Below are 72,089 nucleotides of genomic sequence, written 5' to 3'. Positions count from 1 at the left end.
GGAAAATTAGAAGCTTTAAAAATTCATCTTTGCATTATTTCCCTATCTAGCATGACAAAATATTATTTTGATATTTTAAAATACTGATGAAAACATCTAAATAAAAATAACTTTAGCCAGGTGTGGTGGCTCACACCTGTAATACCAACATTTTGGGAGGCCAAGGCAGGAGGATCCCTTGAGCCCAGGAGTTTGAGACCAGACTGAACAACATAGGGAAAACCCATCTGTACCAAAAAAAAAAAAAAAAAAAGAAAAAAAGTTAGGCAGGCATGGTGGTGCATGCCCATAGTCCCAGCTACTTGGGAGGCTGAGGTGGAAGGATCCCTTGAGCCCAGGAAGTCAAGGCTGTTGTGAGCTGTGATTATGCCACCACACTCCAGCCTGGGCAACAGAGTGAGATCCCATCTCAAACACACACACACACAAAGAAAAACAACAACAAAAATCTTTTAGTTTGGGCTGTTCACATTGTGTGGGTCTTGAAAAAATCATGAAACATTCTCAAATCTGAAGTTTCCTCACCTTTTGCAAGGATATATGATAAGGCAAAATATTAGTAATAATAATAATAACAATAACCAATGTATACTGAGGGTTTAATAATGTATCAAACATTTTGCTGAACTATTTCCTGTGCTTTATTTCATTGAACTTCATTACAATCCTACCAAATAAATACTTTTATTTCTCCTCTTTCAAGAGATTTATCTTGAGGATCAAATGAAGCAATGTAAGTAAAATTTTTTTTGTAAAGTTTAATTCCAGAAACAAGCAGAAGAGATTATATTATCAGAACTTTTGAATCTATGCCCAAGAAAACCCATTCATAGATAAGATATTGGCATCCTATTTAGAATATAGAAGCTTACATACCAGATTTTGATTCTATGAATAAATCTGCCTGCTGGCTAAGTTTGCATACATTTCTCAGCCTCCAATCATAAATCATGATTTTTGTATCCCAAGATCAGTAATTAATTTGAGTTTTCTGTGGCTGTTATTGCATCTCTGGTTCAGGCTTTCTCTTTATGCTTTCTACCTGAGGGACCAGATCCCATAGCACAGTTGGATGTCCCAGGTCTAAAGGTTGAGATCACTGGGTAGAAGCCAAGTAGGGGCCGTAGAAAAAAAAATTGCTCTACTTGATTGGTTCCATTTGGCAGTGCATGCCACTGGTCAATACTTAATACTTCTATTTTTAACCTTGGTTTCAACGTTCCATAATGAACACAGTTAATAGGGTTACACACCTAAAAGTACCTGATAAGTATTAAGACCGGAAAAGTAAGACAGGCATTCAGCAAAAATAGTATGTAAGAATTGTTAGTTTTTTTACACTATACTAGTATTAATCAGTTGAAAGATAATCCATTGACAACAAGGATAAGGATAAAATATCTAGAATAAAATGGTCAAGTTATTCTAGAAATACATAAAGTGCTTGTTCTACAATCATTTCCTGAAAGGTATTAAAGAGGCTTGAATATTGGCATGTATTCCCTTCATTCTAGAAGACTAGATATTGTGAAGATGTCAGTTTTCTCAAACTTATTTACATTTTTGCTCATTAGAAACTCCAAAGTGACATTTTTTTAAAAAGTGGAACACAGAAGCCGAATCCACGTTTTAATTTTTTTAATATGGACAATTTCAAACACATGTGAAAATAGAGTTAACAGTCTACCCGCCATCTAGCTGTAATGATAGTCAACTCACGATTAAATATTTCTTTTATACTCCATCTACTCACCTTCCAGTGATCCTATTTTTGGATTTCTTTGAAACAAATCAAACCATAACATATCACATCAAATGTGACCTTTTTTGTTTGATAATTTGAAAAATGTTGTTACATTTTTCTTAAAAATAAAAAAGTTTCATTATTAAATAAATATAGTACAATAGGAAATCCATAAGGAGCATTTGTCACATCAGGTTCTAAATGACACTGTAATTATATATCATGTTTTTAAACCTGGTATTGGCTCCAAAATTGACAGAAATTTCACTGAAATGAAATTGTGAACCTGGAAAAATTGGAGATTTGCACATTTAAAAAAATGTAACCCTAACTTCACAGCATATAACAAAATATCATTCATGGGAATTACAGGACAATATTAACAACAACAAAAAAAAACAAAGGAAATCTATTGACCTATAAGATGTCCATGATACATTGCTATGTGCTGATGGGAAGTCGTAAAACAATCTATTTTAGTAGATCTCATTGTTTATAAAAAGCAACAACCCAGGAAATGATCTTGACTTAAATATATGTGTGTTGATAAATATTTGCTTGAGCCAAAAAAAAAAAAAAAAAAAAAGATGTTTATGTAAATGCTGTCAGCATTTTTGAGAATCCTGTCAAGGGAATGAGAAAGAAGCAATATAGGAGGAGATTGTTCAATTATTCTTTATGTATTTTTGCACTATTTGGATAATTAGGATGAGGAAGCATCACTTCTGTCATAAAAAGTTGTAGAGAAAACAATTTGATTAGAAAAGCAAATCTAGGCTACTCTTGGCCTGTGATTAAGATCATACATGTCACATCATACATGTCACTTAGCCTCTGGCAAGGTTCAAGTTTTACGATCGGAAAAAAAGGAACACATGGACATAGTGAAAGTAATAACAAAAAAAGAAAGAGAAACAAAAAATAAACTTTCCTGATTGATTACTTCCATTTCAAGCGGTGACTAAATGCTTTATGAGCATCATCCCATCCAACCCTCACACAAAACCCTTGGCAGAGAGAGGGTGTTATTACCTCTGCCTCCCATATTTGCCAACACGTATCACAGTATTTTGGCAAATTGCAACATCAGAGCACTATAGGCCATTTATATAGCAAAAATTCAGTCTCATGCCCAATGCACATTTACTCACAACACGTTAGCTTCCTATTTGATAACTACCAGTCAAAACTCCAGGAGGTAAGAGCTTTGAATAAACCCTCTTATTTGTTAAAATTAAACTCTAACTTGTAAACTGCAATTTTTATACCAGAATTTGTTCAGTGAATTTTGGGTTTCATGTTGCTTCCAGGGCAACCCTGGATGAATTTGCCTGAAAAATCCCTACAAACTGTTTTCTTTAGAGTCCAAAGCTGAAAAATGATTTTGGAATCTTGTTTCCAGCACTGTAATGGTCAAGGTAGGTACCTGCTACTCAAAGTGTGGTTCGGGGATTGGCAGCAGAGGTATCCCCTGAGAACTTGTTAGAAATCTAGAATCTTTGGTTCTATTCCAGATATGCTTAATGAGAATCTGAATTTTTAACAAGATCCCCAGGTGATTTCTATCCACATTAAAGTTTGAGAATCAGTGGTGTAGATGACCTAAAAAAGCTACCCATCTCTGATAAACTTAGAAATATGAGATAAAATAAAACTTTTCTTAATGTAGAGCTGAGCTCATAACAAAGTAGGGATACAAATTCATAAAGGAGAAATTGCCAGAGGGTAAATGGAAATGAACAGTGGGTGATGGGAGGGCCCATGCAAGACTCAGTAACCTAAAGCCTTGAGTTTTTACAATAGTGAGCAGGACAGGAACATGGCTGTAAGCCCAGGCAAGGTAGGAAATTAGAACAGAATTCTCACAATAAAGACATCTAACCAAATTCAAGATTCATTCCTAATAACACTCTTAAAAGCTAAGAATAGAAGAAAACTGACTTATAAATATATCTGCCAAAAAGCTACGGTAAATATATTTTTAATGTGAAATATTTGCTCTTAGTGATATGATTTGTCTTTGTGTTCCTAGCCAAATCTTATGTTGAATTCTAATCCCTGATGTTGTGGGAGGGGCCTGGTGGGAGGTAATTGGATTATGGAGGCAGATTTCCCCCTTGCTGTTCTCATGATAATGAGTGAGTTCTCATGAGATCTGGTTGTTTGAAAGTGTGTAGCACCTCTCCCCTTTACGCTCTCTGTCTCCTCCCGGCCATGTGAATATGTATTTGCGTCCCCTTTGTCTTCCACTTTGATTGTAAGTTTCCCGAGGTCTCTCCAGTTATGCCTCCTGTATAGCATGTGGAACTGTGACTCAATTAAACCATTTTTCTTGAAAAGTTACCCAGTCTCAGGTAGTTCTTCATAGCAGTGTGAGAACAAAATAATACATTTAGTATTAATAACAAGAAAATTATGAAGAGATATTCCACATCATTAGTGACCAGATAAATGCAAATCAAGACCACTAAGAGCACATCAAGATAGGTTACAGTCTAACTCTATCTTATTGACACAAATATAAAAGACTGATGACACCTAGTGTTGGCCAAGATGTGAATGCACAACATTTTACCCACGGCTTGGTGGCGGTGTAACTCAGTGGAGTTAGTTTGGGAAATGGTTTAGTGTAGTCTCCTAAAGCTGAACTCTTGTATAAAATATGGCCCGTTGATTTCACTCATAAGAAAAAACAAGAAAGGCTCTTCATACATGGACAATAGGGAATATATGTAAGATTGCTTATATAATAATAATTATCATTATTGTATTACTATTATTGCTATTGCAGTCCTAGCTTTTGGTTTTAGTGATAGGCTTTTGAGTGTTTTTATTGATGTCCTAGATTTTGTTTTCAGTGACAGTCTTGTGAGTGTTTCTTAATTATCAAAAACAACTAATTTAATAAATAAAAGCGGAAGATTGCTTATATGTAATTATATTATTATTATTACTATTGCTTTCCTAGATTTTGTTTTCAGTGATAGACTTGTGAGTAGGTCTTAATTATTTAAAACAAGTAACTAAATAAATAATTAAATAAAAGCAATATCATGGACTGATATTGAGAGCATGTCATACACAAAGAATTATGACTATTCTAATTCTCTGAACCTGAAGTGCAATAAATACTATCAATTTTTATTATACATCCAACAATAAATATAACTGTGTTTGGGTTTCAAGTGACTATACGGATAACTGAGCAGGATCAGGCAGCAAAGTCTCTTGTCAATAGTTGACCTGAAAGACCAGATTCTGGAAAAAAGAATGAGTGTCTCGGGTATAAAAGATAGGGGTTGAGTTGTTATTAGGGGTATTTAGTCTCAAAAATACTGTCGTATTCTTCATTATTCTTCATAGGTATGTTATAGCACTTACTGTTTACAATACTATTTTATCCCTAGCCTAACAATTTTGAAATGGTTTTATATATATATATACATACACACATATGTGTGTTTGTGTGTGTGTATGTATGCGTGTGTGTATATATATACACACTAAAATAAGAAAATCAACCAGAACATATACTATTTTAGTTTCTTCAGCAGACAGGGCAGACAGAAAAAGACTGAAAAAAGAAGTGACGACTGCTCTATGTAACATCAATGATTCCCTTAAATAAACAATACTGGTTCTTCAGGTTACATACATTAGATAGATCACACCCCTTTGTCATAATTCCCTACTCAATAGAAACAAAAGGTAACAATGAGAAGTTTTAAAAGCATATACTTGCAAGATAAAGTAAGAGAAGGCTTAGGAATAACATTTTGGAGGTAGAAATGTTGATAAGTGACCAGGAAATGATTGAGCAGAGAGAGAAAGCCCTGCACAAACTTAGCAATGGGGAATCCCAGAAGCAGGCTGGTTTGGAAGTCTTTAAATATAAAAAATTCCCAAGGAATTGGAAATATCAGGTACTTGTGATAATGAAAGTGAAGGTAGGGCGAAACACAAGAATACTTGCTAAATGTCCATATAGGAAGTAGTGAGGACACCATAAACCACACACCCTCATATTCTCCCATGGGCAATAAGCCCAGAGAGCAGCATACAAGGTTAGAGTACGGTGACAAAGAACCCCGAAGAGATGTTTCCCAGAACAAGTTTCGCATGAAAGATGGATCCATATTTCTGAAAGTATTGTGAGGAGATTTACGTCTCTCTTAAGAATATGGGATAAATTAGTGAAAGATACGTACAAAACTATAACAGGACAGTTATTAACTGTGAGGGAGAAAACAAGTACAAGCCCTATAAAGAAGGAAATATAATCAAAGTATATTACTCGGTTTTGATTTGAACAATATTTGCCTTACTCTAAGAGATTAACCACTCAGTTATTATTGTTCTAACGAAAACATATTATATTGGCTGAATGATATATTTGCTGGATGATATATAAACATGTTATACTGGCTGGATGAGATGCGAAAAAGGACATGTAGTGAGGGTTGTTTTGGTGGTCGTGGTGGTGCTGTGTGTGTGTGTGCGTGCGTGGGTGTATGTGCATGTGTGTGTGTGTAGCAGGGAGAGAGAGAGAGAGAAACAGAGAGAGAGAGAGAGAGAGAGAGAGAGAGAGAGAGAGAGAGAAAGAGAAGCTTATCTTCCATAGTAGCAAAACCCAGTAGTGGCCGTTTAGAATTTTAAAATCAGTAATAGTATAAGCATATTTTTCTAAAATATGGACACAAATTCCCAAAGAAACAATAGAAAAGTGATTTCATCTAGAGAAGAAGGAGCAGGATTAGAGACAGTGGTTCAAAATGATACTATAATTTTTACTACAAGCCTTGTGGAATTAGTTTTTTGAAAAACATGTAATTTTGATATAAATGTTTTAAGTTGATCAAGTCAAGAATATCTTGATGACAGAAACAAGATGTAAATGGTTAGGAACAGATATATCAATAAGTTTCCAGAATATATGTGAAAGAAATGACATATCTTATGAGGCAATTTGTATAAGTGATTTAAATAATTGTGTACACATACATGAACCTAACTTTGAAGAATGACCACTACGTACAAGGTAATTATATTAAATACGAGGGATGTGAGAAAGTGATGTTAAAATACATCTATACAAATAGTTTAAAGTGATAATAGTTTCATGTCTTTACTATTATTTATTTACGTATTTAATGTTTAGAGACAGGGTCTCTGTTACCCAGGCTGGAGTGCAGTGGTATGGTTTTAGCTCACTGCAGACTCGAAATCCTGGGCTCAAGTAAACCTCCCACCTCCACCTCCCAAGTAGCTGGGACTATAGGCACGCACCACCACATTCTGCTAATGTGTTTTTATTTTGTGTAGAGATAGAGTCTTGCTATGTCTCTTTTTTAAAATTATACTTTAAGTTCTAGGGTACATGTGCACAATGTGCAGGTTTGTTACATACGTATACATGTGTCACATTGGTGTGCTGCACCCATTAACTCATCATTTACATTAGGTATATCTCTTAGCTAATGCTATCCTTACCCCCCCACCCACCCCATGACAGGCCCTGGTGTGTGATGTTCCCCTTCCTGTGTCTAAGTGTTCTCATTGTTCAGTTCCCACCTCTGAGTGAGAACATGTGGTGTTTGGTTTTTTGTCCTTGCGATAGTGTGCTGAGAATGATGGTTTCCAGCTTCATCCATGTCCCTACAAAGGACATGAACTCATCTTTTTTTTTGGACGCATAGTATTCCATGGTGTATCTGTGCCACATTTTCTTAATCCAGTCTATCATTGATGGACATTTAGGTTGGTTCCAAGTCTTTGCTATTGTGAATAGTGCCACAGTGAACATATGTGTGCATGTGTCTTTACAGCTGCATGATTTATAATCCTTTGGGTATATACCCAGTAATGGGATGGCTGGGTCAAATGGCATTTCTAGTTCTAGATCCTTGAGGAATCGCTACACTGTCTTCCACAATGGCTGAACTAGTTTACAGTCCCACCAAGAGTGTAAAAGTGTTCCTATTTCTCCACATCCTCTCCAGCACCTGTTGTTTCCTGATTTTTTAATGATCGCCATTCTAACTGATGTGAGATGGTATCTCATTGTGGTTTTGATTTGCATTTCTCTGACAGCCAGTGATGATTAGCATTTTTTCATGTGTTTGTTGGTTGCATAAATGTCTTCTTGAGTCTTGCTATGTTTCTTAGGCTGGTCCTGGACTTCTGACCTCAAACAATCCTCCCACCTCAGCCTCCTAAAGTGTTGGGATTATAGGCATGAGCCACTGCACTTGGCCAGTTTCATGCATTTAGTATTGATAATCAAGATGATTACAATACTAATGGAATATTTAATGAGTGTTTATTTATTGTTGTGTAACTTGGTGTGGACTATCAGATTTTCTCACAAAAATCCTTATGATTATCTCATGAAATAGGTTATATATTTCTCTCTTAAAGATTTTTCATGAAACTCAAAAGGGACAACATATGTGAAAACACTTCTGCACAGTATAAAATGATATAAACAGATGAAGTTTATCATCATGGCATTTCACATTATGTCTAACATGATAGATGGAATGGTGAATTCCCACTTAGAATATACCACCCTAATAACTGCTTGTTAGCTAGGTCTCTCATTCCAGTATTAAATAGCATTCTTTATTCCCAGATGTCATTACTGAATTTGAAATTCTTTGACAGCATAATCACTCTGGTTGAATTAACAACATAATACCTTCAATCTGATTACTTAAGGAACCAGTTTCCAGTGCAGAGATGGAAAGAGAAAGACTTAAAACAAAGAGGCAGGCATCAAGGCAAAGAAGCACAGAGCCAAACTCAAGGGTGGCTGTCAGCCTTTCCTCCTTTCCTCTCTTAAAGAGAGCTAATTAAATTGCTGGCTGATTATGACAATAGAATCTTTTTATTGCTTTCAATTTATTAGGCAGTAAACATAAATTATATTATTATCCAGAAAATTTAGGAATTTCCAATCTATGAGAACCTGTAGAATAGTTCAATAAGATAGGCTAACAGAAACAAACTATATAAAAATCAGTAACTTCACAAATGATCTTTGGCAATAAAACATAATGGTAAATGAACTTGTTCAAAACAGAAAAAACCTGAAAAATATCTAGAAATCATACTCTAAAGATTTTTCTTGACCTTGCTTTCTTGGTTAAGAAATGTTTATATCCTGAGGGATACAAAGGAAAGATTAAATGTTACATACCAGTGATGCTCAACTAGGATAAAGATATACATAACTGCAAAAGTAAGGAAATTAAATTTAATATCCAAATTGAAGTTTTTGAGGAAATTTGATAATTTAATTTGAAAGTTTATATAAAAGAAATTACTTTGGCTATTTAAAATATTCTTTAAAAATAGTAATAATCAAGAATATTCAACATTTAATAAATGAAATTTGAAAGCCACACATTTAAAAACAATGTGGAATGGGATTAAATACAGGCAGAAAGCTTTTGATGTTGGATAACTCCTACACGCAAGAAATATCTTGCGTTTTTACTTCATGCTGTTTACCCATATGCATTTCATATGAGTTGAAAGCTCAAATTTTAAAATATAAAGCCTTAAAAGTCTGGAAGATCTTTGCTGCACAGTTATGTGAGAAAGACCAATTTTAGAAACTCTGTATTTCATGATGGCATTTTTGGCATTAAAACCATTCCCTATAAGTAACGAAGAGGTCAATATGCATTTATTCAAGCAAGATCATTATGCAGAAGGATATGCAACATAGTGAGGGCATTCTCAGCATAGTTAAGGTAAGAGTGGGTGAGATTGGAGGGATTGTTGAACAAAAATATTGAATTATTGAGAACTGGTACAATAATGGACAAAACCAAAATACTCAACATACAAAATCTTCTCTAAATGGCATAATAAACCATTAATATCTTTATGCCATTAAGACTGAATGAAGCGGTAATTGCAAAAACACTTTCACAATCTAAAAGGAGATGTGAGACGTAAAAGATACGAAGTTTTAATTTTACTTTTGCAGTTCAATGGTGTGGATGATCCAAGTCAGTTATCCTTTCAAAAAAATTATGAGAACACATAACATATCCCACTATATTGGGCAGAGGGAAGAAAACAGAAAATTTAGGACTTTGCTTACATAAAAACATTAAAGGTTTTAAAAAGTCAGGCAGATTTAGGATGTATCCACAATAGGGAGGAAACATATGAAACATCTATTAATAATATATTTATAAAGACTTGGTCCAGTACCATGTAAAACATCCAAGTTAAATTTAAAGAAGATTTTGAAACAAGGCTTCAAAAAAGGTAAATACACATATCTGGAATAAAAAGTTTCAATATTGAAATATATCAATATTTCCTTGAAACATTTTAATATTTGCAGCAATTAAATGAAATGAAATTAGAAAGAATTTACTGATTATGATGAATCAATTTGTGGCTTTATTTTTCAATCTAAGTTCCTTAAAAATAAAGACATAATTCACTTTAAAATAGCTAAAATGTCATCTAGAAATTGATGACACAGAGAAAACAGATCAGTAAGATGAAGTGACAGAAAACTAATTTATAAAAATGTAACTTACCAACAGATGTAATTGACATATATAGGAAACAGATCATGGAACATTCACTAAGGTAGACAATATCTTGGGTCATAAAATAAACCTCAACACATTAAAAAAATAAAATTATACATAATATGTCCTCTGTTCACAATAGAATCAAATTAAAAACCTGTAACAAAATGATAACAGGAAAATCATCCCTAAATATGTAGAAATTAAGCAACACCCTTATATAAATCCATGGATCAAAGAGGAAGTCTCAAAGGTAATTTTTAAAAAATACCAGAAACTGAACAAAAATGGAAACACAACACTATAAAATATGTGGGACACAGATAAAGCAGTGCAAAGAGTGATATTGATAGTATTAAGTGCTTACACTACAGAAGAGAAAAGATCTCAAATATACAGAATCTAAGTTCTAATCTAGTTCTACTTCAAGAACTAGAAAAAGAACATAACAGACTCAAGAAAGGAAGTAAATAATGAAGATAGGAAAGTGTATTAAGGTTATTAAAAATAGGAAAACGATAGAATGATAGAGAAAATCACTGAAAGAAAAAGCTGATGCTTGAAGAAACCAGTTCAGTTGACAAACTTATTTCACCTGACAAAATTCAAAAGAGAGAAGACAAAACTCATTAATATCAGAAGTAAAATGAGGGTCATCACTAAAGATATTTCAGTGATAATAAGAGAATACTATGAACAATTTTAAACTCATATATTTGACAACTTAGAAGAAATAGACCAGCCACAAACTAATAAAATTTTACTAAGATGAAATAGATAATCTAAATATTTTTATAACCATTAGAGAAATTGAATATGTAACCAAAATGATTCTGTAAAAGAAATCTCCAAGCCCAGAGAATATCACTAAAAATTTTACCAACCACTTAAACATTTAATACCAGTTCTACATAATCTCTTTCAAAAAATAAACTTCGTGGGAATACTTTCCACCTAATTCTATGAACCTAGTCCCCTGTTATCAAAACTATGCAAAGAGAGCACAAAAATATTAAAACTAATATCTCTCCTGAACTTAGATACAAAACCCTCAAAAATATTAGCAAATAGTATCCAACAAAATATAAAACTAATGTTACATCATGACAAGTACAGTTTATTCCATCTATGCAAGGCTAGATCATACTAGAAAATCAATCAATGTAATCTACCATATAAATGACATAATTGATATTGATGATGAAATGATATAATTGATATAATCATATCAATTGATGCAAAAATCAGTTGACTACATCTAACACTTATTCATGAAAAAATCTCAGACAACTAAAAGCAGAAAAAAGTCTCAACTTGATAAAGCTCATTTACAAAAAATCTGCAGCTAACATCATACTTAATGGTAAAAGATTTACTATTGTTTCTCTAATATCAGGAAGAAAGAAACAATGTGTACTCTCATCTCTCTTATTTGATGTAGTACTAGAAGTTATATATACATATACACACAAACACACATATGTCTATGTGTGTGTACATATATATGTACACACACACACAGAGAGAGAGAGAGATGATTATTTAAAAATTTATATGGAAAGGCGTAAGTACTAAAATACCTTAAGTTTTTTTTTGAGACCAAGGACAATGGCTTATGCGTGTAGTCCCAGCACTTTGGAAGGCCAAGGTGGGAGGGTCACTTGAACCCAGGAGTTCAAGACCATCCTGGGCAAGATTGTGAGACCCTGCTTCTGAAAAAAAAAAAAGAATTTGAAAAAGAATACTGTTGGAGGAATCTCTTAATCCAATATTGACTTATTATATAACTAGTACAAGTAAGACAGCATGGTATTGCTGGATGGATAGACACATGGGTCAATAGAATGGAATAGAGAACACAGAAATAGAACAAAATATGCTCAACTAATATTTTGACAAAACTGCAAAAGCAATTAAATGGAAGAAGGATAGGCTTTTCAACAAATGGTGTTGAATAAATTGAACATTTATAGCAAAAAAAAGGTTTTGACCTAATCCTCACTTCTTATACACAAATTAACTCAAAATCTATCACAAAATTATAAGTCAAATGTAAAAGTTTAGGAAAATAAAACATAGAAGAAAATCTTTGGGACCCAGGACTAGGCAAATAATTCTTAGACTCAACATTGCAAACAAGATCCATAAAAATAAAATTGATAAATAAAACCTCATCAAAATTATAAACCTCTGTTCTGTGAAAGAATCTATCAGAAGGGTAAAAAGACAAGCTACAGTTACAAACCTTATATTCAACAAAGGTCTACTAGTATCTAGAATGTATAAAGGACCCTTAAAACTCATCAGTATAAAAATCAACAATCCAATTATAATATAGGCAGAGGACATGAAGAGACAATCTACTGAAGAAGATATATAAGTGTTAAAAATATACATGAAAACATATTTAAGATTATTAGCCATCAGGGGAAATACATATTAAAATCACAATGAGATATTACTACACACCTATTGGAATGACTAATGTAAAAATACAGTCATAGCAGCAAATACTGGCAAGGATGTGAAGAAACCAAAACACTCATGCATTGATTGGCTTGTGGGTGTTAAAAGTGTATAGCCACTATAGTAAAGATAGTGGTCATTTCTTGTTGCAGGAAGTCAGGGACCCGAAACGGAGGGACCGGCTGAAGCCATGGCAGAAGAACATAAATTGTGAAGATTTCATGGACATTTATTAGTTCCCCAAATTAATAATTTTATAATTTCTTATACCTGTCTTTACTGCAGTCTCTGAACATAAATTGTGAAGATTTCATGGACACTTATCACTTCCCCAATTAATACCCTTGTGATTTCCTATGCCTGTCTTTACTTTAATCTCTTAATCCCATCATCTTCATAAGCTGAGGAGCATGTATGTCACCTCAAGACCCTGTGACGATTGCGTTAGCTGCACAAATTGTTTGTAGAGCATGTGTGTTTGAACAATATGAAATCTCGGCACCTTGAAAAAAGAACAGGATAACAGCAATGTTCAAGAAACAAGGGAGATAACCCTAAACTCTGACTTCCAGTGAGCCAGGCAGAACAGAGTCATATTTCTCTTCTTTCAAAAGCAATTAGGAGAAATACCACTGAATTTTTTTTCTCAGCAAGGAACGTCCCTGAGAAAGAGAATGCACCCCTGAAGGTAGGCCTCTAAAATGGCTGCTTTGGGGGTGGCTGTCTTTTACAGTTGAAAACAAAGGGATGAAATAAGCCCCGGTCTCATGTAGTGCTCCCAGGCTTATTAGGACGAGGAAATTCCTGCCTAATAAATTTTGGTCAGACCGGTTGTCTGCTCTCAAACCCTGTCTCCTGATAAGATGTTATCAATGACAATGTGTGCCCGAAACTTCATTAGCAATTTTAATTTCGCCCTATCCTGTGGTCCCGTGATCTCACCCTGCCTCCATTTGCTTTGTGATATTTTATTACCTTGTGAAGCATATGATCTCTGTGACCCACACCCTATTTGTACACTCCCTCCCCTTTTGAAAATCGTTAATAAAAACTTGCTGGTTTTATGGCTCAAGGAGCATCACAGAACCTGCCGACCTGTGATGTCTCCCCCGGACACCCAGCTTTAAAATTTCTCTCTTTTGTACTCCTTCCCTTTATTTCTCAGAACAGCCAATGCTTAAGGAAATAGAAAAGAACCCATGTTGAATATCGGCAGTGAGGTTTCCCCTGATAATTTCTTAAACAACTAAACATGTACTTACCATATGAACAAACAATTGCATTCTTAGGCTTTTATCGCAGGAAACTGAAAATTTGTATTCACACAAAAACCTGGATATAAATGTGCATAGCAGTATTTTTTGTAATAGCCAAAAAGTGGAAATAACCCAAAAGTCCTTCAATGGGCAAATCTATAAAGAAGTCATGGTACATTCATACCATGGAATACTCTCAGCAATAAAAAAAATGACAACAAATACAAAAATCTACTCAAAAAGATTAAAGATCTGAAGGTAAGTCCTGAAACTGTAAAATACATAGATGAAAACAGGGAAAAAGCTTCCTGACATTGACTTGGGCAAAGATTTTTTGTTAAAAATAGAACTACCAAATGATCCAGCCATCCCACTTCTGGGTATTTTTCCAAAGGAAATGAAATCAGTATGTTGAAGAGATACCTACAATCCCATGTTCATGCAGTAGCTCTTTTACTAAGGACTTGCCAATGTGGGCTGCCATTTGCACCATGAAGAAGGCAGCCTGGGTCGTTACTGAGTAGTACTGCACCTGCCTGGGCATTGACTTCCACATGAATAAGTGCATGTGTGAGGAGATTGACATTATTCTAAAGGAATAGGACTGCAACATAATAGCAGGCTATGTCACACATTTGGTGAAGAGGATTGAGAGAGGCCTGGTGAGAGATATTTCCATTAAGCTGTGGGAGAAAGAGAAAACAAGAAGAGATAATTTTGTTCCCAAGGTCTTAGTCCTGGATCAGAAGATCACTGTAGTTGTAGTATGAGGGGTCCCCCACCAGGTTACTTAAGGGTATATGCCTGCTGCCTGAACCCTGAAGGCTGGGTGGTGAGTTAAGGGCACCGGGCCCAGCAGAGGAGCAGGTGTCCCAGAGAATCCTAAATTCCTAAGAGTGTCTAAGAACCTACCACAAAAACAGTCTCGTCGCTCAAACACAGAAGGCAAAGAGCCAGAAAATTAGCTTAAAAGCAGTTAAGAAATGAGGGGTGGCCCATATCTCTAGAACTGTCCTGCTGCTGCCCAGGAGTGCTCTGTATGCAAGTCTTAAGCTCCTCTACTTGCCCAGCTAGATTTGTCTATCATTATTTTCTTTCTTGGCACCTTCACAGCTTGGAGCTGGGGGAGTGTAGGGTCTAAAGTTTTTCTCATAACAATTGGCATCATGAACAGGATCTGAGAGACCAAAGGATGAGTCAGGAAGGGGCATCTGCAGGGAAAAATCCCAGAGTGGTCAGCCACATACATATGGGGTGGAGTTGCCTAACTGCTCAACCTTTGTGGGCCACTGCATGAGTACGGGGATGCTCGGAAAACACTGCTGGCAACTGAGCACATATTGCAGTAAGATATTAAAGTATGATAAGGATAGCAAATGCACTGTTACTGCAATAAGGCTGTTTACTGAGAAATCATTAGCACAGGAAAGGAAGAAAGGCTGGAAACTCCCGCAGCAGGTAAAAGGTATGCTAAGTTTTCTAGGACTTCAGCTGGTTATACACTATGGACCATTCTTGTGCACATATTAAAACTGATGGTCAAATTATGACAAGAAAAATTCAGAGCTCAAATTGTTAACCTGCAACTATAGAGTTAAGTAGAATTTTCTAAAGCTCTCTATCTATGTCTCTATTTTCTTTTTCTGCCTACTTTGAATCTGCCGTTATTAAGCTACTGGTGTTGAGATAAAATTCAATGTTTATGATCTTGCCAATTAAAGGATACTTGAAGATTTTTTTTCTGTTAAACAGTTCAGTCAGTTCTAACTACAATGTAAACATTGATAACTCATTTGGACCTGAGGGGAAAAAAAGGAAAAAGAGGTTTTGTCAATAATTAAATTGCTATGGAAACTGGTTAGGCCAAATTTTGATCCACAGACTTCATCGGATTACCTATCAGGAAAAACAAAGTTTAGTCATGTGAACAGGTCTAAATTTTGTAAGAAATTACTTAAATGCATTTATCTTTCATAAAATAATGAGTTTGTAATGCCATCTCATGGCTAGAGTTCTGAGGCAAAACCTATTGGATCTTTGTTTCTGTGTGTATATACATGTTTAAAAGTGTTTATGTGTATGCACATGTATAATGTTATGGAGTGTCTAGCATGGTACCAGATTAGCTTATAAATAAATGAATAGTCATAAATTAAATAATTTCAAATGATTTTCAAGTTCATATTAATTTAGTAATTTTTAGTACATAAACTGGATCAAAAATTATTGGTAAAATAAAAATAGAAATACTGCCAGCATTGTCAGTCTACATTTTTGTATAGGTTGGCTAATTAGACAAGTTTTAGATTTGCCTCTGCTAGATATTTTAAGGTGTCAGGGTTTTACCTGAAGGATTTAAGACCATAAGATGAGCCAAAAACAGAGGAATCTTTGTGTGATTTTTTGATAGTCAAGACCAATTTGATATTGTTAATTTAATGAAAACAGCTGAATTTTCTGAGTTATCAGCAAAAATGCCAATGTGCTCAACTTTAAGGTTCTTGCTTAGGTTAATATCTGATATTCTCAGGCCATGAAAATGGTTAAAAAAAGATAAAAGTTGGAATAATGGTAAGCTTTATTTAATGTCTTGGCACTCATAAGTGAACTCGATAAACTGCTAAAAATAAATAAAGTAAAGGTAAATGATATAAATACTTGTAGGTAAAACTTTTGTGTATTTTAAAAATCTTAAAATTATTTGAGGTACTGATCAAATGTCTGGGTCATTTCCACTTTAAGAAGGGTTATGATATGGGGCATTGGTCACACTTCTGAACCTCTTAATGGGAAATATAATTTATGATATGGGGGAAACATTGATGGACATCAGTGAGCTGCTGGATAAAAACAAGGACCAAGTCCAGAAAGTAACCAAGGAATGAAAAGAAGATGTGTCAAATGGGTGCCTGTAAAATGTAATATGGTTTGCCTCTGTTTCCCCACCCAAATCTCATGTTGAATTGTAGTTCCCAATGTTGGGGGAGGAACCTGGTGGGAAGTCATTGGAACATGTGGGCAGATTTCCTCCTTGCTGTTCTTGTGATAGTGAGTTTTACGAGATATGGTGGTTTTAAAGTGTGTGGTACTTCCCCCTTCACTCTGTCTCTCCTGTTCTGCCATGTGAAGATTGTGCATGCTTTCCCTTTGGCTTCTACCATAATTGTAAGTTTCCTGAGGCCTCCCCAGCCATGCTTCTTGGGCAGCCTGTGGAACCATGAGCCAATTAAACCTCCTCTTTATAAATTACCCACTCTCAGATAGTTCTTTATAGCAATGTGAGAATGGGTGAATACACTCTCAAACCACCCAACCAATCGATAAATTATATAAGGTACAAATAGTCAGGTTGGCAAAGAGTCCCTGTAATAGCTCTTTGTGACCTGTGAAGAAGCCAACTGGCACCTGGAGAATGATGAGAGACTACTGTGAGCTAAACAAAGTGGTGCCCTGTACATGCAGCTGTACCCAATATTGCTGAACTGCTAAATCAAGTGGTCCTTAATCTGTGAAATATTCGTGCTATGACTGACTTGGCTAATGCCTTTTCCAGTATTCCTTTAGCTGAAGATTCACTGGAGCAGCTTGGCTTCACTTAGGAGGGCCAACAATGGACTTCCCAGGTGCTACCATAAAGATGGCTGCACAGCTCCACCATCTGTCACAGTTTGGGTACACAGGACCTGTCTAGATTTTGCCTGCCTCAGTCTCCCTGTTTTACTATATTAATGATAACATACTAACCCTAGAGTTTCTTACAGATCTGGAGACTGCCTTAGAAGACATCTTGGATGCCCTAAGGGACAGAGAATGGAAAGTCAACCCCAAAAAGACATAGGGGCAGAAGGGCCTAGTGTAGCTGTCCAACTTCTGAGTTACCTAATTGGGGAAGACATGAAACCTACTCAGAGCTGTCAGTGATAACATAGCACAGCAACCTATTCCCCAGCCAGTAAAGCAACTCCAAGTTTTCCTAGGTTTACAAGGCTATTGAAGGATATTCATTCCCCATTTTGCACAAACCCTCTGCCCATTACATATCCTAATAAAGGCAGGTAAAAAATGGATGAGACACATATTGAATAAGAGCATTTGGCAAAGCAAAAACAATAGTGAAACAAGCCCAAGCAAGAGGAGCCCATTCTAGCACTCTTTTGTATTATAAGTCACTGGAGATAGTACAATGATGAATCGAAGATTATGGCAAAAGCAACCAAAGGGAATGGTATCTGTAGGATTTTTGTCTCAATTATGGAAGGGGACAGGATCCTGCTGTACAGTTCTAGAACAACAGCTATTTAGCATGTATATAGGGCATTGGAACAATTGGAGGCTATCACCAGAAAGCAGGCCATCACAGTAAAAACTGTCTATTCCATAAAAGGGGGAATAGAATATCTTCTAGACAAGCTCATCCTCAGAGTAGGACAATCACACACCCTGCAGAAATGGCATGCCTATCTACAACAAAGAAGTGTCCTGTCCACTAGTCCTTTAAGCCAGGCACTACAGGAGGTGCTTGGACCCATCCACTTTGATCAAGTGGAGGAGTTCAACATGGGAGTGGAGCCACCATATATGAGGGGACCCTAATGATACCTTCTAGGGCCTGGTACACTGATGGATCTAAGCAAAGGCACTCAACACCAATGGTCAACAGTCATTGTGCAAATGGATACCAACATCATGTGGATAGAATGGGGATTAGCACCAAACACTCAATGGGACAAGCTATGGGCAATTTGGATACTCATTACCCATGAGTCCTGGACAGTAGTCATTTGCAAAGATAGTTAGGGTACATACAGAGGCACATAGCTCCAAAGTCCCCTCCTAGAAATTAAGAGGTAGACGCCCTTACTCACGTTTGGGCAATTTGCCCTGAGCCCATTGGAAGAGGCTGTTATATGGGGCCATCATAAGAGTAGACACCGTGGGGCAGCCATAGGTGAGCCATAGCAAAAACAGCAGTCATTCCTATCTGCAATGCAAATGTTTTTCTAGCTGTTCAAAACTGTAAACCTGTTCATGGCCTCAACCTAGAAATGTTCCCTTCACACTAGGTCACAAACATGGAGCCATATAACCTGTGTGGAACTGGCAAGTCAATTATTGGTCCCCTGACCCAACAGGGATGGAAAAGGTGTGTCTTAACCTGTGTGGACACAACAACATGGGTACTACAGGCCTTCCCAGTAAAACATGTCACTCAACTGGAAATGATCAAATGTCTCACCACTGTTAGTGTCATGTATGGAATGTCAAAAAGGATAGATAGTAATCAGGTACCCCATTTCACGGACCATGATGTCCAACACTGGACATCAGGACAAAACATAGATTGGAGGCTCCACTTACCATATGACCCAACAGGGACAGGCCTCATAGTTAAAAGTAAATAAATAAATAAATAAAATAAAAGGGCCTGTTAAAAAAACACAATTATGTGTATTGTCTCAGGATGGTTCTTAAAGGTCCTGACCTAAGACTCTCCCTGAAGGTGTCCAAATTTTAAATGTCACCGACTATCACAGATGGTATCACTTCTTGTAAAGCAGGCCCCATCAGCTCTCATGGTTGCTTCTGAGACTCTGAGCCATGCTCCTGAACCTGGTGGCCAGATTGTGCTCCTGAGAGCGTGAGAGAATCTGCCAAGTGGCGATGGCTACTTGGACCTAAAGTTGAGCTGGAAAATGCCCCCATATTGGGTCAGTTTTATGGCACCAGAGGGCACCATGAAGACTGCCAGAAGGGAGGTGGTCCCAGTTATGCTCCTGGATGGAGGTCTGAGAGGCTTGTCATATCAACATATAGCAGCACCATTACCTGCTGGAGCAGTCATACTGCAGATAGCATGAGCAAGGCCAGAAGCTTGCCAATGGGCTATTATGCCTGCTCCTGGGGAGGGAAGCCAGGTGTGAAGCCCATGGCAGCCTCCCTAATAAGGCCAATGGGAGAAAATACAGCAATAATAATGTTACAAGGAGTGGATGCACCCATGAGAGTTCCTACTACACACCTGTGCTTATACCCATGGGCTGGTGTTCCTGCTACCAATGACAACTGGCAATGTCTTCCTGGACTGGGCTGCAATAACAGCAGCAGTTAGCAACCAATCAGATACTTGCGTATGTGGATACTTTCTCCTGTCACGTAGTAGGGGTATACCTTGGAATATTTTGCCTTTCTTCCAACAGAACTGGAGTGACTGGTTGGTTCAATGACACCGATAAGGCAACCCATGATCACTGGGGATTGCTTCCACCCAGAAGCCTAATCACCAACACAATGGAGACGCAACAACATGTGCCTTTATACGTGCTACCTGTTGTACCTATATCCCTGATAAAAAGAGTAATGTTACAGATACTTTAAATCATTTGTCAATTCAGATCCATGAGATAGCCCAATTACCATGATATAGCCCAATTTTACTCATTCTCAGATTGGTTGCACACCTTGCCTACTCATTGGATTTATGTTTTACTAATAAGCATTATAATTGTAGTTAGCTCCTGCTTTTTATGCTGTTACACGTACCGTAGAAGTGGCCTATACATTATAAGCTTGTATAGTTTTTTCCCTTGTACCTCACTCAGAGATTCTCATGCAAGATTGGCAGAGAGAATGTAAGAGCTAGGAGATGAGGTGGATTGTAGTGTGATGAGTCCCCCACCAAGCTACTTAAGGGTGTATGTCCACTGCCTGAACCCTTAAGGCTGGGCAGTAAGCCAAGGCCATGGGGCCTAACCAAGGAGTTGGTGTCCTTGAGAATCCAAACATCCTAAGGAGTGTCTGAGAACTCATCAAGGAAAACAGTCTCATTACTCAAATACAGTAGACAAAGAGCTGTTCTACTGTTGCCCAGGAGCACCCTGTATGCAAGTCCTAATAACCTCATCGTCTCACCAAGTTGGACCTGTCAAAGAAGTTCTTTGGTCACTTTGCACCTTCCCATTTTGGTGGAGAGTGAGTCAGACGTTACAGTCTCAAGCTTTTCTCTTAACGGAAGTAGATCTGTACAATAAGTAAATGTTGAGGGTTTTGGACTTTGGCAGTCTGTCCAAACTGTAGGTCAGTCAACCTATAGTTGGGATGAATTTTAAAACACCACATGAAGCTGTTAGAATCTTTCTGCTATGCTGTAAGGCTATCAATTAACTTGAGACATCATGTTCATTGCAACTATAGAAGACATAGAATCAACCTAACTGTTCAACAGATGAATGAATAAAGAAAATGTGACACACACACACAAATATAATACTATTCAGCCTTAAAAACGTAAGAAGTCCTGTCATTTGCCATAACATGGATAAAACTGAGGGATATTACATTAAACAAAATATCCCAGGTATAGAAAGACAAATACTGTATGAGCTAACAAACATGTAGAGTCTTAAAAGGTTGAACTCACAGAAGTAGAGAGTAGAACAGCAGTTACCAGGGGCTGGGAGGAGAGAAGGAGCTGTTGGTTAAATTATGCAAAATTTCAGTTGGGAGGAATAAGCTCAAGAGGTCTATTGTACAGCATGGTGACTATAGTTAATAAAAACATTGTACTCTTGGAAATCACAGAAGGAGGCAGAGCAAGATGGCAGAATAGAAGTTTCCACTGACTATTCCCTCCACAAGGACACCAGTTTTACAACTATCTAAACCAGAAAAACACCTTCAGGAGAACCAAAAATCAGGTGAGAAGTCATGGTACCTGGTTTTCACTTATTATCACTGTAAGAGGTGCTGAATAGGTAGAAAAAACAGTCTTGAAGCACCAACACCACCCCTTCCCAACCCTTCTCCCACCACTGGCAGTGGCAGCATGGTGTGGAGAGTGTTTCTCTGTGCTGGGGGAGGGAGAGCGCAGTAATTGTGAGGCATTGAACTCACTCACTGCTTTCTTGGTAGAGTAGAAAGGAAAACTGGAACAAACTCAGTTGACACCTGCCCATGGAGGGAGTATTTAAATGAGCCCTAGCCAGAGGGAGATCAGTGATCCCAGTGGTCAAAACTTGAGTTTCCTGAAGCCTCGCCACCACAAGCTAAAGTGCTCTGGGGTTCTAAGTAGACGTGGGGGGAAGTTGAGAACACAAGGACTGCAAAATTTACACAAATCATGATGCTGAACTGGGCCCAGAACCAGTAGACTGGGGGTGGGGTACAGCACACAATATATTGAGACACCAGCTAGGACAGCTAGGGGAGTGCTGGCATTATCCTTTCCCCAACCGCAGGCTGAACAGCACATGGCTCCAAAAGAGGTTCCTTCCTTCTCTTTGAGAAGAGAGAGGAAAGACTGGGGAGGACTTTGTCTTGCATCTTGGATACCAGTGCAGCTACAGCACCACAGGGCACTGGTCAGACTCACGAAGCCCCCCTTCTAGTTCTAGCCCCTGGATAACATTTCCAGACAAGCCCTGGACCAGAAGGGAACCTGCTGTCTTGAAGGTAAGGACCCAGTTCTTGCAGGATTCATCATCTGTTAACTGAAGAGCTTTTAGGCCCTGAATAACCAGCACTGATAGCCAAGTATTACACTGAGGGCCTTGGGTGAGCCTCTGAGACTTGCTGGCTTTAGGTGAGACTCAGCACATTCCCAGCTGTGGTGGCAGTGGAGTGAGATTCCTTCTGCTTGAGAAAAGCAAAGGAAAAAGAAAAGAGGACTTTATCATGCACCTTAGGCACCACCTCAGCCACAGGGAAGTAGAGCACCAAGCAGGGCCTTGAGGTCAATGTTTCCTGGAATTGGCTCTGAGCAGCATTTCCAGACATGCCCTGAGCCAGAGGAGAGCCCACTGCTCTGAAGGGTGAGTCCCAGGTAAAGCAGTATTCACCACAAGTTGACTGAAGAGCCCTTGGCACTTAAGGGAATATTGGCAGTAGTCTGGCAGTACTACCCATGGACCTGTGGTGGTAGTGGTTACAGGTTGAGGCTCCTCTGCCTTTGGAAAGGGGAGAGAACAGAGGGAAGGGCTGTGTCTTGTGCTTTGAGTGCCACCTCAACCGCAGTACAATTAGCAGACCAGGTAAGTTCTAAGGTTTTTGACTAAAGTTCCTGGCTCCGTGATTGACCCTCTTGACCCACTCAGGGACTGGGGTAACTCATTGCCCTGAAGGAAAAAACACAAATCTGGCTGTCTTTACCACCTGCTGATTGTAGAGCCATAGGGCCTTGAGTAAAAATAGGCCATAGACAGAGAATGGTTAGAGCAGGCCTTAGGAGAGACCAAGTGTTGAGCTGGCTTCAGGTCTGATCCAACACAGTCATAGTGGTAGTGGTTACAGGAGTGCTTGAGTAACTCCACCCCCAGCATCAGGTGTCTCAGAACAGAGAGAATGACACTCTATTTGTTTGGGAGAAATAAGGGAAGAGAACAAAAGTCTCAACCTGGTAATCCATCGGGTTCTCCTGGATCATGTCCAAGAACATTAAGGTGATAACTCTATGAGTCTGCGAGAATCACAGCATTACAGGTCTTGGGGTGACCCTAAAGCAGACACAACTGAGATGACAACATCCAAGTCCTTTCAAACATATGCAAAGCCTTCCCAAGAAGGAAGTCTACAAATAAGCCCAGAGACTGAAGCCCACAATAAGTACTCAACTCTTCAATGTCCAGACACAGATGAATATCTGTAAGTATCAAGACATTCCAGGAAAACATGACTGCACCAAATGAACTAAATAAGGCACCAGGGATACATCCTGGAGAAGCAGATGTATGTGACCTTTCAGACAGAGAACTCAAAATAGCCATGTTGAGGAAACTGAAAGAAATTCAAGATAACACAGGGAAAAAAATCAGAATTCTATCAGATAAATTTAACAAAGGAATTGAAGTAAAAAGAATCAAACAGAAATTCTGCAGATGAAAAAATGCAATTGGCATACTGAAGAACACGTCAGAGTCTTTTAGTAGAAGAATTGATCAAGCAAAAGAAAAAAATTAGTGAGCTTGAAGACAGGCTATTTGAAAACACACAGTCAGAGGAGACAAGGACAAATCTAAGTGTTACTGGCCTTAAAGAGGAGTTAGAGAAAAATATAGGAGTAAAAAATTTATTGAAAGGGATAATAACAGACCTTCTAAAACCTAGAGAAAGATACCAAAATCCAAGTACAAGAAGGTTATAGAACATAAAAGCAGATAACTTTGGCATAATTAATTTAAAAGGCATCTGATAACTTGAGTCTCAGATTATATAGTAGAGAATGAAAACAGGGTCCTTTGGACTAGCATGCAATTTCTAACATCATTAGAAACAATTTAGTATGTACTATCTTTTTTCTTTTTTTTTTTAACGGAGTCTCACTCAGTCACCCAGGCTGGAGTACAGTGGCAGGATCTCGGTTCACTGCAAGCTCCGCCTCCCAGGTTCATGCCATTCTCCTGCCTCAGCCTCCCAAGAAGCTGGGACTACAGGCACCCGCCACCACGTCTGGCTATTTTTTTTTTATTTTTTTGTATTTTTAGTAGAGACGGAGTTTCACCATATTAGCCAGGATGGTCTTGATCTCCTGACCTCGTGATCCGCCTGCCTCGGCCTCCAGTATGTACTGTCTTACAGAAAGTATTTTCTAAGTATACATGGGACTGAAATCTGTATCTCAAATAAAAATATTTAGATATCAAAAGAGGTATTTGAATTTATTGCCCACACAAAAATAAGTACATGAGAATTATCTAGAAATAATCTTACTAAGATTATTTAAGGCATACTTGAAGAATTCTGGAAAACTTCCTGAGGCTTATTCTAAGTGACTTGTATAAAATTATGCACACATAATTCAATAGTGAAAAGTTATATGTTTTAAATATATCCTTTTCTAAAGTAATTTTTAATTTTTTAAATTTTTATTGACATATTATAGTTCTACATATTGGGGGTACATGTGATGTTCTGATACATGTATACAACATGTAATGATCAAATCAGGCTAATTTGGATATTTATCACCTCAAATATTTGTCATTTCTTGGTGTTGGAAAAATTGCAATTGTTTTTTTTCAGTGATTTTGAAATACACAATAAATTATTATTAACTATAATTTCCTACTATATTTTCAACTACTGTATTTTTGTATCCAGTAACCAACTTCCCTTCCCAGTGTCTGGTAATCACCACTTTACTCTCTACCTCCATGAGATCCACTATTGTAGCTCCCACAAATAAGTGAGAACATGTGAGGTTTGTCTTTCTTTGTCAGGCTTATTTCGCTTAAGGACATATAATTTCATCCATGTTGCTGGAAATGACAGAATCTCATTCTTTTTTATGGCTGAATATTTCATTGTGTATGTATACATTTTCTTTGTTCATCTGTTGATAGACACTTAGGCTGATTCTATATCTTCATGATTGTGACTAGTGCTTCAGTAAACACGGAAATGCAGATATCCCTTCAAAACACTGATCTACTTTCACTGGGATATATTCCCAGTAGTGGCACTGCTGGATCATATGGCAATTCTGTATTAAGCGTTTTGATAAGCCTCCATCCTGTTTTCCATAATGGCTGTTCTACTTCATATTCCCACCAACACTACATGAGTGTTCCCCTTTCTCTGCATTCTCACCAGCATTTGTTATTTTTTGTCTTTTTCACAACAGCCATTCTAACTGGGATGAGATAATGTCCCACTGTAGTTTTGATTTGAATTTCCCTGATGATTAGTAATGTTGAATATATATTTTCTTCATATACCCATTGGTCATTTGTATGTCTTCTTTTGAGAAATGTCTATTCAGGTCTTTTGCCCATTCTTAATCAAATTAGTAAATTGCTATTAAGTTCATTATATTTCTCATACTTAATCCCTTTTTGAATACTGCAAAGCTACTGTAAACAAGAGTATGCTACTTGCATAAAAACAGACAGCTAGACCAATGGAACAAAACGAAGAACCCATAAAAAAAATCCCACACACTTACACGCAAAGCATTTTTGAACATAAGAACCAAGAACATACACTGGGGAAAAGAACAGCCTCTTTAATAAATGGCGATGGGAAAACTGGATATCCATGTGCAGAATAACAAAACTAGATCCTCATATTTTACCAATACAAAAATCAACTCAAAATGGATCAAAGACTTAAAAGTAAGACCTAAAACTATGAAACTACGAGAAGAAATAATTGGAGAAACACGACAGGACATTGGTCTGGGCAAAGAATTTTTGAGGGTAAGACCTCAAAAGGACAGTCAACAAAAGCAAAAATAGGTAAATGGGATTATATCAAACTAAAAAGCTACTGCACAGCAAAAGAAATAATTCTACAAAATGCTAGAGAATATTTGCAAATTATCAAATGTATTCTTAAGATTAAAGTAAATAAAATTTCTCACGTGCCTTTTCTGGCTATTTGAAGCACTAAGGCTAGAGTCAAGCTGTAAGAAAATGTTGTACATCAGGATATGCAACAGAAACCTCAAAAACAAAGATTAGCTGAGAGATATATTCATACTAGTTATTAAGTATAAAGGTACACTAATTAAAATGAGAGATTGACTTAATAATTGATGAGGGAATAGTTGAAAAAAGAGTGCATTCTTAAATAATATTGGACATATTCGCCATTTGCTGTAAGTCAGCACATACCTCCGAATGCTGACGATCTATTTTAGTAATTACAATATTAACTCTTAAATTCAAAAAATTCCATTGTCCATTTGGAATGTTTGCATTGCATCCCCAGCATCCTAGGAAAAATAAGATATTGAAAAATTTATAAAGAAAATCTCAAATTCCTGGTACTTATTTTTACAATCAGTAACCAGAAATACCTTATTATACATATGCGATTAATTTGTAAGAAATTGATCATGGAATGTGGCGGGGAAGTCTATGCCCCATGCTGTTAGCATTGCTTAAGGCAAGAGAAAGAATGGATATCATGTGGAGCGAATCATGCCATTTTCCTTCACCCTTCTTTGAAATGTTTCACTTCAATGAGCTGGCATCATTTTCAATGAAATAAAATTAACAAACAGAATAACATTAAAAAAAATAAAAGCAAATGCTGTGCAGTGCTAACTAAGTCACTTAGTGTAACAAATCATCAATTTTCTCTGTCTATAAACAGGATATAATGCCTGCCCTGGGCGTTATTGAAAGCAACAGTAAACATAAGAAAAATAATTACAAAGGTAAACATTTGCCAAGTGTTAATGTACTTTTCAGAAACTGTACTAAACTTGAATTATATCCTCAAATATTCTCAACAGACCCAGGAACTGTACTGTTACTTCAGAGAGGGTCAAATGAAACAGAAGAGATGGCAATCTTTGTCAACTGAAAAGCCACATAGGAAAATATGTGTTTAAGTAAGTGCAACATGACTTCATGTCTGACTAAATCCATTTGTATCAATCATACTCATTTTTTAAACTTCTTAACCAAACATCCTGTATAAATTATTTGAATAATTAGTTTTAATAACAAAAACTAGTATTATACTTATAATTGTCATTATTTATAGCAAAATGTTTCTAGTGAACTCACGTTTCAGGGCTGGAGCAGCTTTGGATGATCCTAGAGTAAAATTCACAGAAGGGTCTAACTGGGTCCCAGAGCACTGGGAAATAAGCTACTTCTAACAGGCTAGGCTATATAAGGGTGGATTAAAACAAAAGCAGTCAATGCAGCATTCTGTTGAACTTGGTCTGTATTGTAATGTCCAGGAAGTATTTCTTATGACAACTTAAAAATGTGGGATGATTCTAATGTTTGTGCTTCAAAACATAGATTATATAATTAATCACTTGGAAAATCCTAGAGAAGAAAAATAAATGATGTAACTGGTAAGATTGTTTAAAAAGGTAAGAACAGGGGAAAAAACAAGTATACAACAGGATTATTTGGTTTCCTATGCATAAGTAGTAATTAGAAAAGACAATGGAAAAGTAACCTATGTACAAAAAAGGGGGAAAAATTGTAATACCAAGAAATAAATGTCTTATAAATGTTTTTGGATCTATATAAGGAAAATACAAACTCCTCCAACAGGTAAATAACAGGCTTCTTCACCTACAAATATATTTATGGTTTTGGATGAGAAGAATCAATATTGCAAAATGCTAACATTTGAACATTTATTACAGTTATAATACAATTTAAATGTCTCATTTTGCAGTATACCAGATTAATATGAAAGTTTATTTGCCAGAATAAATAAGTGAAATTAGCCAAACAGTATATATATTTTAATAAAAGGTATCATGTGAGAAATGGGAGAGTTATGAGCAGAATGTTTAATTATTAAGTGTAAATGAAAGCATACAGCTACAGTCATTAAAACAATAGCTATTCCCCGGACGTGGTGGCTCAGACCTGTAATCCCAGCACTTTGGGAGGCTGAGACGGGTGGATCACAAGGTCAGGAGATCAAGACCATCCTGTCTAACATGGTGAAACCCCGTCTCTACTAAAAAATACAAAAAATTAGATGGGCGTGGTGACGGGTGCCTGTAGTCCCAGTTACTTGGGACGCTGAGGCAGGAGAATGGCGTGAACCTGGGAGGTGGAGCTTGCAGTGAGCTGAGATCATGCCACTGCACTCCAGCCTGGGCAACGGAGCAAGACTCCGTCTCAAAAGAAAAAAAACAAAACCAAAACCAAAAAAAAAAAAAAAAAAAAAAACCCCAATAGCTATTGGTTTAATAACTGGAGGAAAGATACAAAGGACAAGCTTAACAGAAAAAATCCTTTGGGGAAAATAGGAAAGAGAATATAAAATCAGATTCTCACATTATACCTACCCACAAAACACATTTCATGGTGGATGAAGGGTTAAACTTTAAAACATGATAATGCAAAACTACAATTTTTGGCATTCTTTATTGTGAAAGAGAAAAGCGATTTGCAGGGCAATGTGCATAAGATATTCCAGTTTTTGTCAACATAATTAACGACATATATATATAATATATACATACATACATACATACATATATATATATAAAACTACATTTCTATGTAAAAGGACAATCATAAGTCTGCAGTTTTCTCAAGGGGGAAAACTATGGGACCAGACAGCAAAGGGGTGTGTACATGGATCCTTTACCTTCACATAATCTCTTCAGCTACAATAAAGAAAATTTTGTTAAGCCACAATAAATTACAAACATGAACAAAACTGAGAACTCAAAACTATTGTTTGAATGAGATATTCTCAGGAACATTTCTCAAGTGAGCATTCACTTGAGAGTATTATCAATGAATGAAACATTACTTTAAAAATAATTTAAAAATGAATATAAGGAAAGGTCCTCACTCATCAATACTGTTAAGAAAAAAAGCAATTTCTATAATGTTACATTTAATGTGTTCCAGTATTTATTAAAATGATGTATGCTTATATGTCTCTTTAAGGTTGGAAAAGCCAATGGAGAAACATCTACATAGCTGTGATAGTGGAAGGGAAAAGCAATGAATATCATTAAATTTTCTCTCTAAAAAATCTTTGTACTATTTCTCTAGATTAAATTATGAAGCATTAAATTTATAATTAAAAGAAATTAGAGATTAAAATGCCTTACCTATAGAGGAGCAAGAAAAAGAATTAGATTGGATTTCTCATCAGAAACCATATAAACAAGAAAAATAGTAGTGAAATATTTAAAGTGTTTAAAGAATCTCTCTCCCACAAACTTAGCATTCCGTACTCAGATAAATTATACTTCAAAAGTGAAAAATAAATACTTTATTCAAAAACAAATATTGAAAGAATTTGATTCCAAAAGACCTCTCTTGCAAGATATCTCAAAAGAAGTTATTCAGATAAAATGAAGATAATGTAGGTCAGAAATTCAGATCACCATAAAGAAAGGAAGAACATCACAAAAGGAGTAAATGAGGTAACACATTTTACTGTTCTTATTCTTTTTAAAAAAATTTTCTAAATGCCAAATTTATATGATTAAAAAAATTCTGAAATCATCTTTTCTATTCCTTTTTAAATTCAATTCACATTTACATATTTGCATTAAATTTACATCACATTTAAATGATAAGCATAGTGATTGGTAATTTTTTCAGCTTAAGGTATAACTGACAAATAAAAACTATATATTTATGATGTACAACATGTGTTGATATGTGTATCTATTGTGAAATGATTAAATCAAACTAATTAAATACTCATAGACCTATATATATTTTTGTGTGTGTGTTGAGGGCATTTAAAATCTAACCTCTTAGCAATTTTCAAGTACAAATAACACTTGAACACAGGGGTTAGAAGTGCCCACCCTCCACGCAATCAAAAACCTGCATATAACTTTTGACTTTGGCAAAACTTCATTACTGACAGCTTACTGTTGACCAGAATCTTTATCAATCACATAAACAGTCAATTAACACATATTTTTTGTGTTATATGTATTACATACTGCATTTTTACAGTAAACAAATGTTATTAAGAAAATCATAAGGGAGAGAAATATATACTGCTCCATAAGTTGTAGTGGATCATCATGAAAGTCTTCATCCTCATCATCTTCACTTTGGGCGGCGGAGGAAGAATAAGCAGGGGGAACTGGTCTTGCTGTCTCAAGGTTGGCAGAGGCAGAAGAGGTGGATGAGAGGGAGGAGGAGGCAGGAGAGGCAAATGCACTAGGAATAACTTGACAGAAATACATTGTAATTTCTGTTTATTTTGCTTTTTCATTTCTCTAGAAATGTTTCTATGTAGCATCCATTCTTCCACCATTTGCTTTAGTTTTAGTGCTTATATCATAGATGGGTCCATGTTATATAACAAGTCGAAAACAGTCTTGAATAATCCCAACCCTTCTACCAGCTTGTCTAGTGTCAACTTGCTTTCTGGCATTGCTTCTTCTATGTCTTCTTTCTCATCATCTGGCACTGGTTCAGAAGCACTCATCTCCATTAAGTTGTCTTCTGTTCATTTTCAGGTAGAGTGCTTATTATCTATTTGATTTCTCCAAGGCACATATCTTAAAATCCTTTACTTCCCACTTTTTTTTTGGCCATATCCACAATCTCTTTCATGATTTCCTTGATTGGCTCTGTCATAAATCCTGTGAAGTCATATATAACATTTGGACACAGTTTTCTCCAGCAGAACAGAATTTTAAGGATGGAGTTCTTTAGTTGGTTTCGGGGTTTCTGGAGTTGGCTGCTTAATATGATTAGACCACAAAATGCTGAGGACTCTACTTTTAATTGTATGCAGAACACTGATCATCCATGGCATAAACTGTTTAAAGAGTTATGCAAAATAAATGCATTTGATACTTCTGATTCACTGCTTGTGAGAGGCAAGGAATTTAGTGACTATACATAATGCCTTTGACCATATGTGGAGAACCAAGGAATAAAATGAAGTTGGTTGGTTGCTCCTAAGTTCACTAGACAGTGACGAAAGAAAATGATGAACTCAGGGATTCTATGTCTTAGTTCCAGAAGACTATATTCTGCTTTAAGTAATCTCTAGTTTACTTATAATATCTACTAAAATGTAAATGAGCCTCAAATCTTCTAAGATATGCTCTGAGTGAGAGTCTTATCTCCTGTAGAGAAAGGGCTGAAATTGTGGAAAATCAGACACAAGCTTTTATCATGCGAGTGGCTGACCTTCAACGAAAGGTGCACACACAGCCTCGCCAGGTGTCTAAAGTGAGGGACATTGATTGGCAAAGAATGAGACCCTGATATTTGGAATGGGGATATGTGAAAGGACCCTGATGAGCCTGGGGGCACTGAACTCCTAAATTCTGATGAGCCATTTTCACCAGAGAATACAGCTTCCACACTCTCAGTAGTGACAAAATCCCCTCCCCGACCCATGCTGCCATCAGCCTTTCCACCTTTGTCTGAGGAGATTAACCATGCCTGAGGCAACAGTGATGGCCTCCCCTGAGGCAATTGCCAGCAAGAGAATGTTGATTCCACTCAGCACCCACCCCCAACACCCCGGTTTTTTTCTAGTCCTATAGCTAAAGTCCTGACAAGCCCCTAGAGGTGAGGTTCAGAGCGTGAGCCATGAGGAAGTGTACTACGCTCCAAAAGAACTGCTTGAGTTTTCTAAGATATATATAATCAGAAATCTGGGGAACAGGCATGGGAATGGATATTAAGGATCTGAGATAATGGTGGAAGAAACAAAGTTGGATCAGGCTGAATTTATTCATTGGGCCCACTATAAGGGTGTTCTGCATTTAATGTTGTAGCTTAGGGAGCTAAAAAGGGTTCTAACAGTTTATTTGCTCAGTTAGCTAAAATATGGATCAAAAGATGGCCCACTGTGAGCGAGCTGGAAATGCCTGCTCTCTCTTGGTTTAACGTAGAGGAAGGGATCCAAAGGCTTAGGGAGATTGAGATGCTACAAACTAGCCTTGTAGTATAGTTTGAAGTTGGGTAATGTGATACCTCCAACTTTACCCTTGTTTAGAATTGCCTTGACTTACTCAGTATATTTTTGGGTTCCATTGAAATATTAGGCTATTTTTTTCTAATTCTATGAAGAATGCCATTGGTACTTTGACGGGAATAGCATTGAATCTATACGTTGCTTTCAGAAGTATGACAGTTTAAAAAATATTGAGTCTTCTTATGCCATGAGCGTGTAGTCTTTTCCTAGGTATTTTACTATTTTTGTGGCTATTGTGAATGGAATCATGTTCTTGATTTGGTTCTCAGCTTGCATGTTGTTGGTGTATAGAAATGCTACTCATTTTTGTATATTTGTTTTATATGTTGAAATTTCATCAATGTTGTTTATCATATCAAGGAACTTTTGGGCAGAGACCATGGGGTTTTCTAGGTAAAGAATTATATTGATAGGGTTTGGCCATTTCCCCACCCAAATCTCACCTTGAATTGTAATAGTCTCCACGTGTCAAAGGTGGGGCCAGGTGGAGATAATTGAGTCATGGGGTTGGTTTTCCCCATACTATTCTCGTGGTAGTAAATAAATCTCACAAGGTCTGAAGGTTTTATAAATGGGAGCTCACCTGCACAAGCTCTCTTGCCTGCCACCATATAAGATGTGACTTCGCTCCTTCTTTGCCTTCTGCCATAATTGTGAGGCCTCTCCAGTCATGAGGAACTGTGAGTCAATTAAGCCTCTTTTGTTTATACATTACCCAGTCTTGAGTATGTCTTATTAGCAGTATGAGAACAGACTAATACATATGTTATTTGTAAACAGGGATATTTTCACTTTCTCTCTTCCTATTTGGATGCCTTTAATTTCTTTCTCTTGCCTGACTGATCTGGTCAGGACTTCCAGTTTTCGAGGGGAATGCTTCTACATTTTGCCCATTCAGTATGATTTTGGCTGTGGGTTTGTCATAGATAGCTTTTATTATTTTGAAGTGTGTTCCTTCGATGCCTAGTTTATTGAGGTTTTTTTTTTTTTTTTTTTTTTTTTTTTAACATGAAGGAATGTTTCGTTTATTTGGAAGTCTTTTCTGCATCTATTCAGATAACCATATGGTTTTGTTTTTAGCTCTATTTGTGTGATAAATCACATGTATTGATTTGTGTATGGTGACTCAACCTTGCACTCCATGGATAACGCCTACTTGAACATGGTTGATTAGCTTTTTGATGTGCTACTGAATTCACTTTGCTAGTATTTTATTGAAAATTTTTACATCTATGTTAATCAAGGATAAAGATATTGGCCTGAAGTGTGTGGGTGTTGTTTTTTTTTTTTTTTTTTTTTTTCCTGTGTCTCTGCTAGGTTTTTGTATCAGGATGATGCAGTCCTCCAAGAATGAGTTAGGAAGAAGTTCCTCCTCCTCAATTTTTTTTTGGAATAATTTCAGTAGGAATGTTACCAGCTCTTCTTTATGCATATGGCAGAATTCAGCTGTGAATCCGTCTGGTCCTTTTTTTTTTTTTTTTTTTTTTTTTGTTAACAGGCTTTTTATTACTGATTGAATTTCAGAGCTCTTTATTAGTCTGTTTAGGAAATCATTTTCTTCCTGGTTCAATTTTGGGAGGTTTTATGTGTCCAGAAATTTATTCATTTATTCTAGGTTTTCTAGTTTGTGTGCATAGCGGTGTTCATAATAGTATCTGAGGACTTTTTGTATTTCTATGGGGTAAGGGTTAATGTCCCCTTTTTCATTTCTGATAGTGTTTATTTGAATATTCTCTATTTTCCTATATGCCTAGCTAGTGGTGTATCTATTTTATTGTAATTTTTTAAAATAATCAACTTCTCGATTCTTTTATCTTTTCTATGGTTTTCCACATCTCAGTTTCCTTTAGTTCAGCTTTGATATTTGTTATTTCTCGTCCTTCGCTAGCTTTGGGAATAGTTTGCTCTTGTTTCTCTAGTTCTTCTAGTTGTGATGTTATGTTGTTAATTTGAGTTTTTTCTAACTTTATATGTGGGTGTTTCGTGCTATAAGCTTCCCTCTTAACATTTCCTTGGCTGTGTCCCAGAGATTATGGTATGTTGTATCTTTGTTCTCATGAGTTTCAAAGAATTTCTTGATTTCCCCCTTAGTTTCATTATTTACCCAAAAATCGTTTGGGAGGAGGTTGTTTAATTTCCATATAACCATACAGTTTTGAGCAATTTTCTTAGTATTGATTTCTATTTTTATTGTGCACTGATATGAGAATGTGGATGGTATAATTTCTAATTTTTAAAATTATCTGAGGATTCTTTTATGTCTGATAATGTTTTCAATTTTACAGTATATACCATGTGAAGATGAGAGGAATGTATATTCTGTTCTGTTGGGTATAGTGTTCTGTAGATGTCTATGAGGTCTGTTTGGTAAAATGTTGAGTTCACATCTAGAATATCTTTGTTAGTTTTCTGCATTGATTACATATCTAATGTGTCACTGGGTTGCTGAAGTCTCTCACCATTATTGTGTGGTTATCTAAGTCTTTTTGTAGGTCTCTAAGAAGTTGATTTATCAATCTGGGTGCTCCTGTGTTGGATGCATCCATATCTAAGATAGTATCTAAGTCTTCTTGTTGAATTGAGCTCTTTACCATTGAGTAATACTCTTCATTCTCTTTTGTAATCTTTGTTGTGTTGAAGTCTCTTTTGTTTGAAATTATAATAGCAACCCTGCTTTTTACTGTTTTGCATTTTCTTGGTACATTTTTCTCTATCACTGTAGTTTGAGTCTATGCAAGTCATTGCACCTCTCATTGCATCTCTCATTACATCATGAGCCATGAAGATAACATATGGTTTGGTCTTGCTTCTTTATCCAACTTGCCATACTGTGCCTTTTAATCGGAGTATTTGGCCCATTTACATTCAAGGTTAGTATAGATATGTGCGGATTTCTTTCTGTCATAATATTGTTAGCTGGTTATTATGCAGACTTGTTTTTGTGGCTGCCATACAATGTCACTAGTCTACATACTTAAGTGTGTTTTTGTAGCGGTTGGTAACAGTCTTTTGTTTACATGTTAACGCTCTTTTCAGAACCTTTTTAAGGCCAGTATGGTGGTAATGAAATCCCTTAGTATTTGCTTGTCTGAAAAGGATCTTATTTCTCCTTTGCTTATAAGGCTTAGTTTGGCTGGATATGAAATTCTTGGTTAGAAACTCATTTCTTTAAGAGTGCTGAGTATAGGCCCTAATTCTCTTCTGGCTTGTAGGGTTTCTGCTGAAAGGTCAGCTGTTTGACTGATAGAATTCTTTTTCTAGGTGATCTACCCCTTCTCTCTACCTATCTTTAATATTTTTTCTATTTTTTTGACCTTGGAGAATGTGGTGACTATGTGTCTTGGGGGTGGTCTTCTTGTGTAGGATTTTATAAAGTTTTTCTTCATTTCCTGAATTTGAATGTTGACCTCTCTAGCAAGATTGGGGAAATTTTCAAGGGTATTATCCTGAAATATGTTTTCAAGCTGCTTACTTTCTCTCCATCTTAGATTTGGTCTCTTTACATAATCCCATATTTCTCAGAGGTTTTGTTCATTCTTCTTTATTGTTTTTTATTTACTTTTGTCTAACTGAGTTATTTTAGAGAGCGGGTTATCAGCTGGTTGCTGTCCTTTGTATCATTTATTTTATTTTTTTATTTTTTGCTTTTATCTCATTTGATGTCCTTGGGGGTTTTATTGTAGTATAACATGGGTTCAGTTGACTGGCTTCATTTCTAGTAGATTTTTGAAGGGCCAAGGATCAGCTCTGTGCTCCTCACCTGTGTGCTGTAAAGGTGGGGGGCTGGTATCTGGCCCCCAGTTTTGTTGTTTTGCCTATTGATGTTGGGAACCTGCTGTGCTAGAGGAGTTGAGGTGTAGTGTCAGCTACAGTGCTTTGTCAGTTAGTGGTAGTGGATTCGTGCTTGTTCACATGTGCCAGAAGCAGTGGCAGTGTGCTGGGGTGCATGTTGGTTGGCTTGGGTGGAGTACTAGCAGGCCTGGTACTGACAGTCTCCATGCAAACCTTGGCAGCGATGGCTTTTGTGGAATGGTGGGTGGGAGGGATGGAGAGGGGAATGGAGATCTTGGGATCTGTGTGCACTTTGCATCCACAGTGGTATTGGCATCCATGCAAGGCACTAGCAGGCACAGGGTTAGCTATCTATATGCGTGCATTCATGCCAGCAGCAGGGGTGATGTAGGATGGGGGTGGGGCTCCTGGTGTCCCTGCGTGCACTCACTATGGTGGCAGTGGCAGCATGGGGTGGAGGTCAGGGCTGCTGGTGTCAATGCTGATGATCACACCTGCAGTGGCAGTACAGCAGTGTGGTGTTGGGCCAGGTGGGTGTGCTCTTGCCAGCAGCAATGGCATGGCAGGGTGCACATGCACCCACACACCGGTGGGAAAGGGAAGGTGAGGTCTGCCCATGCACCCATGTTCTGACAAAGTGATGGTGGGGGGTGACCATGGGTGAGTGTGTTCTGACAAAGTGGCATGGGGGAGGCTGTGGATGGGAAAGGGTGGGGGTGGGGTTGTTCTGCTGGAGTTCTCTGATGGTCAAGCATAATCTGCTAGTGCAGAGGCTGTGATGCAGGCCACTGGGAGGCACCCTGGTTGAGCATGTGAGGCTGTACCATAAGCAGACATGGCCAGGCTGGAACCCCCGTAGAAGTCAGCAGAGAGAAGGATGCTTAGATCAGACTGACTTCATCCCATGGGCAAGACTGCTCTGCCCTGTTCAGGTCTGACAGTTCCCCTAAGGTTAGAGTCTCATAGAGAAACATGGCGAGACTTGGTGGATGCATGTCCCTGGCTCTGCTCCCCTGTAGACGTTCCTGCACCAAACCCTCTAGGCTGCATACAGTCTGGAGTCCTGCCCATAACACCTGTCTAAGCAGCTCTCCCTGTCAGTTCAAGTGTCCCTGGGGGTTGTGGGATCTCCTGCTGTCAGGATTCCAGAAGTCCATGGTGAGAGCGGGCTGCTTCTCACTTGCTGAACTCAAGCCTTCCCCAGGAGTGTTTGAGGCCAGGAACAAGTCCTTATGTACAGTAACCCCATGCAGGATTCCCAGCTTCCTCCCTCTGCAGCTCAGCATCTGTGTCTCTTCATTCACTGTCAATGACTTCTTTCCAAAGGTCTGCTCAGAGTGCGCCAGTCTTGCAAGTCCCTCAGTGGCAGATATCCCTCTTAGCTGTAGCTAGTCAGCCATCTTGCCTTCATCACCTTTTGTATTTTTAATAAAAGCCATCCTAACAGGTGTGAGGTAACATCTGATTGTAGTTTCAATTTGCATTTGCATGATGATTAATGATATTGAGAATGTTTTCATATACCCGTTGGCCGCATGTATGTACCCCTTTGCGATATATCTATTTGAGTCCTTTGCTCGTTTTTAAATTGGGTTATTTTCCTGCTATTGAGTAGTTTGATTGCCTTACATAATTTGGATATTACCCACTTATTAGATGTACAGTTTACAGACATTTTCTCCCATTCTCTAGGTGTCTTCTCATTCTGATAATTGAATATTATGCAGTGCAGAAGCTTTTTAAAGTAGTCTCACTTGTTTATTTTTGCCTTTGTTTTCTGTTTTGGGGATTGTTTCCATAAAAAAGAACATTGCCCAGAATAATGTCAAGTAGCCTTTCCCCTGTGTTTTCTTCTGGGTGTTTTATAGTCTCAGATCTTACATTAAGTCTTTAATACATTTTGAATTGATTTTTATAGGTTGTGAGATAAGAGTCCAATTTCATTCTTCTGCATGTTAATATCTTGTTTTTCTATCACCATTTATTGAAGGGACTGACTTCTTCCCATTGTGTATTATTGACTCTCTTGTAAAATATCAGTTGACTGTAAATACATGACTTTATGTATGTGCTCTCTATTCTGTTCCATTGGTCTATGTGTCCATACCATGCTGTTTTGGTTATTGTAGCTTTGGAGTATACTTTGAAGTCAGTATAAATGAAGTCATTTAATTTCTCCAACTTTGTTCTTTTTTGCTCAAGATTGCTTTGGCTATTCAGGGTATTTCACAATTCTATGTGAATTTAGAAATTGTTGCAAAAATGCCGTTGTATTTGTTTTCTGTGAAGAATGCAATTGGAATTTTGTTAGAGATTGTGTTGCATCTGGCTTTGATAGTATGGAGATTTAAAAAATGTGTTCATTTAGTTTATTTTGCATGTGCAGTAAAATGGTTGCTCAACCCTCAAGAAAGTAAAACCAGTTTTATGTGTGCGAATATCTGCTCCCATCTGAAATCACCCCAAACCACTTCCTTTTGTAACTAGCTTTTCCCAGTGGTGAGTTTGTTAACTGACTTCCCAGAAATAAGAACAGCCAAGGATGTCAGAGGTCCAGAATGGTCAAAGTAATCAGCATCTGAGAAAGTCTGAGCTGGAGCCAGAAAAAGGCAGAGTCGTCTAGTTGGAAACCCCTGATGAAGAGATGAGAGGCCAACCCTGAGTCAGGGTTTCGTATAATCATCTGTGCATGATCTTTGGCAAGCTATGGGCTACCTACCATCCTTAGTTTCCTACCTTTTACATGAAGAGGGAAAATTTTATGTCTTTTTGAGAGCCCATCAGAATCACCTGGTGTACCACCTTCACACAAAAATTAGCCCTTGAATTAGAATTGCCAACACTGAGACCTAGAAACTGTTTTTTAATACTCATAGTTGACATTTATTAGTTATATTTTTCTGCTATTTTGAAAAAAAACTAAGAAGCTTAGCAACTATAGTTTCTAACAAGTTTTCTAGCCCACATTAGGCTAAAATACTTAACAAAGGTCAGATGCTTGAGGCAGATATTATTTGAATTACAAGAAAATAAAATCAATAGCATGTAAAGTGGTATAAATAAAGATTAAACATGGAAGAGAGGGTTAGCATGCTTCTTACTGTGTTCTTTGTATCTCTGGCTTCCGTAGAAGTGCCTAAGTCTCTTTCAGGTGCATAGGGGAAGCCAATCAACAGAACTCTGGAGACTCCACTCAGCTTCAAGCTAAGTAGTTTTTAATTTCAGCTTTTATTTTCAATTCAGGGGTACATGTATAAAATTGTTACAAGGGACCCAAGCAGTGAGCATAGTACCCAATAGGTAGTTTTCAACCTAGACTCCCTTTCCACTTCTTCCTCTAGTAGTCTGCAGTGTCAATTATTCCCATGATTAGGACCATGTGTGCTTGATGTTTAGCTCTTAGTTATAAGTGAGAGCATGCTGTATTTGGTTTTCTGTTCCTTTGTTAATTTGTTTAGGATTATGGCCTTTAGCTCCATCCCTCGTGCTGCAAAGGGCATAATCTTATTTTTTTTTAATCACTGTGTAGTATTCTATACTGTATATGTACCACATTTTCTTTATTGAATCTACCATTGATGAGCACCTAGGTTGTTTCCATGTTTTTGCTATTGTGAATAGTGTGGCAATGAACATACTAGTGCATGAGCCTTGTTGGTATAATAATCTATTTTCCTTTGGGTACATAGCCAATAATGAGATTGCTGGGTCTAAGAACAGCTTTGTTCTGAGTTCTTTGAGAAATCTCCAAACTGCTTTCCACAGTGGCTGACCTAATTTACCTTCTCATCAACAGTATATGTGTTCCTTTTTCTCTGCAACCTCCCCAGCATCTATTGTTTTTTGACTTGTTAATAATAGTCATTCTGACTGGTGTGAGATAGTATCTCATTGTGCTTTTGATTTGCAAGTCTCTGATGATTAGTGATGTTGAGCATTTTGCCATATCTTCGTTAGCTGCATGTATGTCTTCTTTTCGGAAGTGTCCATGTCCTTTGCCCGTTTTTCAATTTTTTTTTCCTGTTGTTTGGTTTATGTTTCTTACAAGTTCTGGATATTAGCTGTTTGTTGGATGCATAGTTTGTGACTATTTTCTCCTATTCTATAGGTTGCCTGTATACTCTGTTGATATTTTATTTTGCTGTGTAGAAGCTCTTTAGTTTAATTAGGTCCCACTTGTCAATTTACAGTTTTGTTGCAATTGCTTTTGGGGACTTAGCCAAAAATTCTTTCCCAGGGCCAATGTCAGGAAGAGTATTTCCTGTTTCCTTGTAGAATTTTTATAGTTTGAGGTCTTATATATACATCTTTAATCCATCTTGAGTTAATTTTTGTAAATGATGAAAGGTAAGAGTATAATTTCATTCTTCTGCATACGGTCAGCCAGTTATCCCAGCACCATTTCTTGAATAGAAGGTCCTTTCCCCATTTTCTTTCTTTGTTATGATTGTCAAATTATGGTTAGGATGAAGTTGGCTTCATAGAATGAGTTATGGAGGTCTTCTACTTCAATTTTTGGGAACATTTTCAGTGGAATTTGGTACCCATTTTTCTTTGTACATACGGTAGAATCCAGCCGTAAATCCATTTGGTCTAGAGTTTCATTTTTTCAGTAGGTTTGAAACTTATTATTATTACTGATACAATTTCAGAGCTCAGTATTGGTCTATTCAGGGTATCAATCTCTTCCTGTTTCAATCTTGAGAGTTTGTATATTTCCAGCAGTGTATCCATTTCCTCTAATTATCTAATTTGCATGTATAGTCTTGTTCATAGTATCTCTGAGGATCTTGTTTATTTCTGTGGTGTCAATTTTAATGTCATCTTTATTATTTCTTACTATATTTATTTGGATCCTCTCTTTTTTTTGTTTGTTAATCTAGCTAGTGTTCTATCAATATTATTCACGTTTGGGAAGAACCAACACTTGGATTTATTGATCTTTTGTATGGATTTTTGCATCACAATTTCACTAAGTTTTCTTTAATTTTAGTTATTTCTTTTGCTAGCTTTAGAGTTTTTCTTTTTTTCTAGTTCCTTTAGGTGCAAAGATAGATTGTTAATTTGAAATCTTCCTAGTTTCTTAATGAAGATGTTTAGGGCTATAAACTTTCCTCTTAACACTGCTTTGGCTACATCCCCAGTATTTTGGTATGCTGTCTCCTTATTTGCATTAATTCCAAATAAATTTTCATTTTTGCTTTCATTTCTGTGTTCACCAAGGAATTATTAAGAAGCATTTTGTTTAATTTCCATGTGTTCATATAGTTTTGAGAGATCTTCTTGATATTAATTTTCATTGTTATTGCACTGTGGTCTGAAAGTGTACATGATATGATTTCAGTGTTTTTGAATTTTGTGAGAATTGCTTTATGACAAAGCATGTGATTGAACATAGAATGTGTTCCATGTGCAGATGAGAAGAATGTGTATTCTATGGTTATTGGGTGGACTGTTATGTAGATGTCTATTATGTTCAATTGGTCACGTGTCGAGTTAAAGTCCAGAGTTTGTTAGTTTTCTGCCTTGATCATCTCTTTAATGCTGTCAGTAGGATGTCGGAGTCTCCCGCTCTTATTTTGTGATTGTCTAAGTCTTTTTATAGCTCCAAAACAACTTGCTTTGTAAATCTCAGTGCTCTAATGTTGAGCGCATAAATATTTAGGATAGTCAAGTCTTCTTGTTGCATTGCACCATTTATCATTATGTAATGTCCTTCATTGTCCTTCTTAATTTTTATTTATTTAAAGTCTGTTTTATCTGATTTAAGAATAGAGACTCAGACTCCTCCTATTTTTTGTTTCCCATTTGTATGGTACATCTTTCTGCATCCTTTCACTTTGAGCCTGTGTGTCAATACGTGTCAGATGGCTCTCCTGAAGACAACAGATGATTTGGTCTTGTCTTTCTATCCAGCTTGTCACCCTGTGTCTTTCACATGGGGTGTTTAGCCCAGTTAATTTTTGTATATGGTGAAAAGTAAAGATATAATTTCATGCTTCTGTAGATGGCTAGCCAGTTATTCCAGCACCATTTATTGAATAGAGAGTCATTTCCTAATTGCTTGTTTTTGTCAGTTTTGTTGAAGATCGGATGGTTGTAGGTTTGTATTCAAAGTTAGTATTGATTGTGTGACTTTGATCCTGTCAATGTGTTGCTAGCTGTTTGCTATGTGCACTTCATTGTGTCACTGCTTATAGTGCCTGTGGGCTATGTGCTTAAGTGTGTTTTTGTGGTAACAGATGTCATTCTTCCAATTCCATGTTTAGCACTCTGTTAAGGACCTCTTGTAAGGCTGGCCTAGTTGAAACATATCTTCTCCGTATTTGCTTGCCTTAGGATTTTACTTCTTCTTCACTTATGAAGCTTAGTTTGGCGAGATAGGAAATTCTTTTTTTGGAAATTCTTTTCTTTAAGGATGCTAAAAATAGGCCAAAAATCTCTTCGGGCTTGTAAGGCTTCTGCTGAGAGGTCTGTTGCTAGCCTGATAGGGCTTCATCTACATGTAACTTGACCCTTCTCTCTAGCTACCTTTATGATTTTCTCATTTGTGTTTACCTTGGTGAATCTGATGACTATATGCCTCGTGGGTGGTCATCTTGTATAGTACCTAGCCAGGGTTCTCTGCATTCATCAGACCTGCATGCCAAACTGTAACAAGATAAGGGACATTTTCATGGACTATATCCTCAAATATATTTTCCAAGTTGCTTGTTCTGTCTCCTTTTCTCTCAGGAATGTCAATGAGGCATAGATTTCGTCTCTTTACATAGGTATGGACATTGTAATATTAATTCTTCTATAAGCATGAAAGCTCTTTTCATTTATTTGTTTCATCTTCATTTTCTTTCATCAAGGTGTTATACTTTTCAGTTTACATATTTTCATCTCTGATTTTTTTCTAAGCATTTTATTTTTTTCTTGATGCTATTATAAATGGGATTGTTTTCTTGCTTCCTTTTTCAGATGATCAGCTGTTAGTGTGTAGAGACACTACTGATTTTTGTACGTCGATTTCATACCCCGCAAGTTTTCTGAAGTTGTTTGTTAGTTCTAACAGTGTTTTGTGGAAACTTTAGGTTTTGCATATACAAGATCATTTCTCCTGCAGGCAGAGACATTTTTGCCTCTTTTCCAATGGATGCCTTTTCTTTTTCTTGTCTAACTTTTTTGGCTAGGACTTCCATTACTATTTTAAGTAGAAGTGGTGACAGTGTGTTAGGGGACCACAAATATCCAAATTGCCAACTGGTCTGCAACAACCTCAATTCTTGCCTCCTCGGATGAGAGAATTCAAGTGAGCAGCATAAGTCAGAAAAAGAGACCAAGGCAAGTTTCAGAGCAGGAGTGGAAGTTTACTAAAAAGTTTTAGAGCAGAAAAGAAAGGAAAGTACACTTGAAAGACATGCAAGAGGGCACTTTGGAGGTCAACCACCCCATTTAACCTTATCCTAGGACATTATATGCTGGCTTACTTCTGGCGTCTTGCACCCCTTTCCCTTCGTTCTTCTCTAAGGGTGAGCTGCCGCATGTGTGGTGCCCTCTTTACTCTTGGGAGGCGAGCATGTGCAGAGTGTTTAGGAAGTTGTATGCATGCCCACTTGAGGCTTTCTTCCCTTTTCCAGTGGAATGACCCCGGAAGATTATGCTTTGCCATTTTGTCTCTTAATGTGCATGCTCAAGCTCACTTACTGAATTTCTGAGATTTTATTGAAAACTGATTACCAGTTTCAAGTGTTTTTTTTGTTTGTTTTTTTTTTTTTGTTTTTTTTTAAGTGTTTTTATCTGTTTGAGAAATTGCCTTTCCCTGGTGCCTGTGATCAATTATCACTTTAGTGTGACAACTGTAGACCATCAGGAAATTGCCTTCCTCTGGTACTGACTGCCAATTATCTTTTTTTTTTTTTTTTTTTTTTTTTTTTTTTTTTACAGAAGCAGTGTGATAACTGCCAAGCCATCACCTTATGGTCCTGTGACATTCCTGGTGGGTGTAGGAGGGACCTCTCACCTACTTCACTCATGCCTGGCTAGCTATCCATTGTAACAAGTGGGCATTCTTGTCTTTCCTAATCTTAAAAAAAGGCTTTCAACTTTCTGCAATTGAATATGATGTTGTCGGCTTGTGATATATGACCTTTATTTGCTGAGTGTCATCATAAAAGTATGTTGAATTTTTTCCAATGATTTCTCCTCATCTGTTGAGATGATCGTATATTTTTTTGCTTTCATTTTGTTAATATGATGCATCACATTTACTGATTCGTGTATTGTATTAATACGATTGTATTACCATAAAGGAATATCTGAGACTGAGTAATTTATAAAGAAAAGTCCATTTGGCTCATTGCTCTGTGGGTTCTACAAGAAGCTTGCTGCTGGCAGCTATTTGTGGTGAGAGAGGAGGAAGTGTCCAGCTCTTTTCAGCGGCCATTTCTCATGGAAACCTATAGTGAGCACTCACTCACTCACTCCCTTGAGAACAGCACCAAGCCATTCTTGAGGGATCTGTCCCCAGGATCCAAACATCTCCCAGCAGGCCCCACTTCCAACATTTGGAATCAAATCTCAGTAGGAGACTTGGTGGTGCTCAACAAAGCGTATTCAAACCATAGCACATGTATCAAACCAATTTTGCATTCCAGGACATGAAATTCAATAGAAACATATTAAGCAAACAAGAACTACTATAAAATACCTAGGGATTAATTTTAAATAAGTATTCAAAAAATTCACACACAAATGATATTTTTTTGCCAGGAAAAGATAAATATTGCCAATGTACTGCTATTTGACCTCAAACAAGACAGATTAGGAGCCTCCTCAAACAAGGAAACCTTTGACTTGGAGAAGTTAACAGTTGCTTTTAGTTTATGATTGAGACAGATATATGAAGATGCCTTGGCAAATGAAAACAAACATGAAATCCTAATCAATACCTTATATCATAAGATTCCAATTCAAGTAATTTCAAATTTCTAAATGTATCATGCTGTTTTCCTATTCAAAAACAACTCACTTATCAAACAACATGTAAGAATTTGAGCAAGCATTTTTTTTCTTATTTTATTTATTGTTTTCTTTTATTATACTGTAAGTTCCAGGATACATGTGCAGAATGTGCAGGTTTGTTACATAGGTATAGACATGCCATGGTGGTTTGCTGCTCCCATCAGCCTGTAAGCATTCTTAATAGAATTGACTCACATTATTAAATTACTGTTCTTGATAACAAATGATATGTTTAGACTTGTAGTAAAAGCTAATGAAACTCATGGATAAAATGGTAATATAGTCTATTCGAACTCCGCATGGGGTACTCACATACCTGAATACGCATGAGCATCATAGGTCTAAAGGACTACGTCTCAATGAGAAGGGAAGGACATAATCCCTACAACAGCCTGGAGTAGTGCTGACTGGCTGGTTTTGGTCTGCAATAGAAAGCACTTAACTGATGATAATAAAATGTTAAGTGGTTTCATTTTTACATCTCCATACATTGAGATCAGGTATTAATCATTTTGAGAAAACTAAAAAGTCTTTGGGAAATAAGGAAGTCATTAGGTTGAGACAGAAAATACATATAAATAACTTAAGAAATTTATGATAGGCAGTGATAGTCAAAAAATCAATTTTTACTCAATTCTACTTACCATAAAAATTGTATAACTCTCATGCACAAATTGATTAGGTAATGTTCAATATAGAAAGGAAGAAGAGTAAAAACTATTTGGAGAATTATGAAACAGTACATATATTTGGAGTTATGTACATGTTGGTGGAAGAGAAAGCCCTGCTGCAAAAATGATTTTATTCAAATTCTTTGTAGTATTGACATGATGGAAACCCCAATGAGATATTTAGTTAAATTTAAGAAACTATTGCTAACACTGATCTCAGCATAATGAGATGAGAGTATTCAAGGAATGAAAGAAGGACTTCTGCAAGAAAAGAGTCTAAATTGTAGTTTCAAGCTATAATAATTAAGATATCATGTAATGCTCTCTGGTAAGTCTCTGTAGAGCTCAGGAACACAACTAATAGCACCAATAATATTAAATAATTTTGATATCAGAGAGAGGAAAAATTGGAAATCGGAACATGTACTAACATTCATCCCTAATAGTTTAAAATGCTGGATTTCAAGACACATGAATATAAGCCATGAATATAAACACATGAATATAAACTCTATAGGTATCTATAATGTATTGCCATGTGAGAAAATCAAATTGCAGAATGCATATTATAAGATCCAGCTTTGTAAAATGCAATTCTAAACACTATGTCAGTATACATTTATGTTTATGTGTTTATTTAAACACAGAAAAGTCATTCATCATCCATGAAGTTTACTCCTCCTAGCTTCAGATTTCCCAGGCAATAAAAACCCCTATTCTGAGAAATGGTAATAGTATTAAGAGTAATGAAACCAATACAACTAGAATTGACTGAGAGTGACAATGAGTCAGACAATGTGCTGAGTGCTTTTATCTGGTAATTGTCTTAATCATCCCATCAATCTTATGGAAGAGATTCTCCCATTATTGCTAATTTAGAAGTTTGTCTCAAGGATCACAGGTGCCAATACATTTGTATAGACACATAATAAATGATAATACACATTTTTTTCACATAACAATGCACAATTAGGAATTATATTTTTGTATTTTAAAACTAAAATATGGACATATTTACGTATACATATGCATGTGCACATACCCGAGGCTGTACAAGTTGTGAGGAAGTCTAGTTAATGTCAAGGTTGAAATTTAATTTCTGAATTACATTTAAACCAAAAGTTTTCTGGTGATTTGGGATTTCACATGGGTACCTGGTCAGCTCTGGAACATTTGGTGTCAAATTTCCTCTAACCTTGTATCCTGAGAACCTAGATTTCAGAATGAAACTCAAGTACCCCAATGCCCAAAGGACAAGCTACTCACAGATGTGTGCTGCTTGGCATGATATAGTGGCTATCTTTTTATGATAATATAATATATCCAAACTATAAAGGATATTATTTACATGGAAAGTACAATAGTCAAATGAGAAACCTTGAGAATACAAAATATATATTTTTAGGATAATGAACCAAAAGTATAAATTGAGGCATATCAATGTAATCCTTACATTACAGAAATACTTAGAAAGGAAAAAGAAATACAACAAGAAAGAAAGAAATGTAAGGAACTAAGAGTATGCATATCAAGAAAATTTTAGGGTCTATAATTAACACATAAACCTTTATTATGTAGTATAAAAGAAGGGTTTAAATAATAAACACATACCCATACTCTGAATATGAACTTGATATTGTAAAGATGCTGAATGTTCTCAATTTCTTTTATATTTGTAAGGTACTCAGATTAAAATTCCCATGGGAAGTTCTTAGTAATTGAAAAAATAAATGTTAAAACTCTGCAAAATTATACAGGACTAGTGAGAATTAACAAGCTAAGAAAAACACTGAAGGCAAGAGTTTCAGTATCATAAGGTTGTCATTATAAACTGAAACAGACTTGGGTAACTCAAAACAGCACAAATGTATTGTTTCATTTTGTGGATACCACAAATCCAAAATCAAGGTGTTGGCAAGGCCATGCTCCCTCTGACGCCTCTATGGGAGGATCCTTCTTTGCCTCTTCCTGTTTCTCTTAGTCTAGGTATCCTTTGGCTTGTGACTGCAGAACTCCAGTTGCTACCTTCATCTTCCTATCGCTGTCTTCACACTATCTGTGTCTCTGTCAAAATTTTCCTCTTCTTACAAGGACATCAGTCATATTAAATTGTTTTCCAAAATCATGTTATCTGATGAACTCCACTTGAGTTTGAGAGTTGAAGTTTAGAACATAAAATGCCCTAAAGGAATGTCCAAACAATTTTTCCAAGAAGAAAACCAATTTTCAGAGAAACATGTTGGATAATAGTAACACAATTTGTATAAAATGATCCTATTCTTATAAAATAAATTAAAACTAAAGACACATTATGGCATTTTCTATGTATGTATATGAATTATCATCTGTTTTTATTCATGGAGGGAGATTGAGTGGAAGTTTAATATAGATCATGGAAAAGGTGTGGAATGAATTAATTGTTGGAATACGTTACTAATTTTTTTTATATTTCTAAATTATTTCCTTAGGTAAACTGTGAAATGATTACTTCTAATACTAACAATAGTGACAGATACTCAGATTTTTTAAAATGAAGGAAAACAGCCATTCACTTGCTTTGTATGCTTATCATTTACACTCCTGAAACACATACTTCCCTTTTAGAATCAAGAAGGAAATAACTATTTTTAGTAACGATAGTTTTAATAACAAGGTAATGAAATAATTAATACTCATTGAAGGCTTACTCTCAGGCCAAGGAGTGTGCAAATACTTTTGTGTCTATTGTAACAAATCTACAAGTCAAACATGATCATTGATTCCATGTCATGGAGTTGATGTTAGGATTGAATTATTCAATGTATGGAAAATATTTCCATAAATTAAAAAGCTACTTAGATGCACAAAACTTTGTATTAATCATCGCAATTGATTTTACAATTTTGTATTTTAAAATTAAAATATGGATATATTTACATATGCATATGCATGTGCACATACCCAAGGCTGTACAAATTGTGAGGAAGTCTAGTTAATATGAAGGCTGAAATTTAATTTCTGAATTACCTTTCTTTAAACCAAAAGTTTAATGACTCAATGACCATAGAAATATTTAAAAATTAATATGTAGCAGTCTTATTTAGAATTTAGGTGTCACAAACCAAGATATGAATACTGTGCACAATCATTCTCACTAGTTAATGTTGTCTGTGTTGTTATATTATTTCTTTATTCTTATGTTTTCACTTTTTCCAGCTTTAAGGTATAATTAAAAAATGAAAATTGTGTACACTTACAGAGTACATGTTTTGATATATATGTACGTGTTGTAAAACAAGAAATAGAGTTAACATAATCCTCTCACATACTTATCTTTTTGTACTATGCACATTTAAGATCTAGCTTCTTAGCAATTTTCAAATACACAATATATTATTAACAATAGTCATTTTACTATATGATAGTTCTCCAGAATGCATTCCTCCTATTTAATGGAAATATTGTACCCTACAACCAGTATCTCCCTATTTCTCCCACGACAGCCACTGGTAACCACCATTCTACTCTCTGCTTCTATGAGTTCATTTTTATTTTTTATTCTTTTAACTTTTATTTTAGGTTCAGGGGTGCTTGTAAGGTTACAAAGATAAAACTCGTGTCATAGAGGTTTGCTGTACAGATTATTTCATCACTCAGATATTAAGCCCCATGCCTAATAGTTATCTTTTCTGCTTCTCTCCCTCCTACCACCCTCCACCCTCAAGCAGACCCCAGTGTCTTTTGTTTCATTCTTTGTGTTGAAGAGTTCTCATCATTTAGCTTCCACCTATAAGTGAGAACCTGTGGTAGTTTGTTTTCTGTTTCTGGATTAGTTCACTAAGGATAATAGCCTCCAGCTCCATCAATGTTCCTGCAAAAGACATGCTTTTTCTTTTTTATGACTGCATAGTATTCCGTGGTATATATGATTTTCTTTATGTAATCTGATAGTGTCAGGCATTTAGGTTGATTCCATGTCTTTGCTATTGTAAATAGTGCTGCAATCAATATTCGTGTGCATGTGTTTTTATGGAAGAATGAGTTATGTTGCTCTGGGCATATACCCAGTAATGGGATTGCAGGCTCAAATGGTAGTTCTGCTTTTATCTCTTTGAGGAACTGCCATACTGATTTCCACAATGGTTGATCTAATTTACACTCCCACCGACAGTGTATGAGTGTTCCCCTTTCTCCGCAACCTCACTAGCATCTGTTATTTTTTGACTTTTTAATAATAGGCTTTCTGATTGGCATTGTAGTTTTGCATTTCTCTAACGATGAGTGATATTGAGCTTTTTCTCATATGCTTGTTGGCCGCATGTGTGTCTTCTAGTGCTCATTTCCTTTGCCCACTTTTTAATGGGTTTTTCTCTTGTAAATATGTTTAAAGTCCTTAGAGATCCTGGATTTTAGATCTTTGTCAGATGTATAGTTAGCAAACATTTTCTGCCATTCTGTAGGTTCTCTGTTTACTTTGTTGATAGTTTCTTTTGCTATGCCGAAGTTCTTAAGTTTAATTAGATTCCACTTGTCAATTTTTCCTTTTGTTGCTTTTGGCATCTTTGTCATAAAATCTAGGCTTGTTCCTATGTCTAGGATGGTATTGTCTTTTAGGAGGTTTATAGTTTTGGGTTTTACATGTAAGTCTTTAATCCATCCTGAGTTGATTTTTGTATATAGTGTAAGGAAGGGGTCCAGATGAAATCTGCATATGGCTAGCCAGTTATCCCAGCACCATTTATTGAACAGGGAGTCGTTTCCCCATTGCTTGTTTTTGTCAGCTTTTTCAAATATCAGATGATTGTAGGTGTGCGGCCTTATATCTGGACTCTCTATTCAATTCCATTGATCTATGTGTCTGTTTTTATACCAATACCATATGATTTTGGTTACTGTAGCCCTGTAGCATTATTTGAAGTCAGGTACCATGATGCCTCTAGCTTTTTCCTTTTTGTTTAGGATTGCCTTGTCTATTTGGGCTCTTTTTTGGTTTCATATGAATTTTAAAATAGTTTTTTCATAGTTCTGTGAAGAAAATCATTACTAGTTTGATAGGAATAGCATTGAATCTGTAAAGTGCTTTGGGCGGTATAGCCATTTTAATGATATTGATTCTTTCTGTCCATGAGCATGGCATATTTTTCCATTTGTTTGTGTCTTCTCTGATTTATTTGAGCAGTGTTTTGAAATTCTTATTGTAGAGATCTTTCACCTCCCTGGTTAGTGTATTCCTAGGTATATTATTCTTTGGCAATTGTGAATTAGATTGCCTTTCTTATTTGGCTTTCAACTTGGCTGTTGTTGATGTATAGGAATGCTAGTGATTTTTGTACGTTGATTTTGTGTCCTGAAAATGTGCTGAAATTGTTTATCAGCTGAAGGAGCTTTTGGGTCAAGACTGTGGGGTTTTCCAGTATACAATCATGTCGTCTGCAAACAGAAATAGTTTGACTTCCTGTCTTTTTATTTGAATGCCCTTTGTTTCTTTCTCTTGCCTGATTGCTCTGGGTAGAACTTTCAATACTACATTGAATAGGAGTGGTGAGAGAGGGCATCCTTGTATTGTGGCATTTTTCAAGGGGACTGCTTTTAGGTTTTGCCCATTCAGTATGATTTGGTTGTGGGTTTGTCATAGACAGCTCTTATTATTTTGAGGTATGTTCCCGAAATACCTAGTTTATTGAGAGTTTTCGATGTGAGGGATGTTGAATTTCATTGAAAACCATTTCTGAATCTATTGAGATAATCATGTGGATTTTGTCTTTAGTTCTCTTTATGTGAATAATATTTACTGATTTGCATATGTTGAACTAACCTTGCATCCCTGGGATGAAGTCTACTTGATCATGTGGATTATCTTTTTGATGTGCTGCTGGATTCATTTTGCCAGTATTTTGTTCAGGATTTTTCAATCAGTGTCCATAAAGAATTGGCCTGAAGTTTTTTGTTGTATCTCTACCAGATTCGGGTATCAAGATGACACCGGCTTCATAGAATGAGCTGGGAAGGACATCCTTCTCAGTTTTTTGATTAGCTTCTGTGAGAGTGGTACCAGTTCTTTGTACATCTGGTAAAATTCTACCGTGAATCCGTAAGTTACTGGGCTTTTTTTTTTTTTTTTTTTGATTGGTCAGCTATTTATTACTGACTTAATTGTAGAACTCATTATTGGTCTGTTCAGAGAATGGATTGGATTTCTTCCTGGATGAGTCTTGGGAATGTGTATGTGTCCAGGAATTTATCCATCTCCTGTAGGTTTTCTAGTTTGTGTGCATAGAGGTGTTCATAGTAGTTTCTGATTTTTTGGGGGGGTGGGGGGGGGGGTCAATGTTAACATTACCTTTGTCATTTCTCAGTGTGCTTATTTGGATCTTCTCGTTTTTCTTATTAGTCTAGGTAGAGGCTTATATATCTTACTAATTTTATAAAAAAGAAAAAACCAACGATGGTATTTGTTGATCTTTTGAATTTTTTTTTTGGGGGGGGTGGTGGTTCTCGATTTTCATCAGTTCAGCTCTGATCTTGGTTATTTCTTCTGTTAGCTTTGGGGTTTGTTTGCTCTTGGTTCCCTAGTTCTTTTAGTTGTGATATTAGGTTGTGAACTTGAGATCTTTCTAGCTTTTTGATGTGGGAATTTAGTGCCATAAATTTCCCTCTAAACACTGATTTGATTGTGTCCCAGAGATTCTGGTATGTTGTGTCTTTGTTCTCATTAGTTTCAAAAAAGCTTCTTGATTTCTACCTTAATAGTATTATTTACTCAAAAGTCATTAAAGAGGATGTTCTTCAATTTGCATGTAATTTTATGGTTTAGAGCGATTTTCTTAGTATTCACTTCTATTTTTATTGCACGGAGGTAAAAGAGTGTATTTGGTATGATTTTGGTTCTTTTGCATTTGCTGAGGATTTATGTTCAATTATTAAATTATGTGCCATGTGGCCATGAGAAGAATGTATATTCTGTTGTTTTTGGTGGAGAGTTTTGTAGAGGTTTATCAGATCCATTTGGTCAAGTGTTACGTTCAAGTCTTAAATATCTTTGTGAATTTTCTGCCTTGATGATCTGATACTGTCAGTGGAGTGTTGAAGTCTCCCACTTTTATTGTGTGGGAGTCTAAGTCTGTTTGAAGGTCTTCAAGAAGTTGCATTTATGAATGTGGATACTCCTGTATTGGGTTTATATATATTTAGGATTGTTAGGTCTTCTTGCTGAATTGAACCCTTTATTATTATGTAATGCCCTTGTCTTTTTTGATATTTGAATTATTTTTTTTTTTGTCTGAAATTAGGATGGCAACCCCTGTCATTTTCTGTTTTCCATTTGCTTGGCATGTTTTCCTCCATCTCTTTGAGCCTATGAGTGACATTATTTGTGAGATGGGTCTCTTGAAGATAGCATGTCATTGGGTGTTGCTGTACTATCCAGTTTGCCACTCTGTGCCTTTTAAGTGGGGCATTTAGCCCGTTTACATTCAAGATTTGTATTGATATGCGTAGATTTGATCCTGTAACTGTGCTGTTAGCTTGTTAGCTGGTTATTCTGTTGGCTTGTTGACATTCGTCTGTGGTTTGTTTGTTTTTTTAAATTAAGGTTAGCAGTGTTTCCTTTTTATATTTAGTGCTCCTTCTATAATCTCTTGTAAAGCAGGTATGGCAGCAATGAGTTCCCTCAACATTTGATTATCTGAAAAGGATCTTATTTCTCCTTCACTTAGGAAGTTTAGTTTGGCTTGACATAAAAATATTTGTTGAAGATTTTTTTCTTTAAGAATGTTGAATATTGGTCCCCAATCTCTTCTAGCTTCTAGGATTTCAGCTGATAGGTCTGCTGTTAGCCTGATTAGGTTCCTTTTGTAGGTGACCTGCCTTTCTCTCTAGCTGCCTTTAACTTTCTTTCATTTCAACCTTGAAAAATCTGACAACAAGGTGTCTTGGGAATGATCTTCTTGTGTAGAATCTTGCAGGAATTCTCTGTATTTCCTGAATTGGACTGTTGGCCTGTCTAGCCAGGTTTAGGAGGTTTTCATGCATGATATACTGAAAGATGTTTTCCGAGTTGTTTTCTTTCTCTCCTTCCCTTTCAGGAATGCCATGATTCACAGTTTTGGCCTCTTTACATAATCCCATACTTCTTGGAGGTTTTGTACATTCCTTTTTATTCATTGTTCTCTGTTTTGTCCCTCTGTCTCATCTCTGACTACCAGTCTTCGACCTCTGAGATTCTTTCCTTAGCTTGGTTTATTCTGCTGTTAATACTTATGATTGCATTGTGAAATTCTTGTAGTGTGTTATTCATCTCGGTCAGACCTGTTAGATTCTTATACTGGCTATTTTGCCCTCTGGCTCCTGTATCACTTTATTTTGATTTTGATTTTCCTTGGATTGGGTTTTGCCATCCTCCTGAATCTCAATGGTCTTTGTTCTTATCCATATTCCGAATTCTATTTCTGTCATTCCAGCCAGTTTGCTCTGGATAAAAACTCTTGTTGGAGAACTAGTGTGGTTGTCTGGAGGACATAGGAGACCCTGGCAATTTGATTTACCAAAGTTCTTGCATTGGTTCTCTCTCATCTCTGCATTGGGTGATTTTTTACAGTGTAGATTGAGTACAGTCCATAGACTTCTTTTCTGGATGTTTTCACTGGGCCGAGGCTTAGTGCAGGATTTTTACTTGAAGCTGACTTCTTGTCTCTGGTTTTAGTTGGGGGCATGTTAGCAAGGTACTTTTGGTGTTGAAGCTTTGGGGTGTGATCCAGCATGCGGCACTTAACATTAGTCAGTTGGCAGACCCTTGCTCAGTTGTGTCACTGCTCTGTTTCCTCACAGTTGCAGCTGTGTTGCCTCTTAATTCTCTGAAAGTGTAGGTTCCTCTTTCCCTCCAGTGCCAGCTGTAGGTTGTGACTTGTCTCTCCTGGGCTTCCAACTGAAGCTCTGGACTGATCTCAGTGTTTATGTTCCTTCCCCTACTTAGAGGCAGCAGGAGAAGGGACCTCAGTAGTGGTTGTGGCTGAGGGTCTTTTGCTTGCCTGTTGGTGTTCCACCCCAGGGAGGTGCAGATTAGCCAACACTCAGTGCAATCAGCCCAGGATGGAGGTTCTGTGCTGTGGTCCAAAGCCAGGGGTTTCCTGTCTGGTGATGAGCAGTGGGAGATAAACTGGCCTCCTCTCTTTGGATTGACGATAGCTCGTTGGAGGTGTGGATAAAGCACTTAGGGGCTTTGCTCCTTTGTTAGTCTGAGGATAGTAAGGATGGTTACACTGCAGAGGCATTGAGAGAGGTGATTTCAGTTGCTCCTGAAGGCTCTGTATGGGGAGTTGCTGAGTTGTTACTGGCTTTATACCTCTGGCAAGGGGTGGCTAGAGGCCCAGTCCTGGAGGACCTGCCCTGTGAGGAGATATGGGAACGGGCACTCACGGAACAGTCTGGCCACTTTTCTGTTGGGCTGCTGTGGTATGCTGGAGGTCCACTCCAGTCCCTAGTTGCCTCAAATTTTCCAGTACCTGGAGGTTTCACCAGTGAAGGCTTCAAGTAGCAAAGATAACAGCCTGGCCCTCCCTCTGGGAGTTTCATCACAGGGAGGTACAAACCTGTTGCTGGCCCAAACACACCTGTAAGAGGTGGATGGAGACCCCAGTTTGGAGGTCCTGCCCAGTGAGGACAAATGGAATCAGGGAACTTCTTAAAAAAGCAGTCTGATGTCTAGGTGTGGTAGCTCATGCCTGTAATCTCAGTATTTTGGGAGGCTGAGTTGGGCGGATTGCTTGAGCTCAGGAGTTCGAGACCAGCATGAGCAACATGCTGAAACCCCATCTCTACCAAAAATACAAAAAAATTAGCCAGGCGTGGTGGTGCGTGGCTGTAGGCCCAGCTACTCGGGAGGCTGCAGTGGAAGGATTACTTCAGTCCAGGAGGCAGAGGCTCCAGTGAGCCAAGATCATGTCCCTGTACTGCACTCCAGCCTGGATGACAGAGCATGACTTTGTCTCAAAAAAAAAAAAAAAAAGCAGTCTCTCCACATTTTCATAGAGCAGCTGTATCATGCTGGGGGTCTATATTTATTTTTTCATTCACCAATTATTTAATGAGTACCTACTATGTGCCAGGTGCTATAGTTCACACACAGAATACTATCTGTAAACAGTAAAGAATACTTTTCTCTTGGACCTTATTCTCTATTTGGGGGTGGGAGGGTAGAGACAATAAATAAACAACAACAACAACAACAAAACAAAGCCAAATTAGTTTAGAAGATAAGTGTGATATAAAAACCTAAGGAGTCAATCAGAATAAAGAGAATAAGATTGGCATGAGGATGGTGGAAAGGTAGGCTCATAGGTTTTTTAGGACGGCTATATGTGACAACACCTCAAAGAAAGTAATGAAGTTATCAATGACACAGAATTGATTCCCAAAGGTCTGCAAGGTACATTAGCTATTTTGGAGGAAAATATGACATTTAATTTCATTTTTAAAAACGTAAATGAATAGGTTAATAAGGTATGCTTTAAAAGACCATACTGGTATACATTTTAAAGTGTGAAATATATGTTTATCCTTGTTTGATTTATAGATCCACTGAACGACTGATGAACTATACCATTCACCTATTCTAAAAAATATATTTATGTTCAAACAACATTTTGTTTTATAAGGTTCATAAATCTACTAAATCTCATCCATGAACTCTCTGGAATTTTTGCATGATGTATAGAATTTGCCTACTCAGACAATGTGAAATGATGTTTAATTTTAAGTTTGCGGTGTAAACTCATGAATATATTTTATGTTTTATAATGGCATGTGAAAATCATGCCTCTAAAACTTTAAGCAGTGTTAAATACTTTAGTGAGTTTGGTACAAAGAACTAAAGAAAAACTACTGTTTTGAGTTTATACTAACACTTTATAAAGGTAATCCAATTTAGAACTCACAATAGCAATAAAAGATCACTAAGTCATATACTCGTGAAGACTAATTCAGTCTAAATATTTTGAATATGACAAAACTTTACAAGTCATCTACAGGGCAGCTTTGGAGGAGAACACTACATATACACACACACACGACCTGAGACTGAAGAGTCAGTATCAAATGTTTATTTTCTAAAAAAAATTAATGTCATAACAAATAAGTTTAAAAGCCAAATAAGCTTTTATTAGAAATTTGAAATATGAGCTTAATTTGTAGCTTTCAGTGAGATTGTACAAGAAAACCTCCCCAAATTAAGGTCATTATTATAGACATTGGAACACTAATTTTAAAAAGATAACAGTAAATCAAAATTGATGTATTAATGATGCCAGGCAAATATGGTATTTCTGGTGTGTCAGAAAGGCTGGGGAAATGGATTAAAATTACACTAAGTACAATGCACTAAGATGCATGTTGCATGTAGCTGAATTTAAATATATAATAGAGTATTTTAAACCTACATGTATGGCTTTGATGTACTGTTAAGAAACTAAAGAAACCTGCAGGTAATGTGTCAACTATGATCCCAATTTTTGTACAAACAATGATAAAAAATAACCTACCTGACTAGACAGATGCAGGGACATGCATCAGACTATTAATATTGATTACAAAAAGCATGTTGAATGAAACTGATGTGTAGTGGAGAGGGGTTAGTTGCTAAGTTTTTTTTTCATGTTGCAGCTTAGAAATCTTTCTTTGGTTACACTAAGAAAAAGTGACATTGTATTGAACAAATTGACAAAATCTTTAAAAATATTAGCACCAGCTACTCACTTGTTTTCTGACTTGAAACAAGTCACTAATCTTAAGTCTCAAACTTCCCATTCCGTAAAAGAAGGCAATGACTATCTTGTCATAATAAAAGAACAATAATCATAGCAATCATAATGTAGTTAGAAACATTCACTGAACGCTTACTCAAGTGTCACGGAGTGTGGAAATGCCTTAATGGGAATAACCTCTTTTTACCCTCAAAAACATCTGACGCCATAGATATTATTATTCATTCTATGCTGCAGGATTGCCACTAGAATTAAATGAGGCAGGATATGGGGTAAATCATATGTTTGTGAACTAAATAAGTGACTCAGAAACCTAAGTAATTATATTATTTTAGTAAATTTGATTATGTTCTCCAAAAATAACATATAGCAGACCCATTTAGAAGTTACATGCCTAGCTGCAAAGATGTAAGCATTGTAATTCTTATTATGTCTTCCTTCCATCATTCAGAAAAAAAAATATTAACTGTCTATGTGTGAGGCACTGTTTATGTGTGGGATAAATCCCTGAACAAACCAGAGATCTCCACAGTCATGATGGTTTCATTCTGCTGGGAGGAGAAAGACGAGGAAACAAGTTAGACAACTCATCCCAGTTTGCATGGGACTTCTCTGGTTTTAAAACTGAAAAGTTCCACAACCTGGGAAACCCTTACTTCCAAGCAAGCCTAGATGATTGTTCATTCTACAGAAAACATAATGAATAAATGAAAAACCATGCTAGAATGTGATACGTGATATGAGATAAAGAAGCAGGTGAATAAAGCACGGTGGGAGATTGGGAAAGTTAAAGACAAAGATGAGAATGCTGTATTAATTGGAGAGGGCATAATAGGCATGATTGAGTAGTGGACATTGGACCAAAGATCCTTGAGTTTTAAGAGTCAACCCAACTGATAGCTGGGAGGAAGACTCTTCAGAAAGAGCAAGCAGTCATTTCAAAAATCTGAGGGAGACTGTAACGGGGGTGTTTGAGGAACAGCAAAGAGGCCAAGGTGGCTGGAGACCTAAATATCTCTTACGTGTTGTGGTTTCAGGTGACTGACTATGGAAATCTGGAGAATCTGGCAAAAATTCCTCTCTAAAGAGATTAACTGAGGGCCCAGATTTCACAGCAGAGTTCTAGCAGGCAGAGTATGAGGGGTGGGGAGGAAAGTCTAGATGCAAATCAAGTCTATTATCTCCGTTGGTTTTAAAACTACCTGTTGTGACTATGTAAAGTGAGGACTAACGTTAATTTTGCAGTACAAACACATGAATGATATTATCAAAGCATACAGCCCATGAATCTCCCCTTCTCCTCTAAAACAGTCTTAAGCAGGTTGGGCAGACTGAAAATAAAACTAGATAAAGTATTATTTCATCAGTATTACACCACCATTATTTTGAAAAGTTAACCAAATTTAGTATGAATTTACAATTCACAACATTTGAAAGTTTAGAATTATATTTATTAAGAATTACTCAAGTTCTATACAAAAAACCACAAACTTTTTCTAAACAACTAAAAGTAGTTCACAAAAATATATATGTATATCAAAATTTGTTATATTTTCTCAAAATATCTTTGATTTTTCACAAGAGTTAAAGTAAAAACAAAAATGTAATGTTATCTTATTAGGAATTTTTTAAATATAAATTTCAACTGGAAAAGTAGGTAACTCTTAGGTGAGATAATCTTGACTATATTACTCGAGAACTAAAAAAAGGTAATGGAGCATATTTACCACTATAGATACTGATCCCACATTAATTACAACAATGAGTATCATATAAGAATTGACAAAGAATTCTTAAACAGAATTAATCATCTAATAGTGTTGAGTACAGTCATGACTATAAAGCAAAATATAATTAAACACCCAGGCAATGCAAACTAATGCATTTTGCATGGGCAACAAAAAATGAATTTAAAGATATAACACAATAGAATCATACTGAAAAGGTGGATAACCATGATTTGGTGTTAAGTAGGAATGTAAAATCCTAAAATAAATTAAGCTACATGGACATCCATTATGCACTTTTAAATTTGAAAAGAGTCATATTGTGGAATGAGTATTTTAAGATCCCCTTTTTAATATATATTAATAACTCTTATTTGAAAATTATGTACACTATAAAGATTAATTATAAACAGAAGTTTTGAAGAATACTGAAGAGTTTAAACAAATACCAACCCATGACACAGAATACGAAAATCTGATATTATAAAGCTGTTAAATTGTTAAAGATTGCATATATTTTCTATATATAAGAAGCTTGAAAGCCCTATTAAACGTTTTTGAGAATTCGGTAAATTATTATTAAAACTCCATTTGTGATAATGTACTTCTGAGAGTAATCAAGGTAAACCTAAAAAGAAATTGTAGAAAGGATATTCACTATACAAGGAATTGAATTTGTGATTAATTGCCATAAGTATAACAACGTGTTTTGAGCTCAAAAATTGACAGACACCAATAAAATGAAATTGGTTCATTATATTCTGTTTTGTTCATTAGATATTTGGGAAAAACTGTCAGACTATAATCTCATTTGAAATGATACACTCCAGTGCAATCCATCAAGGATTGAAAGTTGAGTTTTCCATCATTAAGCAAAAATATATATGAGATATCCATGATAATATTCTTAAGATCAAAAATATTTGCTGAATAGTGATTCTTCACCATCTGGTTTGGGTGGAAGAGACAAGAATGGCATAAAAATAAAATCTGTGTGTATACATGCTTAATTATTTAGTATATTTTATCTATTATTGTCTGAATGTTTGCATACCTCCCCCAAATCTATATATTGAAATCATAACCCCCAATTTGATGGTTTTTGGCAGTGGGAACAACTTTGGAAGGTAATTAGGTAATGAAGGTGAAACTTTCATGAATAAGATTAGTGCCCTTTTAGTAAGTCAGAAAGCTAGATAGCTCTTTCTGCCATGTGAGAATTCAAGAAGTTGGCAGTCTGCAACATGGAAAAGGGCCCTTAGCAAAATGAGATCATGCCAGCATCATGATCTCAGACTTCCATCCTCCAGAGGCGTAAGAAGTAAGCCACCCAGTCTATGGTACTTTATTATAGTAGCCTAAACTAAGACTCATGTGTCTACCAAAATTAAACTTTGAGATTTTACAGAAAAATTGACGACTATTAAATTGTTCAATTTTTACACCAAAAGTTTCTAGTGAATTTGGTTTTTGGATGGCTTCCAGGATAGCCCTGGAGGAGTTGGCTGTCAAAATCCATCAAACTTGGTACCCAAGGGCTCAATTGCAGAGAAGAGGGGAAAAGATACAGGAATAAATCTTAGGGTAGGGGGATGTTAGATTTGGGTAGGAGTTAGTGTTAGGTGGAGAGTGGGGTTAGACCAGAAAATAATCCATGAAGCAGAGGAGCTTCCTCATTTATATTATGGGGGAGGCAATTATAGCATATATTCATTAGGATGATTTGTTGTGTGATTTAGTGGGCTTCACTTTCTTGTGCCACACAAAACAATATGTACGAAACTGAATCAAGCAATATACAAACAAGATTACACACTAGGACCAAGTGGAATTTTTTTCCAGGAATGCAAAGATGGGTTAACATCTGAAAATAAAACAAAAATAATACAACACATCAATAGAAGAAACGAGAAAGACCATTCATTTCTCAATACACACACACACACACACACAAACACTAGACAAAACCTACCACTCTTTCATGATAAAAATGCCCCCAAAACTAAGAATAGAATAAAACTTACTAAACCAAATAAGGGCCATATATAAAAAACCCACAACTAACATCATACATAATGGTTGAAGACTGAATGCTTTCCCTCAAGTATCAATAGCAAAGCAAAGATATTCACTTTAATAATTTCTATTAAACATTGTACAGGTAGTTCTAGCTAGGATGATCAGGAAAAATGAATAAATATAAAGGGTCTACGTTGTTAAATAATAAATACAACTATATCTATTCATGAATGAAATAATTGTGAAGTCATCAAAATCTGCAAACTTTATTAGAATTAATAAGTAAATTCAGCAGAGTTGCTGGATATAAAAATATCAATATACAAAAATAAATGTTATTTCCTTATGGTTGCAATGAACAATCCAAGGTGAATTTAAGGATATATAATTCAATCATAATCACATAAAAAAAGAATGAAATACATAGGAATAAATATAAAAAAGAAGTGCAAGATTTATTCACTGAAAATTCCAAAGCATCACTGAAAAAAATTGAAGAAGACCTAAAGGCATAAAAAAATATACCTCTCCTGTTCATGAATCAGAAAATTTAATAATGTTAAGATAGACTACTTCCCAAATTAATTTACAGATTCAATGCAATCTCTATAAAATTCCAACTGCTTGTATTCAAAAATGAAACAGATGATCTTAAAATACATATGGAAGTACAAGGGATGAAGAATAACCAAAACAACCTTGAATAAGAAATATAGAAGAGTCAGACTTTCTGGTTACAAAATTCACTAAAAAGCTATAATAACCAAGACAGGGTGGTGCTGCAGAGAGTTATTCATCGATCTACCAATGAGATAGAATTCAGTGTCCAGAAAGGAAGGCCTACATTGGTAATCAATTGATATTTAACAAGGTAGTATAAAAATTTAATGAGGAAAAAGATATGCTTTCAAACATAGTATGCTGACAAAATTCCATATCAACATACCAAAGAAATATTGGACACTATATCACACCATATATAAAAATTAACTGAAAATGCATTTAAAACTTAAATGTAAGAGCTGAAACTAAAACAGTCTTAGAAAAAGGCGTTGGTATTAACCTTCATGACTATGGTGTAGGCTAGGGTTTCTCTATTTTTTATCTTTTAACTTTTGTGAGTACACAGTAGGAGTATATATTTATGGGGTACATGAGATGATTTGATACAGGCATGAATGGGTAATAATCACATCATGTAAAATGGGGAATCCATTTCCTCAAGCCTTTATCTCATGTTACAAACAATTCAATTATAGCTTTTGTATTATTTTTAAATGGGCAATTATATTATTATTGATTATGGTGACCCTTTTGTGCTATCAAATAGGTTTTATTCATTCTTCCCAACTACCTTTTTTTTTTGTGCTTATTAACCATCCCCACCTTTCTCCCCACATCCTACTACCCTTCCCAGCCTCTGGTAACCATCCTTCTACTCTCTATCTCCATGAGTTAAATTGTTTAGATTTTCAGATCCTACAAATAAGTGAGAACAAGCAATGTTTGTCTTTAAGTGCCTGACTTATTGCACTTAGAGTAATGACTTCAAGTTCCACCTATGTTGTTGCAAATAACAGGATTTCATTATTTTTTATGACTGAATAGCACTCCCTAGTGTATGATTACCACATTTTCTTTATTCATCCATCTGTTGGACATTTGGGTTGCCTTCCAAATGTTAGCTATTGTAAACAGTGCTGCAACAAACACAGGAGTGGAGACATCTCTTCAATATACTAGTTTCTTTTTTTGGTATACATACCCAGCAGTGTGATTGCTGGATCATATGGTGGCTCTATTTCTAGTTTTTTGAGGAACCCACACAATGTTCTCCATAGTTGTACTAATTTACATTCCCACTTACAATATACAAGGGTTCCCTTTTCTCCATATCCTTGCCAGCATTTGTTATTGCCCGTCTTTTGAATATAAGCCATTTTAACTGGGGTGAGATGATATTTCATTGTACTTTTGATTTGCATTTCTCTGATCATCAATGATATTGTGCACCTTTTCATATTCCGATTTGTATGTCTTCTTTTGACAAATGTCTATTCAAATATTTTAACCATTTTTGATGAGATTATTAGATCTTTTTCTACAGGGTTGTTTGAGCTCTTTATATATTCTGGTTATTAATCCCTTGTCAGATGGGTAATTTGCAAATATATTCACCCATTCTGTGGGTTTTCTCTACATTTTCTTGATTTTATCCTTTGCTATGCAAAAGCTTTTAAACTTGATTTGATCCTATTTGTCCACCTTTGCTCTGGTTACCTGTGCTTGTGGGATATTACTCAAGAAATCTTTACCATGACCAATGTAATGGAGAGTTTTTCTGATGTTGTCTTGTAGTTTCACAGTTTGAGGTCTTAGATTTAAGTCTTTAATCCATTTTTATTTTATTTTTGCATGCGGTGAGAGATAGGTGTCTTTTTTCGTTCTTAAACATATGGATATCCAGTTTTCCCTGAACCATTTATTGAAGAGACCATCTTTTCCCCAGTGAATGTTCTGGGAACCTTTATTGAAAATGAGTTCATTGTAGGTGTGTGGATTTGTTTCTGGGTTTTCTATTCTGTTTTACTGGTCTATGTGTTTGTTTTTGTGCAGGTACCATGCTGTTCGGTTGCTATTGCTCTGTAGTGTGGTTTGAAGTCAGGTAATGTAATTCTGCCAGTTTTGTTCTTGTTGCTTGGGATAGCTTTCACTACTCTGGGTCTTTTATGGTTCCATACAAATTTTAGAACTGATTTTTCCATTTCTCTAAAGAGTTCTTTGATACTTTGAGAGGGATTGTATTTAACTGTAGATGGTTTTGTGCCGTATGGATATTTTAACAATACTGATTCTTCTAATCCATGACCATGGAATATTTTCCCATTTTTCCTGTCAACTTCAATTTATTTCATCAACTTCTAATAGTTTTTTATTGAGATCTTTCCTTTCTTTGGTTTAATTAATTCCCAGGTATTTAATTTTATTTGTTGCTATTATGAATGGAATCACTTTATTTCCTTTTGCACCGCTCACTGTTGTGATATAGAAATGCTATTGTTTTTTGTATGTTGATCTTGTATCTGGCTACTTTTGTTTATCAGTTCTAATAGTTGTTTGGAGCAGTCCTTAGGTTTTTTTCAGTATATAAGATGATATCATCTACAAACAAGGATAATTTGACTTTTTTTCCAACTTGAATGCCCCTTATTTCTTTCTCTTGTCTTATTCCTCTAGCTAAGACTTCTAGTACTATGTTGAATAACAGTGGTGAAAGTGGGCATACTTGTCATGTTCCAGATATTAGAGGAAAGGCTTTCAGTTTTTCCCCATTCAGTGTGATATTAGCTGTTTGGCTGTCATGCATGGCTGGAGATAATCATGTAAGTAAAATAATCCAGACCAAAAAAAAAAAAGCAACATTGCATGTTCTTACTTATTTGTGTGATCTACAAAAGAAACGAATTGCATTCATGGACATAGTGTGATCTACAAAAGAAACGAATTGCATCCATGGACATAGAGAGTAGAAGTCTGATTACTAGAGGCTGGGAAGAATAGTAGGGTCTGGGGCAGGAGTTGAGGATAGTTATTGAGTACAAAAAGTAGTTAGAATAAATAAGACCTATGATTTGATAGCACAATAGGGTAAGTATAGTCAATAACTTAATTCTATATTTTAAAATGACTTTAAGAGTATAATTGAATTGTTTGTAAATCAAAGCAGAAATTCTTGAGGGGATTGGTACCTTACTCTCCATCATATGATTATTTCACATTGCATGCCTGTATCAGAACATGCTATGTACCCCACAAATATATACACCTACTATGTATGCAGAAATAAAAAATAAAGAATATTGTTAATATGTCCATACTATACCAAGAAATCCACAGATACAATGCCATCCTTACCAAAATTCTAATGACATTTTTTATAAACATTAAAAAATCCTAAAATTTGTATGGAAACACAAAGGCTCTGAATAGCCAATGCAATTTTGAGTAAGAAGAACAAACCCTTGGTATATCACATTTCTTAAACTACATTACAATGTTACAGTAATAAAAACAGTATTGTACTATCATAAAAATAGACAGACCTATGGAACAGAAGAGATTACAGAAATAAACCCACATATACATAATCACTGACAAAGGCACCAAGAATACATAAGGAGGAGTGAATACATTCTTTAATAATAGTGTTGGGAAAACGGAATATCTACATGCTGAAGAATTAAACTGAACTCTTATCTTATACCACACACAAACATCAATTCAAAATGGATTAAATACTTAAACATAAGACAAAATACCTTAAAACTGCTGCTGGAATAAAACATAGAAAAACATTCTTTTACATTGTTCTTGGCAATGAATTTTTTTAGAAAGACCCTAAAGGCACAAGCAATAAAAGTAAAAGTAAAAAGTGAGATTACATCAAACTGCAAAGCTTCTGCACAGCAAAGGAGATCCACTCACTGAAAATCCACTCACTGAAAAGACAAATTATAGAATAATTGCAAACCATATATCTGATAATGAGTTAATATCAAAAATATATAATGAACTTATCTAACACAATAGCACACACAAAAAAAAACCAGATTAAACAATGGGCAAATAATCTGGGGAGACAATTTTCCAAAGGAGGCATTCAGGTGGCTAAAAAGATAAGTGAAAAGATGCTCAACATCATGAATCATGAGGGAAATGAAGACTAAAACCACAATGAGATATCACCTCATACATGCTCAGACGGCTATTATCAAAAAGACAAAAGATATGTGTTGGTGAGGGTATCAAGTGAAGCATTTTACAATATTGGTGGGAATGCAAATTGGTACAGCCACTATAGAAAAGAATATGTAGATGTATCAAAAAATAGAAACAGAATTACCTATGTCCAGCAATCCCACTTCTGGGCACAGAGTTGTTGGAAATAAAATCATTATCCTGAAGTGATATCCGCACCCCCATGTTCATTGCAGCATTATTCCTAACAGCTAAGATATGAAAACAATGTTATCTAGCTAGCTAGTTAATGGAATGCAACTCAGCCATAATAAGAAAAAAAATACTGCCATTTACAACAACATGGTTAAAACTGGAGTACATTATGCTAAGTAAAAAAGCTAGCCACAGAAAGACAAGTACTATGTAATCTCACTTATGATGTGAATCCTTCAACAGTTAACATCATAGAAGGTGAGAGTAAAATGGTGGTTACGAGAGTCTGGAGGTGAGGACGAAAAAGAGAGGATGTTCGTCAAAGTGTAGAAACTTTCAGTTGCAAGATGAATTAATTCTGGAGATCTAATGTACAGCATTGTAATAACAGTTAATACTGTATTGCATACTTGAAATTTGCTAACATAGTAAATGTTAGTACCTTCACCATATACACACAAAATCATAACTATGTGAGGTTATGTGTTAGCTTGTTTTCAGTAAACGTATCACAATGTCTACATATATCAAATTATCAGGTTGTACACCTTCAATATATACAATTTTTTGTCAATTATACCTCAAAAAGCTGAACAAATATAAGAACAAAAGGATCATATTACAGGAAGGTTTTTAATGTAATAGAACAGATATAATCTCATCTTAAACAAGTATACTCTTCTGTTAAAGATCCTTTGGAATGATCGAGGAAAACACAACACACACACACACACACACACACACACAAACAGACAAGATCATCATACGTACAAAACAAAGCTTAATTTAAAAATATAAACCATGGTGGGTGGGAGGAAGGGTAAGGGGAGGAGAGAGTGGAAGGGAAGGAGGAGAGAGAGAAGCACCCCTAATGAAATGATATTGGGGTATTCCTAAGAGATAATACACGATCTAGTTCTAATGTGACTAGCAAACAACTCCATTCTGAAAATATCCAGGAGCAACTTTCACTGCAGTTTAATATGCTATTAAATTATATCAATGAAGCAGGTAACATTTCTTAAAAATGAATGAGAATTGAATAATTTGTGGGAGAAGATTAGTTTTTCATTTTTCACCATATATGGTTACTTTGTATCACCTATGAGGTTGAAAAAATGTTATGTGTATTATTAGAAAATAAATAAATTTCACTTAAAACCTCAAGAGTTACTTAGAGTTCTCTCTTGCTATGGAATGCTTAATAAGTGATCTAACAAAAGCCTCAAATTTTCTATCCTGGGGAAAAATACCTGATATTAATATCTCTAATTATAATAATTTACACCCATTTGATGCTTATTTACATGACAGATGGAGTACTTGCAGCATGGGCATTATCTTATTAATTCATTACAAGATATTTGAGCTATGCATTCTACTTGTAATTCTACATCTTGGCATTGTCATGAGGTATAAACAAGTCAATGTATATGAAAATACTCGGAGAAACTCAAGAGCCACAGAGAAACACATAACTATATCATTACAGTATTATTTCCATCCTTGACAAAACACATTCTTTCATACCATATTGATTTCCTATTTAGAAGACATATACCTACCTAACAGCATGTAAGTACTTTGAGTAATTCTTCTAGTATCCTCAGATTAATACCTCTAGTCAACTATCAATTTGCTACATGATAGGTATACTGTGATACTGTTTTGTTAGTTAAAAAATAAAGAAAAGAAAAACATTGATGTCAAGAATCCTGGTTATCTATATATCTATCAGAATATATACATGTACATACATGTATATCATTGATTCCATACGTACCTACTTGGTCCCTAACCTGTGCAATATTCTAGATTTGTATATATGTTTAAGCATGAAGAATAATGTGAAAATAGAAGGGACAGACACTTAACATTGGTTAAAACAAAGATATGGAAGCAAACATTTTGGGGGGAGGTCATTAATTTATTTTAACTTTTTTTACTTAATTTGACTAGTTAGGCTAAAAAAACACTAATTATAGTTTTTATTAGAAAATATACATATCTCAGGTAAGAAGGAAGCTAGGCCAATCATTTGCTTTAGGATTTTAAACAAGTAATTGATACTGTAAAAGCTGTGAGATTCATTCATACACAAAAGAAGATAATACACATATTCTTCATTAAAGCTAATAATAACAATAACTAATGACAGTGGTTATACTTGTTTAATTAGGGTTTACTTATACTGACAAGACAAGCAAGTTACATAAAATTATTAAAAGATAAGAATCAACTATTTCAATATTTATTAAAAAAAAACAAGAAATATTTACCAATAAAGAAAAAGTCTTTATAACCTACTATATATCCATGTAGGAGATGGGTGGACTATATATTGTAAAGTGGCTGAGTTTTCTAAACTTTATAATCTAGCTATTATCATTACTAAATACAAATACAATACTGTAGTAAATTGGAGAAAGCAAAATTACTGTTAGTTGCTACTTATATAGGGCTGAAAAAAGTAACTCTGGGATAATAAAGAGTAAGAACTGGTATCTGGCCTACTAAACTCAGGTGATTACTGTGTTTTTGTGGAATGGTGTTTGTTTTATTTCTGTCAAGGCATAACATACACACAGAAAAGTACACAAACCATGTGTGTAGCTCCATGAATCTTTACAAAGTAAGTACACCCTAAGTGAAATTTTAAAACGAAAATTATTTAAACTGTACAATTCAAGCATTTATAATGAGGTGTTGCTGAACAAAGTTAATGTTAACTTGAAATAGTCAGCACATATACTCTTAATTTACAACATATCGGCACAATTCCTTACATGAGCTCACCATTTGAAAAAGCATGAATATTTAGGTCATTTAAATAAGACGATACTCCATATGTAAAAAGGAGAATATATTTACCTGATAGTAACAAAAACAATAGGACTTAAAACAGAAAAAATTATAAGAATTCCTATATTTGCCTTGCTTGCCATGGGTCAGTCATCGCACTCTAGACTTTCATTTTGTCTCACTTAATCCCTACCAGAAGTATTTACTACTCACAGTATATATTCGTATTTCCCATTTATCTAATACATCAAAAGTGCCAAAAATGTAAAACTGTTATTACCTTTTAACCAGCATATACATATTAATACTATCAGAACACTAGAATCCAGGTTCAAGTAATACATTTTGGGTTGCCAGCACTTACCTATCATTATATTGGAGCACAGTCTGCACTCTCATTTAAAATCTATGGTTAATAATCTGTATTAAGACAAATGGCATCAAGGTCCATCAAAAAAGTTTTAATGTAAATTCCCACTAAAGCAGAAATGAACAACCTTGGCCTCAAATACAAGGACGGGGAGGTGAGGCATGAAGTGAGGATTCGTAAGCAATCTGTTGCTATTGTGCTAATTTGCATCACAATGTGGATGTGGTAAATATTTGGTGAGATTATTTCGAGGCACCTGTAATAAAAATACTATTATCCATAGAGACAATTCAAAATAATACAACTTAAAATAAATGGAAGCCAACAATTTAGAAATATATGCAAAAAAGACACAGGTCACAAAAATAGTTTCTATGTAATCTAATCAAATAGAACACACAATTGCAAAAAAAAAAAAAAAAAAAAAAACCGATGGACAACAGAAAACTTAGAAGGTAAGTTAGCAAGCACTAACATTGTAAAAAATACTTTAGCAAGCATATTAAGTGAATTTAAAACTTTATAGTATAAAATAATGGATCACTGGACACATACCTGTAATCATGTATTGGAAGATTCAACACTGTAAAAAATGTCCATTTGCCCGAAAATACTTTACAATTTTAGGTCAAGAATATATGTGGAGAAAAAAATTGTAATTTATTACTACTGGTATTTGGCAAAATATTATTGTAGGTTATGAGCAAAGATAAGATGGTAAAATTAATCAAGCTGATCTCAAAACTAAAGTAATATGTAAAAGTTCTTATACCATCACTAAGGAATAAAGGGGCCTTGTCATAACAGTAAAAATAATTTTAAAAGGTGGGCCAAAGGAACAAATTTGTAAAGAATATTTTTTTTTGGTGGGGGCGGATAATTCTGTATTTGAGGGAATAAGTGGTTAAATATTAGTTTACATGAGACACAAAATTTGAGTTGGAAGGATATACATAAAGTTTTTGAATAGAAAAGCAATTTACTGAATAATATACATATATACATATATAAACATACATATATACATATACACATATATACATATATGTGTATATATACTATAACCTTGTTTTCCTAAGGTGAATAAAAGTGAAAACAAATTCCCCTTGTGTCTATATAAGACTACCGTACATGAAAATGCATAGTAACAAAAAGTATATGTCTGCTTGAACAACAGGAGAATGTGGATACCTATATAAGTGGTTGCTCCTAAAGCATACCGGGAAGTGAGGCTGGAAGTATATTCAGAAGGGGAATGGTGACAAAAATTATCACTTTCTCTGTATCTATTTTAGCAATAACAATTATCTTTTCCTTTTTCTACCAAATATTTAAAAGAGAAAATACATGCAAAAATGTGGGCTGGACACAGTGGCTCACACCTGTAATCCCAGCACTTTGGGAGGCAAAAGTGGGTGGATCACGTGAGGTTGAGACCAGCCTGGCCAATGTGGCAAAACCCCATCTCTACTAGTAATACAAAAAATCAGTTGGGCATGGTGGTGCACGCCTGTAATCTCAGCTACTCGGGAGGCTGAGGCAGGAGAATCGCTCGAACCTGGGTAGGCGGAGGTTGCAGTGAGCCAAGATCGCACCACTGCTCTCCAGCCTGGGTGACAGAGCAAGACTCTGTCTCACACATGCAAATAAAAAAAAAAAAAAAGTGGAAAAAAAAATACTTGGGCAAGGACTTTTTTGTGACATACCAAATGGTATCTAATCACACCAAGTTCAAGTTCACCTCTGTGATGGTTAATACTGAGTGTCAACTTGATTTGATTAAATATACAAATTATTGATCGCAGGCGTATCTGTGAGGGTATTGTCAAAAGAGACTAACATTTGAGTCAGTGGGCTGGGGAAGGCAGATCCACCCTTCATCTGGTGGGCACAATCTAATCAGCTGCCGACGAATATAAAGCAGGCAGAAAAACTTGAAAAAGAGAGACTGGCCTAGCCTCCCAGCCTACATCTTTCTCCCACGCTGGACACTTCCTGTCCTCGAACATCCAACTCCAGGTTCTTCAGTTTTCGGACTCAGACTGGCTCTCCTTGCTCCTCAGCTTACAGACAGCCTATTGTGGGACCTCACAATCGTGTTAGGTAATACTTTATAAACTCCCCTTTATATTTATAAAGATATCCTTCCTGTTAATTCTGTCCCTCTAGAGAACCCTGAGTAATACAACCTCATATGTATACACAAATGAATATTCACTTAATAAGAACAAAAGCAGCATATCATAATTACATATTGCTTATATAAGGTCAGGCGCTTTGTCTATTTACATAAGTTTTCAAATTTTCTATTAACAAAAGTCATGAAATAGTAATATTAAGTAGGACTACTTTTACTACATTAAAATTTTTGCAGAAATAAGGTGAGGCAGCTGATATCACAAATACAATGAATTATAATAGACAAATTTGATGGATTACACAGATAATAGCTTAACAGCTAAGAATTCACATTAATTAATAGCAAGATTGGCTCTACATTAATCCATTTTCACACTGCTATAAAGAACTACCTGAGACTGGGTAATTTATGAATCAAAGAGTTTTGATGGGCTCACAGTTCCCCAGGC

Source organism: Papio anubis, chromosome X, assembly GCF_008728515.1.
Source record: "Papio anubis isolate 15944 chromosome X, Panubis1.0, whole genome shotgun sequence".
In the NCBI taxonomy this organism is placed as follows: domain Eukaryota; kingdom Metazoa; phylum Chordata; class Mammalia; order Primates; family Cercopithecidae; genus Papio; species Papio anubis.
This window is presented reverse-complemented; position numbering follows the sequence as displayed.